The sequence below is a fragment of the Aythya fuligula genome, chromosome Z (genome assembly GCF_009819795.1).
Source record: "Aythya fuligula isolate bAytFul2 chromosome Z, bAytFul2.pri, whole genome shotgun sequence".
Lineage (NCBI taxonomy): Eukaryota > Metazoa > Chordata > Aves > Anseriformes > Anatidae > Aythya > Aythya fuligula.
In genome coordinates this window covers 30,586,597-30,638,138 of record NC_045593.1, presented here as the reverse complement: position 1 = coordinate 30,638,138, position 51,542 = coordinate 30,586,597, and the positions used below count along the sequence as shown (strand labels likewise).

The window sequence follows — 51,542 nt, the reverse complement described above, 5'->3', positions numbered from 1 at the left end:
GCAATTTTCAACGTAGAAGCCTGATACCTTCATTCTGTGAAACAGGCCACATGGAGACAATGCAAAGTAGAACACTTCATCTGTTATTTCCTGTGAGAGTTTAGCTTCTCCAGGAAAACATGCAGGAATTGTGGTAAGGTTCACTACCAGTGGCTTGAAGTGTGATCTTCCACAGGAGTAACTTCAAGTAAGGTTGAATACATTTGTCTTTTAATTACAACAGCAGTGGGATTGAAATACAAAATTAGCACAGATAATTTGCATAGAGATAATTACTACTAAAGTACAAACTTCTAAAAGTTCAGAACTAAAAAGATTTAACTGCTAAACAACAGCACAGTAGTAAGATGTTTAATACCAAGAATCTTAGTATATCAGTTAACGCATGTGTTCACTTGTACAGATCCAACCCTGAACAGCAGAAAGATGGCTGGGCTGGGCTTACAGCATTACCACAGAATCACTGAAAAATATTAACTTGGAAGCAGTTTTTATTTGTTGTCTTAACATGAAAACTTATAGATTAAATATTTTTTCCATAGAAAAGCTTTCTAAATATCCCCTTAAAACAATGGATTCTGAAGTCCAATCACAAGAGGCTTGTAGGTACTAATTTGGAAGGAAGTATGATAGACATTATCAGTAACCAGTAGCTATAATGCATACTAAACTTAATGCTGGGACTCAAACTGGATTTCTCTGCTGTAAAACTTTGATATTAGTTTCAACTCTTAAGTGGAGATTCGAGCTCCATTCACTAAAATCTCCAGCTTTCCAAGTAATACTATTATTGCACTTGTACTGGTTGTATTGGCTTAATAAAGCCATTTTAAAGCAACCATTTAATATTTGTACATTTTAAAGCACTTGATCTTATCTGCAAAGGAAATAGACAATAAAACCACAATTTATTTCAACTTCATTGTGAATGTTGTTAATTTTTAGAATTTAAATAGATTTGCATTTTGTAACTACGCTATGGAAGCAACGGATGCTGTAACTACCTTTTGACGACTTGTTTGGTCCATGTCAGTAATCAAGTGATGTTATAAAAAATAAACTAGTTTATTTTGTATAAAATGAGCAGTGTTGCATTTTTGTTCAGATTGCACAGTACAAACAAGCTAATATCTAAATTAATACTGTTACAGGTAGTTATTACATAGGGACAGCAGCTAGAAAAAATAAGGTACCTCAAAGCAACAGACTTTTGCAGCCAGCTTTCCATAACATTGTATGAAAGTTAAATAAGTCTTAGTTACAAGTATGTATATTATAAAATGTTTGAAAATTGTTTAAGTATGAGCTGTTAAACTAATTTTTCATAGCAAGATTATATGATGAGTATTTACATTTTAAAAATCCATTTTTTTCAGAAAAGAATTTACAATGAAATAAATAACCTTCAGCAATCCCTTAAACCCAACTATAAGATCTGTAAGTGGCAGTTAAAAAACAAAAGAAAACAAACAAAAAAAACCGAACAGATAAGCCACCTTGTGTCACTGCTAGGTCAGTAAAGTATGCCTCATCCAGAAAGAAGTGCAACTCTGCTTTATCTTTACTAGGAATCTAGAAACATGCGTGATACATATGGGTACCTTCAAATATGGTACAACCTTGAATATTTGTACAAGAGTATTCACAAAAACATACAATATATTTTACACTCCTTTCATACAAAATATTGATATCAAACCAATCTGCATTGATCAGACATTTCTTAGGCAGGCAAGGTGGGAAGGAGAACAACTTTTAGTATCCACTTTACCTTTTAAACTCAAGCAAGAGATAAGATAGTAGCTTGTCCCAAGTAAGCTGTGATGTAGAGTGACCGATGAACATTAGCTGAGCCTGTATACATCGCTATTTGCTGTCTCTCGGCACTATGAAGTATCAAAACCTAAAGCTGCAGTCTGAAGATTGCATCAAAAAAATCTTGCCTTCTTCTGAAGTTGTTAGATGAAACTGCTCCTTAGTTAAATTATCCCCAATATAGATTTGAAAGATTAATATAAAAAAGTTCAACTCCAAAACACGGAAGCATGTCTAGAGCTGGTTTGCTTCCTTTCACACCTGATGTTTGGGACGTAGTTCATCTTTCATTTAAGACACAATACAGTCATAACTGCCCTCTTGGAATGAATCCTCATCCTCTGTCTTGGACTTGTCCTCTTCATGTCTGCTAGCACTGCTGTTGCCAGCATCACTCTGAGGATTAGTGCCGTGGCTAATCAAAGTCCTGCTTTCCTCAGCTCTGGTGTTTGCTTGTTCTGTAATTTTTGAAGGATTCACTGGCTGAAAAGCTTCAGGCTGCACTTGCTCTTCTGCTATTTCACTTAGCTTCTGGATCTGTGGTTTGATGATATTTAGAAATGGCTTGTACCCAGGGCTAGGAAAATAAAGGTATAGAACATCTTTAGTGAATTAGCAATGGTACTTTTGTCAAATGCCTGAAAAGCAGAATTTATTGGGAGATACTTGCTATAAAAAGGTGTATTCTAGTGTACTTCCTGTACAGAAGTTGTCTTTTTTAATGAAAAAAAAAAAGCGATCATAATTGAACAGTAGAAATTGGTGGTGTTTTTTTCAGTCTTAAGTGACTGTCTGTCCATAAATTTCCTGCAGAAGTGTATTAAACTTGGGGCTGAGATGACTCCCAAGTTATTTCTTTGGATAACTAAGTATCCGCAACTGGAACAGAAATGAAGGTGGAAAAATAACACTTACCAGTCTGTAGAAGCCCATTTGTCAACAGCATGGAGGCCAGTCTTGATATTCTGACAGATTTCTCCATCAATATCGGAGGATTGCATTACACTGAAAACTTGGTTGATTACTGAAGATTCTCTGAGGATAAGACCTATGATGATACACCAGTCCAGACATCCTGCTTCCATGAAGATATGTAGCAAGTACCTATATGGAAAAACACTCTTCTTAGTTCTTTTCCCCCCAGCCAGAGACAAAATCCCAAAGCGCAAGCAGTATAGAAACACTGCAGGCTGTTTCTTTCTCATAATGCTGGGTATTAGTCATTTCAAGTTTCAAATGCAAAATACTTACCGCAGCTGGACCTGTGACTTGTGTGGCCCTTTACTGGCCAGTTCCAGAGAGATATGTTCAAGCTCTGACTGAGTTAGACTTAGGCTGGAGAAGTTCTCATCCACCATGGTCCAGTCACCATCCACCATAGAACTTGTTTCAGTCAGGTCTGTTGCTGAACCAATGCTGCATTCGTCACCTATCAAAAACACTCAGAAACATAAGGGGAAAAAAACTACTCACTTTACTAAGACTCAGAATTTCTTAACTACTTCCTACAGAAAATGATAAACTACACAGTAGTTAGCCACTGCTGGATTAGTTTTTAAATTATTACTAGAATTCACCTGACAGTATTTCAAAGATTATTAATTCACTTTAAAAACAAACTGTTTCAAAATGCTTATCAAAGTCCATTGAACTCAAAGGTCTTCGTTCAGCTCAGAAAAAGGTGAGATACTTGTCTATAGAAATGACAGTAGTGGCAGGCAGCAGTACAACTGCAGAGAGATTTTTTTTCCTCATTAAATTCTGTTGTTGTTTTTTTGTTTGTTTGTTTGTTTTCAGAAAAAATACATTTTTGCAGTCTCAGAAGTAATAAATACAACAAATAGGAATGAAAATACAGGAAGGCAGTGCCCAAGGAGAGGTACAGAACCTCATCCTTCATTTTTTAGAGCCCATCAACCTGTTAAATAGTAGCTCCAAGTGTTTTTTTCTCTTACAGGAGGCTCTAGCATCTTGGAGAGATTGTACTTCATGCTCAGGCTTTGCCCTAGTAAAGTGGAAATCACAGGATATAGATGGTTGAAGATGTTGCTCAGTGCTTGAGGACAAGAAGGAGTAGGGAAAAAAAAGATGAGAAATCTTTCAGTCTTAACAGTTGTCTCTTGCTGGTCAGAAAGTGCTGCACAGAGAATCTTATTTCCTTTTATTTTCTTGAGCTCATCATACATTTGAATTTTTAGAACAGCGATAAAAAAAACGTTTTTGGGAAAAAAACACTGTATCAGACCACACTTTCCTCAAATTCCTCATTAAAGAATGCATCTAACGTCTTTTAAATAATCCAAAAGCACAAAGTTCATGCACTAAAACACTGCTGACCTGGGCAAAAGGCAAAAATAAACTTCACTCTTCTCAGACAGAGTACAAATATTAAATTGCAATTTACCATCAAGGATAGGAACTTCACGAAGTATGGATTTCATATTCTACTTCAAATACTCACAGATGTATGACATGAGTATATTTCTGTTATAAAAATTTCAGGTCAATTTTCATCAGGTCCTCTATTTTTTCCCCTGCATTGTGGTATCAGCAGTTGAGAAGCAACAATACAGTAGTCACATGCAAATATGAGAATGTAGGTGCTTATTTCCAGGTGCATTTTTCCAATAGGCAAGTACAGGGAAGAGTGACTAACCTTTACTTAGCAAAGGAGAAAGGAATGCATCTTGCATGTGTGGTCCATGGGATGAAGCTGTGTCAATTTCTCTCTGAGAGGAGCCAATAGTGCCAAGCCAGCTGCGACTCCTAGGTGTGCTTGAAACCCCTGCATCCATTTCCATAGTTACAAAGGTGTCTGCAGACTGAGATTTTAGCAGCTGTTCCCCCATGGCTTAAAAAACAAACAAAGGAAAAAAAAAAAAAAACACACCAAAGGACAGATCATATAAACATCAAAAAGGAAGTTTGGAAAGTTCTCTCCAGGCATTTAGGGAAGCTAAAACTTGTAACTAAGTCAACAGTCAATTAATTTGTTGAGATCACCAGAAGCAAGGGAATGCAGTAAATTCCAGTACTTCAAGAACTTCTGGTCAGCTTTTTATGTCAGCACTGGCATCAACAAAACATCAACTAATGAAGTATTAGCCTCAATAAAACTAAGTAACAGGGCTGCTACTACTGGGCAGAGAAAGCCTTGGCAGCTACTATCAACTGTGCCCTAAGAAGGTAAACCAGAGACTAATAATGCAAAGAGGTTTACAGCAAGCTTTCAGAATTCTAGTCCTCTACCACATGGAGAATTTCAAAGATTAGGAACATTATTTTTTAATATAAAATAATTAAGTAAATTATGTACATCCTAAAAACTGTACAAGTTTTGATTTTTTTAATATAATAATTTTCCATAGCAGATATACATCAACAAACAGTATCCCAGTTCAACTTACTACCTGCACAAGTCATATCCACTCCAGTGCACCTAAGAAAGTAAGAAACCTCAGAAGAAACAGTAGTGTAGTCAGACTGTGCAAAAGATGAGGTCTATGCTAAACAGAATCCCTTCAAAAAACACACCCTGTATGAGAAGGCTATGCAGGTCATAAGCCTCAGCCTGTTCTTTGCTTGGCTGAATTGAGGAAGGAGATATTCAGACTGATGGGTGTAGGATTGCAGAAGAGAAACCTAGTCCAAATCAACTCAGATGTTACAGCACCTGTCTTGTACTTTCCGTTCTTGAAAGGTGAATTAATGGATGAAGCCGGTATGACTGGGAATGGCCAGAGGAAATCCTTGTGTAGCTTTTTCAAAGCGAACACAAAGTCTTCGACACGAGCAGCTCTGGCTCGCTCCTTGCACAGCCAGCCAATCAGCTCAAAGCCCAGCTGTGCAGCAAAACAACCAAGGTCTTTCAGCTTGATTTCTTCTAGCAGACGCCGAGCATGCCGCCAGAGCATCATGTCAATGTACATGTTCTCAGCACAGTCGCTGTCTTTACTCCACCTATGGACAAATCAGAGGACAGTCACATCAGGTGCTGGACTGAGTTGTAAGGATGGCTGGCCACAGCCACAGTACAAGTGGCCACAGCAGTTTCTACCACTCCTTCCTGCTTACGTTCTCTAAATGATCCCATTGCCACAACGGACAAGTGAAATAAAGGAAGAAAATTGCAGCAGCAACAGCATCTATTGAGTTTCAAACAATTCAAAATGCAGAAAAAAAATAGATAGAAGAAGCTGATGCCATTGCAAAGTGACTTCTGAGATACAGCTTTAGAAAACAAGACTAACTTTAACCTAAGACACTTCCTTTCAAAACTCTTGTGATAGTACTATCTATGGAAAGTTACTATCTGAAAGAATTACAGTTGGTAGTGAAATTGTTTTGAAAGTCTTATATAGGAACAAAACAAAACCAAGATAATAACGAATCCTACCTCTCTGCTTCTTCTCAATATTAATACTCATCAATATGAATTCTGTGTACAGCAGTTTGAGGGAGATCTACCCAAATGTATAAAAGACTTCATGGCTCATCAACACACTGCTAGGTCAAGATATACACAACAGCACTGTGCAGTGTATTTTATGACACTGTGAGGTGTTAAAGACATTTTTCAGCAGAACAGATCCTCCTAATATGAGGCCTGTGTTCTCACTAACTAAATTACTACAGGGGCATCTGCTGGATTTTGGTGAGCAATATCCATTTAAATGTGTCACTATATAAATACACGCATGTATGTGAATGTGTCTTCTCCCAGGAGGGTAAGAAGGCTGTGGAGGGAGGTGACGACAGATTTGTCTCTAGAATACAATGCGCTTCTATAGCTTAACCTAGGAAGAAAGCTAGTACATTACCAAACAAAGTAGGGAAGGAGAGAAAATTACTACCAATTACCTTTTTCCAGATGGGCCAGAGGGCATACTCAGTGTTTTCGTCAAGTTAAATTTGCTGTGGAGATTCTCTGCTGATTGGGATAAACTAATGCTGCGATGTCTGAAGAATTCAAAGCCACTACTTGAACTGGGTTCCTGAAACCAAGAAAACACAGACTTGAAATCAACTGAGTAAACATGCTACATGATAGCAAGATTAATCATTCAAGTTTTGATGTGTAGTATTTACTATTTTCACCACAGACCTGAGTTGTTGGTGTAGCTGGAGGTGTCTCTGTTTCTCCAGATCCAATGGCTTTAAGAAATCTGATCATATGACGACAAAGATCCCACTTTCCCTGCTCTAAGGCAGTGTTAAACAGGAGAGTAGCATGTTGTCTGCTAACTGCTGGAACTTCCATATTCTGCAAGTAACAAAGAATAATTAAGTCCTTTGCTTTTGCTGTTCTGTTGTTGAGCAACAGAAAGATTATTAAGTCGAGTCATACCATGTCACATTCAAAAATAAGAGAGATTAAAGGAAAGAGCTAGCTTTCTACCTTTTTTTTTTTTTTTTTTTTTCCACCTGTAAGCTAACAACTTGCATTGCCTGATATTGTCCCCTTCCCCACTGGGCATAGTCATTGAACTTAAAATGTGTTCAACATGTGTAACTTTGATTTAACATTTTTTAAGTAACATAACCTCAGTAAATACCACCTTTCTTACAATATACAGGGTACCGTTACCTGTAGGATAATAAGATAAGAGGCAGCTGTGTCCAAGTCCTGGGCCATTAAGCACTCTTCAAATAAGTCCTTTGGGTTTCCAACAGCAGCAAAAAGGTAATTCCACAGGGCATACTCTGTCTTCCTAGCACAATGGACTACTGTCTGCAGGAAGAGGGGGAACTCTGTAATGAACTTCGCCACAGTGGGAAGCAGAGGGTCGGGAATGGGTTCCCGCGAGGTAGCTTCTTCTTCCAGCACTTCATGAAGCATCAGTTCTAGTACATGAGGGAAGTATGGTAATGTGGCACAGGAGTGAGCCAAAAGCAAGGCTTGTTCACCAAGGTTCCTAACCAACAGCTGGCGTAAAATGTGATGGAGGTAGATCTGAGAGGTTCTCTCAACAATGGAGAAAGGAAAAAGAACCTCTAAATGTTCTCTAGCACTGGTTTGAGTGTATAAACAGTCATAGAGCACAGTGTCATTAACAGCACCAAGAACCAAGGCATCTTCAAACAAAACAGCCAGTGGGTATATGTTGATGTGGAAAGGCAGCATGATCCGTCTTGACAGAAAGGAATGTGGTTTTCGATGATCTCTGGGAAACAGGGGAAGCCAGACTTTCATACCTGCCCCACCACAGCTGAGCCAAAGAGCTTCCAATAAGTGGCGTTTCTGTTTGTTGATCCTGCAAGTAGTCCACACATTTTCAACAGACTGGGCTAGAACAACCGGAGCACAGAAAGGCAGCTATAAAAAAAAAAAAAAAAAGTCATTTCATTGTACCTTTTTTTTTAAACCCTTCACAAGAGCTCTTCTTTCAGCTAAGAACTGTTCTCTCTGCAAAGCACCTGTAATATATTACCTATGTTAACTCAATAGACACTTCTTTCCTTTTTCTAACCACCTTATAGCACTCACGAAACCTGAGGGGAGAGGATAAGGGAGAAAGCAAAAACCTGCTCTCTCCTTCTTCAGTTATCCGAAAGTCCAAAGAAGAAATGACAGAATTACTACAAAGACAAAATCTGCTAGTGTTTGATTGAACTACAAATGAGTCTTAGTATAAACTTTTCAGATTTCACTTTCCTTAAGTCCTTGTTTCATGTAGCCAAAGGGTTTTTCAACAGCACAGAAAAACTAGTACTTGAAAATTCAGTATGTGATTTTTATTATTGTTGCTTCTAAAAATTTTGTAGATATATTCTGCAAGAACAACATTTCATAAATACGTAAAACAGTTTTAGATAGACTGGAGACTTTCTATTATTACTGCATACCAAGTGTTGCACAGGACCTTTACTCTTAAAAACTTACATTTTTCATTGCAACACAAATAGTAAATACTTGTAGTAAAAACAAGTATTGAATACTTAGTTAGATATTTACACAGGTAACTAGTAACTTTTCATAAATTCTTGGAAAAACATCGTGGGAATTGTATTTCCAGCTAACAATTCAGCTTGTAAGTATAGATACTACCTTGTGTAAATACTTCTTTATTTTCTTTTTTGACTCCTGTACTGCTTCGTTTCACAAATTCTCCAGTTATTGACATCTTTTAAGCCATACAAAATATTACAAATACATACAAAATATTACATCACTCACATGCTTCCTTTGATTAGGATTATTTTCCTTATCCCGTATCTGGGGTCCAGATCGATCCCGTTGCAACATGATGAGCTGTCCTGCTAAGTTTAGCATAATACTTTCAGCCTCACAAGCCTAAGGAGAAAAAAGTTTTAATGCAAATCACTTGTTTAAACTTTTTGCATGGATCATTTTATCCATAACCACAATATAAACCCAGAATAGAAAAAATAAATTAACTGCACAGCCTCTGCAAAGAGAGCTCACAACTATTATTCATGGACTATAAGATGCTACATTTTTAGTTACCCTCCAAGAGGGATTCTGGCCAGAAAGGGACTAGGACAGTGCTCAGCTTCTGCTTCTCAGGCAAAACAAAAAACAAAACAAAACAAAACAAACAAACAAAAAAACCCTATCCAACAGGTTCCCTGCAGTTTTGCTTTCCAGAACTAGCATGCATAAGCAGGGCATGTTTGAACTCCACACACTTCTTTCCTTGGATGTTTCATACCTGGAGCTAACAAGTTACAAGATAAGTTGGTGTATAAACTTGCAAGATGTTAGTTACCTAGCTGTAACTATATTAAAGCCAACAGCCACCCCCTAGTAAACTTAGTACTCTGTTCATACATGCCCACAGTTGATCAGATACTTCATTAGATAGATGGAGACACGTCTCAACAGTTCTTAATCTGAATTGCATAATGCCCTATTAAAAAAAAATCATACAAAGATCTCAAGAATCTTTTTTTTTTTTTTTTTTTTTTTTTTAAACACACAGGGATGGTGGCTTCAACCTAGACTGCAGCAAAGCCTTTGACATGGTTTCCCACAGTATTCTCCTGGAAACGCTGGCAGCCCATGGAGCTCTTTGCTGGGTTAAAAACTGGATGGATGGCTGGGCCCAGAGAGTGGTGGTGAATGGAATGAAATCCAGCTGGTGACCAGTCACTGGTGGTGCTCCCCAGGGGTTGGTGTTGGGGCCCATCCTCTTTAATATCTTTTTAATGATGATTTGGATGAGGGAATTGAGTGCATCCTCAAAAAGTCTGCAGATGACACCAATTTGGGGGGGAAGTGTTGGATCTGACAGAGAGTAGGAAGGCTTCTGCAGAGGGACCTGGACAGGATGGGTCGATGGGCAGAGGCCGATGGGATGAGGTTCAACATGGCTAAGTGCTGGGTCCTGAACTTTGGCCACAACCCCATGCAGTGCTACAGGTCTGGGGGAGAGTGGCTGGAAAGCTGTGCAGAAGAAAAGGATCTGGGGGCGTTGTTAGATGCTCACCTGAACATGAGCCAGCCGTGTGCCCAGGTGGCCAAGGCCAACAGCATCCTGGCTCGTATCAGGAATAATGTAGGCAGCAGGACCAGGAAGGTGATCATCCCCCTGTACTCAGCTCTGGTGAGGCTGCACCATGAGTGTTGTGTTCAGCTCTGGGGCCCTCACTGCAAGAAGGGCATCGAGGCCCTGGAGTGTGTCCAGAGAATGGCTACAAAGCTGGTGAAGGGCCTGGAGCACAAGTCCTGTGAGGAGCGGCTGAGGGCACTGGGGTTGTTTAGTCTGGAGAAGAGGAGGCTCAGAGGAGACCTTATTGCTCTCTACAACTACCTGAAAGGAAGGTGTGGGGAGCTGGGGGTCGGCCTTTCCTCACAGATGACTAGACATAGGACTAGAGGGAATGGCCTCAAGGTACACCAGGGGAGGTTCGGGCTGGGAATGAGGAAACATTTCTTCTCAGAAAGAGCAGTCAGGCACTGGAAGAGGTTGCCCAGGGAGGTGATGGAGTCACCATTCCTGGGGGTGTTTAAGGAAAGGTTGGTCGTGGTGCTTAGGGATGTGGTTTAGTGGGAGATATTGGAAAAGACCTCTAAGATCATCTCGTCCAACCACCAACCTTAATGATTCTATGATTACCCATGAGACTGATTTTAAAATAGTTGATACCTCATTCATAGAGATTTACTAAACTGCAAAATTGGAAGTGAAATAAATTTACTTCACATACTACAAGCATTATCGTTCAAAGAAGAGTAACAGTAAATAAATCAACACAAATGTTTGAAGGAATCAAGTGTTTCAATTTATAAAACTTGTATTTCCTTAGTCTTGGTCTTATACCTCCATCCATGTCTCTAGGCACACAGCACTTGAAAGAACTGTTTTAATTGGTTTTGCTTTTCTGTTTAACACTAGGCCTTTCTGTCCAAGTGAACTCAATAGCTTCTCAATCCATACAGAGATCACTAAGTCTAATTCAATGCAAAAGGACTCAGAAGACTCGAGCATAACAGAGTACCTACAGATATATTCATTTATACAGGTCTTATGCCAGAGAGTTAACACTGGAGTTTTTCTGTTTACTAGATTCCATGTTTATTTTTTATTGCCTAAAAGTAAGAAGGTCTTATAATGTCAACTAAACCTGTTGACACAGGCAAGCCACCAGTATTTTAAGATAAAGCTTTGCATTCTTATCAGTATCACTGCTACACGCTAGCATCTTACAGCAGACTAACATTGGTAAATGTGCCAGAAGTTTAGCCACAGTTGTACAGTATCTTGAACCTTTAGAAGCTACTGTTGAAGAAAAATAGTTATGTGTATCAAGAAAGCAAAGTATTGCTTCTAAAGAGTTATTTAACTGTTTCATATTAATCTTAAACCAAGTCACTGGAGCTTCTACTAGGCTATGCATTAAGTTTAATCTGCATGGACATAGGGCCTGCATGGTAAATTTGCAGAATCAGGGAGTAAGATCAAAAGTGGTTAACAACACTGAAAAGGCTGACACACATTAAGTCAGGCTCACTGCTTTGTCCAAAGGGCAGTACAACATCATATTCAGTACTAACATTAATGCTTTTCTTTTGATCAGTACCAACTTTTAATATAAATCCCTGACATCAATTGCTTGTATAAATATGTAGTGTACCTAGAGGCTTAACTGTCTACTTGCCAGTCTGGGTTGTTTAAATCTGACCATTTGACCACTCTATGGGAACTAGTAAGTCTTCCCATGACTTACTAGACAAGAGGTAAAGAAAAAAATTAAACAATTTTGGCACAGGGACATAACCAGAGCAAGCTTGCCCAAGATCACATGAAAGTCTTAGGATACATGTTTAGCACACTCAATTAGAATACACTGGAGAAAGCAATGCAAACCTTTGGATTTTACACACTTGTGCTAGTGCTTTGTTATCTGCCAATGGCTTTGTTATGTGAAGAAAAAATACATGTCATATATCCAGGGCCCTAATTCACAGATAACACAACTTCAGAACTATCTTAAAGTAGCTTCTGTGAGGTAAAATGCTTCATAATGCAGCTAATCAAATAATCAAACTTTATTTATTTACACCACAGACAACAAAAATCCAATTTCACTTTACATTGTAGTGTAAATATAGTGTAGGATGAAATTGACTAGAAGTAACCTTATAAAATAATATGCCATCTTTTTTCTATGGATGCTTTTGTAGTTGACTTATTACTGTAGAATAGGCACTTCCTAGTGCCATGCATAGCTCTGGTGTTCAGCATTTTCCCTAGGCATAGTTAATTTTTCCCCCAATATTTGGTCCCAAACTTTACAAGATGACAAGAGAAGACATGAAACAGAAGTAAGAATTTACTTTTTTTTTCTTCCAGTTTGAAGTCTTCATAGTAAGCACCAGGAAAAAAACATAATGGCATTTTACCACGCAGAAGAACCACTGACTTATGATTTTCATCACTTAGGTAAGCTTTGAGAACTAAGCTAACAAATCCAGGCAAAAATTTCTTCCCAATTTTGAGCACTAATGTCTTTGTACCTGCTGAGGCATCTTCAAGCTGATGCCAGTCTCTGTCCTCACCGATGTCAACGTAACAGACACTACAAGAAAAGGATGGGGGATGTATCGAGACATGGACACTTCTTGAAGAACTTGGACACTGGCAGTAGGGTTAAGACTGAAATAAAAGATGACAAGGGTTACAGTTATTTAATAGTATTTAATATAAAATCAGTATTATGAAGCAAGGCTAATGAAAATAATCAACTTAGCAAACAATTTACTCTACAGATCACAATTACTTCCCCTTAAACAGAAATCTCATCGGCCCAGATATCTACACTACCTAAAAGTTACCAAATAAACCTAACAGCAGCTTAGCTTGGATCTTGATAGTTTTGGGGAACAGAGCTTTATGAGTCATCAGATACTTCAGAATAAGTCTCTGATCAACCTCCAGCTTTGTTGTTACTGTGGAAAACATTGCAAATATTTTCCTCTGAAGTGGGTCAATAGCTTACTTTCTGCTTAAAAGGGTCCTTTATTGCTGAAACCTAGATATCATATGGAAGAAAAATCACCTGTTCAGACACTCAAAAACTATGTGGGAATCTGTCTCTCTTCTATGGTCACTAGACTTAACTATGCAAAAGTATCTGGCTCTTTGTTGCTACTTATCTTGCAACAAAATAGCTCCCCACAACCACAGAACGGGCCAAACTTTCCTTTTCCATCTTCATCTTTGCTACTCCACCCTACCTCCACCAATTCCTACTTCTATTGTTAGAAATATTTTGTTGTTAAAATATTCAGATACATGGGTGTCTTTTGGTACCTTTTTCTTCTGTTTACATTCACTTTTCAAGTAGTTATCAAGTAGAACAAGCCACATGTTTGTGCATACGTAGCTTGGAATATGCATTCCTCCATGCACACCCCCACACTTAGCTTGTGTATTTGCTTGTCACATCCAAGTGACAAGACTCATGAATTATCACTTGCGCATACAAGTGACATTTACTCCTCTGACACTATTTAAAATTCTGATTCAACAAGTTGTCAAACAACTTTATACTGCTGAATATAAATCTCTCTATATATTCATTTCTATATATTTATAAATATACTCATATATATGTGAATTTACTCAGACTGAGAACACACTCAGACTGAGAGCAGATTTACAAAAACTTTACAAAAAATTGTTTAAGTACTAATACTCACCCTTCAGGCCTTCTCTCAATACTGTAAAGGCAAATGGAACAATCTGCTCTGAACAATATTACGATGTCCCGGAAGACACTCAGTAGTAACGTGTTTGCTTGCACTTTGGTGATGTGTGCAAATGCATTGTCAAGATTAGATGTTCGCAGGTAGATTCTCAGCTACAAGGAAAACTAGTAGTGTAAATATAGGTTCTGTTTACTAACATTTGATAGTACTTCCACTTTTTTTTTGGTGTGGAATGGTTGTCATGGATTTCTAGCAAGATACATTACTGTGTTTGTTTCAACAGATGATTTAGGCATTACATTTTACTATTGCATCCAAAGCAGTTGAAGTACAGTCAAATCTGAAATACTAAACAAACATAGGGGAGTTTCATTCATTAGTTAAAAAAAAATTGAAGTTTTCTGCCCATATTTTTCTTTAAATATTACAAAAACTCTCCCTCTTTCTACAATGGAAACCTCAAAACATTTAAAAATACCACAAAGTTTTCATATCAATGAGCAGATTCATGGTTCTCAGCAGAAAACAGTTTTTCATAGCAATAGTAAACTTATGTGCAAAGAATTAAAGCATTAATATAGATTTTTTGAAGGTGACCTGAAGTCACCTATAAATCAAGTTACTCATTTATACTACTACTTTTGAACAGAACTGATATTCTAAGCAAGATTTAATAATTTTGAAGAAAAAATACCTCTTCCTGATGATCATTTAAATTATAACATGCAAGAACAATGAAGTCATTCCACCACGCTAAGCCTCCTGTTACGATCATATTTTGCTCCTGAAAAGAAAAAAACCACAGCAAACTGTATTGATAAGAGCAAGGTGATCTATTGATATGAAGTTTTTGGCTGTTTGAAAATAACAAAGAACTAAAGAATAGTATGTGAAGGACAAACTTCATCCTATGAGACACAGCTCTACTGTTCCCTAGTCTCCTGGCATCCCTGAACTTAGCTTCAGCTTTTTTGCTTTTGGCCAACTTAGCTTTTTGCCTTTGGCCAGAATTTAAAGGTTAACATCCAAACCTGGGTTTCACACAGACTCTCAGATAATACATAGTAGTAGTGTCTGACTAAATGAAGTCATATTTAGAAACAATTAATAATCAGACATGAATTATTGCACCAAAACCACAAGACGTTTCAGCTATTTTATGGAAAATGTGGAAAATCAACTACCCTAATCCCAAGTGCATTGTCAGGTTGTTTATCTGAAAAAGATACTTTTAATCATCCTCCAAGAATCACATTCCAACATATTTATCCTCCCCAGTATACCCAAATAAAATTCCATAGCCTCTCACCTGGGTAATGTTTCCAAACAGCTTCCATTTTTTGGTGAGTAAAGAATAATGTGCAAAACCAAACTTGCCAACAACAGCTACATTCTGCCCAAGCTTGTCAATAGCTGAAAACTGGCCAAAAGAACACAAAACAAAAAAAAACAGAACCTCAGTAGAGAAATAATCTAAATGGTATATCCTATCCAAGTGCATTACAATACGACAATAAAATGTTAGAGTCAAAACTTGTGAAGTATCTTGTTTTTATCCCATTTTCTACTTTTCCTGCCCAACACATTCTTCTTACTGTAACTTAAAGCAATGTTTTCATCTTTCAGAGGTCATCCAACCCTAAAGGACAGTTGTTAAGAACCCCAATACCTTTAAAAAAGCAAGAATGTATTCTTAAAATCGCTCACCCTTATAGGCCAGTTGCTCTCTAGGTAAGTACTATGTATCTAAAAAATAAAGAACACCAAAACAAAAAATTACTATACTCTGAACCATTGAAGTAGTGATTAATTATAACTTTTTAATGTTGTATTTCTTTTAACTACAATTACTTTTTTCCAATTAAGTTCCTGAATTAAATTGTTAAATTTAATTCAGGAACTTAAATTTAAGTTAAATTGTTTTTAATACAAGAAGTGCATTAACAACATACAACAGGTAATACATCACAAATTAACAGTCAAATTTTAATGCTTCCCCCCTCCCCCTTAGGTACGTCTCTTTTATCAGAACCTCTCATGGGAATGTACAAGCTTTAATAAACACAGCTGCCAAGAAGGACTTCCAGTGTTGCAATGAAATTTCTAATCCAGTCAGAAACACACACCAGCACTGTCAAGAGCCCTGTTAGGAGAACACTTCACTGTGATGCGTCAAATTGAATCTTGATCCTGGACTTGTCATGTAACTTGGGATGATACAATCCAGGATCAAACTTCAGTCCCTGGTCTAATACAAAACAGATAAGTGCCTTCATTGTTCACACAGGTACGTTGATTCCCACAAAAATTCCAGTTGTCTTAATTTTTGTTTTCCTATACAGGAGGAAGACCTAGACCTTTCTTTGAACAACAGCAGCAACTGGCTAACTACACTGGAAATTCAACAGCATCCAGATATGCATGCCTACTGTAACATGCTGTTTAATAATACTAATTCATGCACTGTGAAAAATAAGATGTTGGTAGATATTTTTCTGAATAAAGGTTTTTAGAAGGTCTGAAACTGTGGAAGATGGCAATTGCATTACAGATTAAATGTTACTTATTTTTTCATCTATTGCAGAGAAGTGAATCTGTGCTATGATTACCCCTATAAATAAATTTTTCTTTCCAAGCTTTATTTTGTGATGTTTTAATTACATGCTTAGACAGATGCCATCTAAAACTGCTTGAAAATACAGCCAACGTCCTAAGACTATATTCATTAGTTGAATTTGCTTAAAGCAATCTGCAAAAAACAACAGAACGCATCCCTGAAGTGTTTTCTGCAAGTCACACTTGCTTTCCCTTTCAAAGCATAGGAAAGGAAATTAATTTCTTAATTTCTTTCATACAGTTAAAAGACATTTTGATTCTTATTAGCTGGAGTGCAACACAAGGTTGAGATGGTCAACAATCCTTTGTAATTTTTCAATAAAAAGCTGTACCAGTCAAAACTCAGAAGGAAATAAAAAGGCAAGAATTTCACAATAGGAAAAAAAAGAGTATGGCAGAATGCTAAGATTCGCTGCAAATTCCAGCCACATAAACTCCAGCAAGCTCAGAACACACACAGGCAACCAGCGAGAATTACCTGTACAACGTGCCAATGCCGGTGTCCTAGTAAAGTGCTTAAACCCTGAGAATCTAAATTGCCATCTGAAAATGGACCTCTTTCCCTGGTAGGCTTGTGTTCAGAGTGTGCTGAAGTATTTCTGGGGTTCTGGGCCTGTGTTGCATCACCACAGTTCAAATACAAGCGATCTTCTCCTTGCAGAAGGACTTGTTCCTGGTTACTCTTTTAAAAAGAAAAGAAAAGAAATGCCAAATAAACCTTTATCTCCATGTACAGGGAAAAAAAAAAAAAAAAAAAGAAATTATCACTGTATTAACAAGTTAAACAGCATGAAAAATAGGTATTAAGGCAGTTTTTTGTCTTTGTATCGCTTACACAAATAGGTTTTATGTTACATTAGTGCATACCAACATTTTCAAAGTACCATTTTAAAGATTTTATGATAAAATCAGTCTAACAAAAAATAACTAAAAAAAACACCACTAACAACAACAAAAAGAAAACAAATGAAAAAACAATACTCTTACCATGCAAGGATTAACAGTGAGTGCACTCTTGATGAAATGAAACTGCAGAATACCAAACTGTTGAGGTTCATTTTTTGCATCTCTGTCAGGCTTAGTGTTTTGAGAAGAATTCCCCTCAATGACCCACAGATGATATCCTTCTGAACCCCAGGTCTGAAAGCAAAATAATAAAGAAAAAAACATCAGCATTCATTCTTACTATTACAAGCAAGGCCAAGAAAAGGCTTTGTGTGCATACTTGATGATCAGGCATAGTACATGAAAATCATCAGCTGTCCCCTCTTCCCTCAACACAATATTTGTATTATGAAGAATAGTAAAAGCATCTTACTCATTAAACACAATAAAGCCAAATAAAGCCAGTTTGCTTTTCTGAAAGTCTTTCTTAGAATGGGTTGGGTTGGAAGGGAACTTAAAGACCATCTAGTTTCAACCTCCTGCCATGGGCAGGGACACCTCCCACCAGACCAGGTTGCCCAAAGCCCCATCCATCCTGGCTTTGAACACCTCCAGGGATGGGGCATCCACAGCTTCTCTGGGCAGCCTGTGCCAGTGCCTCACCACCCTCTGAGTTCCTCTTAATATCCAATCTAAATCTCCCCTCTTATATTCTCTGCCCAACCTGTAACTGTGCTTGAGATTGTTCCAGCCCAGATGCTGGACCTTGCATTTGGCTCTGTCAAAAATCATGAGGTACACACAGGCCCACCTCCCAAACCTGTTCAGGTCCGTCTAGAATTATTTTACTAAAAATAATTAAAAAAAGTAACAGGCAGTCTCCCATTACAGTATTTTTCACATTTATATTTACCATAGAACTGATCTTTAGAGGGTCCTTTTTAGTACCATCAGACTGATACCTTAAAAATAGAACAGAAGTTTGAGTTCAGCATTGCTTCAAAAATAAGAAGTTATCTTCCTACCTTTCTATTGTCATTTGATGCCATATTTTTGCCTTACCTCTGACTAAAAAGCATAAAAGGCAAAACAACTGTCAGGTGTCTAGAGTAAACTGTCTGAATTTTGATTTGTGTGTTGGCAATTTTTCAACAAATACATACTGGTACTGAAGGAATTTTAATAATATTTGCCTGTTGAGGCCTAGCTTTAGGGTAATTTGCCTTTATGGCCAAAAGAGATCACTACAAAAAAAAATACAATTTTTTTTTTTTCAAATTATCTCTTCCTAAGTATTCAATGACTCCAACATCTATGGAATTATGATGGAAATAGATTACAAAATAATTCAATTAATTAATTTCTAATTATGTATATTTTAATTAGAAAAATAACTTTTTCCTAATAAAACATTTTACAATTTCATTAGAGAAAGACATACTCACGCAAAATCACCTCCTAAAGTACAGATAAGCTGAGCACCAAAAACACTCCATAAGGACAAGCCTCCACATTCCCAGGTCACCATAACAACACAGCTATCAGGTGACCATCTGATTAGTTTAACAGGTCCTGTTTTATTCCAAATATCTGTTTAAAAACAGACAGTAAAATACCATGTGAGAAATGTCATGTCCTTCAACTGCTCTTAACAGTAGAAACAAAAATATACAGAAGTAAGTACTTGATTTTTCAGTAACTTTTTGCTGCATTCATTGAAATGAATAAGCAGCAAATTAAGAATTCACATTTTCTTTCAAATGTTTGGTTTCATAGAAAACTAAAAGCACATGAAAACAGGCCAAAAATATACTGTGCTATGACATAACTATGTAACTGCAATTCTGCTAAGACAGTATTTAGGGGAAAAAATATAGCCACTCTTGAAACCCCTTACTTTGGCACTTTGCTGGACTATAATGGTTTTATTTACTTATTTTTATTTATTTATTTATTGTTAAGTCACATATTTTCAACTGAGGATGAAATTTACCCTTTTATACATTCCTCACTCACAAGTCAGCAATACTTATCACTACACTACATGTAAAAATTTATTGAGTTTTTGTTCACTGCAGTTCAGGCAAGGGATTGATGGATTACTTCAAGAAAATGTTTGTAATTTTGGGACCCTGTACATACTGTTTCAAGTTGACTTCTACCTCTTTTAAACCTCTATTATGCTCATTTCAGTTTTTGACAATAATCTCATTTTCCCAGATAAATCATGAAAAAATAATCCAAAACTCTATGTGGGAACTACAGACACCTGCAACACTTAAAAAGGCACCACATGACAGCAGCGAGATCTGTAACCTACTAACTCAGATCAAACCAAAAAACTCACACATGAAACACATCCAAATGACAGTTAAAAGCAATCAGCAAAAAGAGCAAATATACAAGAGTAAATTACAACACATTTGCAAGAGTAAACAACTAATGCTGTCAGTGGTAATAGAAACAACAAATCGTTAACTGGTAAAATGTTCTTTGTTCCTCCTCAAAAACAGATGGAAAATTCTAGCATTAAAATTAGCTCACCAGGATATTGTTTTGGTGTCAACTCCAATTTATGAGAAAACTGCATGGCTCCAGTGGTGGTATCTATTGTATAAACCTGCACAGAGCCACTGAAAGAAATTACACATGCTTTAGATTACAAACCATTCGGATTTCTCATCAGTTTCAAGATATTAATAAAAGCTGTTCCATATTATCTGAGAGCAGTGTTCCCACTCTCAGAAACAGTTCACTCTTTACTTTATATACAGAAGTTATAAAAATAATTTAAAAAATTTGTCAATGCAGATAACACAACTTTAGGCTGCATTAAGTTCGTTAAAAGCCAAGGACTTTTATAAATACCCACTTGTCCTTCTAAAAGGAGAAAAAAATTAATACCTTAATTTTTATGTCTGCTATTTTCTCATTTGTGCAAAATTCATCCAGAACAGATACACTATGCCAAGTAACACTCATAGCACTTTACAAGACATATTTGTAAAACATACTTAATAAGGCAGTGGAGGACCTGAAAAACCAATCTTATTATAACCAAGACCGTATTTTCTGAAAACATCCATGTATACACAACCCACATAGTTCATAGCTTCCAACCGTGACAATCCACATAAAGAAACTCATTTTTTTACTAGTTGCTAAAGTTTCATCAGCAGCATAGAAGTAACTAAAAAAAATATAGTAACTATTTTTCAAAGGCAAATGCTAGCATACTGTGTTGTTACTATAACTGAGAATACTATTTCAGACAGTTGAAGACCAAACCACACAGATTATCACATCTTATGAAATGCTCTGAAAAACAAACACTTTTTTAAAAGCTGCACTCAGAACTATCTGGAATAGTATTATATAGGAGGAACTGTCTTGAAGGAGCAGTAAATCACACACTACAACATTTTTCAAGTTTAATTTATAAATATTCCTAGTTATTCAAATAGGCATCATTTTTCCTGACCAGAAGAGATCACTCTGCCAGCTGGGTACAAAGTGCTACTTTTTGTCCAGTACTATTATGATTAACAGCTTAAAATTGACTTTATAATCCTGCTTTGAAATTAACTGGGACAGTACCACATTTCCAATCCTCACTACTGGTCCAACCACTTTTTTTCTCCTCCCCAGAGCTGAAAAAAGCATCAACTGCAATTTCAAGCAGGCATTTTTTATGTATTTATTTATTAAAAAAAAAAAATAAAAAAACACCTTCCCTCCTAATTTCTTGACACAGCATATTATCCTAGGAAGACTGATCCTTTTCATCTTTAAAGCTTTTTCAACACAAGTTGGTAAGAATAAATTAGTACTTCTGTTTTTACAAGGAAAGACTTCCTTTCCCCATTGAACCAGTCTTGCAAAACTTACTTAGCACATCCAAATGCCATTAGTCTGTATTTGTTATTCACTGCCACACAAGTTCCATCAATCACATCTTGTGCCCAAACACCATGGAGCTGCTGTAAAGGAAGGAAGTCAAAAGATTTGGTGTTCAACAGTGCTTTTACTCATGCTAGCTGCTTTCTACCCACATGCTACCTATGCACACCATATAACAGATTTGCCAGTTGACCTTCATCACCTTGGTAAATTTCAATTGCAGATATCAATATTAACTGACTTGCTTCAGAAGAACAGTTTCCCTATGTACTGGCATCTTCCTGATTTTTTATTTTTTATTTTCTTATTAGGAACAGCGAAACCAGTTTTATATGCAATAGTTTTTGTGCATCACAGCTCTGAATGACCAAAGCAAGTCAGTATTTATAAGGCAAGTGTGTTCTTGTACCATCTAAAAATCGGTAGGTGGTACCAAGGACAGAGGCAAAACAAAAACCAGAAAAATAAATTCCCATCTCCAACAAATGAAATTGCAACATTAAGAGTGTGAAGGAGTTTGGGTCTGAGTAAACAATTTTATTATTTTTTTGTAATTAAAACAAATAGAATGGTTGAAAGGCACCTCAAGAGATCTAGTCTGATGGCCTGACCACTTCAGGTGTAACCAAAAGTGGAAGAGATTGAATGCTAAAATGTAGGTTTGTAGGCTGAATTACGGGTAAGAAAGTGCTTAGCTTACAAAAGCTTCCATAAAAAAAAAAATATCTGAAACATGCTTGTCACTATGAGAAGAGTTAAGACTTAATTACAGCTAGAAATAGCACCTATGATACTTTGCCATAGGAGAAACCACTTTGTACAACTATACCTGTGGCTGGTAAACAGAAAAGTCTGTCACAGAGACAGTAGTAAGACCTCAGAACTAGAATGACATTCTGAGACAATAAACAATTAGAAAGTAAATCTACTACTAGTTATGTTCTCCCATAGACATGTACTAGTCCTAAGAGATTCTAGTTCAAACTATGGTATGAAATACAGTACTGTTTCTATTTTCTCTCTCAAACGTTTGTTATCTTTTTTTCTTTCTTTGTAGCTGAACATAAAGTTAAAATGGAAAGCTAACTGGAATGCAGAGACCAGGGGAAAAATTTCTGTCGAAGAATGTGTGCTATAAATACTAAAGGAAATATACCTCAGCAGTGAATCTACTTGACATTGGTGTAATGAAACCAACTCTGCCATCATTAAAAACAACAGCAAAACCATCAAGTGTGGCACAGTATTCCATATCTCTGATGTAAACATCTTCAAAGCCCAAAAATGAACCTGCTGAGAAAATACCAGTAATTTAAAAATACATTAACACCATGATATTGAAAGCCAACAGACTTTTCAGTTGCTTACTTGCTACTTCACAGCAAAAACTAATTTAAATTGGCTACTTTGTCCACATTTATAAAAGGCAATTTTTTCTCATCTCTGAGAACAGATTGTGTTTTATATTACACAGTATTTCTCCAATAGCTTAAGATCACAAAAACAAACAAAAAAACACAAACCACCAAAGAAACCACAGATGGCCACAAAACAAACCAACCGAAAAGAAGAAGAACAAAACACAAACCTACCTCGAGAAGACTGCAGATCCACAGAAAATGGAACTGTGCACAGGTTGATAGCCTTCCTTCCATTGGTCATACCATCCCAGTGAACAAGATGGAGAAATCCATCAGCAGTAGCAACAAGTAGATCCTCTAACATGGACTGCAAACTAACAAATGTATTTGTCATTCTCTAAAAATCTCTATCTCAAACCCATGTCACAGATTTATCAACTAGCGTAACAAACACTACACAGCTGCCTTTTGTATAATGAATAACTTGAGAAGTTACACCAAATAAATTATAACCTGAGTGCATAAACCCTTTATACAATAAGCTATAAAGAATATAAAATACAGTGTCTCTGTTTTTCTCTAGGTATCAGAAGTCATTAACAGGTCTGTATTGTCAGAATAATGGTTTAGCTAGCAAACCACAGAATGTCATTTTCATGCTTCTGATAGGGAATAGGGAAGGCAATCACCACAAAAAAAAATGAAACTTTTTTCAGAAAAAAATGGGGATCATCTGCAAACAGCTGAAGAAATGTTGAAATTCTGCCTACAGTTTTGCTCGGATGTACCTAGGTTTCCATGAAATCTCTAATCCATACTTTCAGCCCAAGTACAGTAACATTCGTAGTAATATAATGTAGTACTGAACATAAACATAGCCTTTTCTTCATGTTTCTACATACAAACAGTACCAGCACAGGCAAACACAGAAAGAAATAATTCCTAAACAGCAATACACTTTCTCAACTTCTTAGGCTTACGAGAAAGTTTTTTCCATCCCCTTCCTGTTTCATATGAAAGTTTCTCATTAGGAGAAATATTCTAAACACATGATTATTGAGCATACCTTGTGATAGAAGCTTGCAGATCCAGCACTTTCTTCATTTCTAGACTTAAAGAAGGAGCACATTGCTCTTCTTTATAATGTGGTGTTCCCTTCAGATGTGGACTTCCTCTAAAAACAAGGAAAATATTAAAATTGAAACGAGATGGCAGTCGAAAAAGGTAAGAGTTAGTTTTACATTTCTCACTGACTTTTTGCTTTATATTCTTCTACAACCTGCCACAAGGAACACTTGATATGTAGAACGCAATTGTAGTGGAAAAAGCGTAGTCATCCTACATGCCTAAAAGGAGTAAGCAAGCAAAATAAGACAGCAAACAGATTGTGAATGCTACAATAGCCATCTCAAATTCATTCCTTGCCAACATGCATTACAGATATTTTAGACTGAAAAATACTCATGTTTCTTCAGTTCTTTTTGCCAGATCCGTGTTTATACTATCAATTCATCATGCACAACTCAATAGGTAGACTTTATTATACTAATCTGTAAGACTCTTTCCCTCAAGCAAATTAACAATACATTTATAGCCTACCAAGAGAAGAAGAAAGATGACGGAACTTCCTTAAAATTGACCATTACACTTTATCAGCTTCTAAACGCAGAAAGATGTATTTTTCTCTTTTTACATTTTGCATTTCATTCTCTAATGAAACTCAGTACAGCATTATTAAAGCATTCCTTATTTATCTAGGTGTCTATTTGATGTGCCATGTGTTTGGCTAATGATTAAAAGAACAAACAAGAATCCTGAACTATCCTAAGTATTGTGACATATATGACCCAGTGGTGAAATGAGCATTATACTAGTAAACAACACCAAATGTGCATGAAAAAGGCACGGCAGACAAGTTAAGCATTTTGTCTAACATCGTTAGTCAGAAACACATGTGTACACAAATCTACCTCACCTTTACTTAGGTTTTAAGAAAACACTATCAGCAGGGTAGCCAATGCAACTACCTAAGATGTGGCAGAAAATTAAGCAGCTGCAGTTTTTGGTAAGTTTGATAGCACAACAACACCTTAATCTCCTTCCTGCCTTTCTTGATCTCAGATGGTGTCAAGTGCCTTAATTCCACTACCATTTTATAACAAAATGTAAAATTTAGATCACCTGTCCTTCAATGGATACAACATCCTCTTACACAAAGCTATACATACGCTAGCTAAGGTAAGACCAAAGCAACCTCTGACAAGCTGGAGTTAACAGACATAAAGAGTAACATCTCTTAAGAAAAAAACACGGTGACCATAAAGTCCAAAGGAGGGCCATGAGAATGATCAAAGGGCCAGAGCATCTCTCCTAGGATGACAAGCTGAGGGAGTTGGGGTTGTTCAGCCTGGAGAGGAGAAAGCTCCAGGGACACCATATAGTGGCTTTCCAATACCTAAAGGGGGCCTACAGGAAAGCTGGGGAGGGACTCTTTGTCAGGGATTGTCATAGGACAAGAGGCTTTTAACTAAAAGAGGGGAGGTTTAGATTGGATATTAAGAGGAAATTCTTCACTCAGAGGGTGGTGAGGCACTGGAGCAGGTTGGCCAGAGAAGCTGTGGATGCCCCATCCCTGGAGGTGTTCGAGGCCAGGCTGGATGGGGCTTTGGGCAAATTGGTCTGGTGGGAGGTGTCCCTGCCCATGGCAGGGGGTTGGAACTGGGTGGGCTTTAAGGTCCTTTCCATCCCCAACCATTCTCTGATTCCGTGATTCTTGTACATTTCTGAGACCAAACCCATCTGCTCTGGCTTGGCATCTTCTAGAATCAGAGAGGTCACAGATAAAAAAATATAGTATACAGAATTAATTTATCCACATCTGTCACTATCTCCAAAGGTATCATCCTGAAGGTTGGAGAAGGGGACAGAAAACACCCAGAAACCCCCACGTACTTGAATGCATGCCTTTCAATCTATGCAGTCATACAGTTCCAGACAGTATAATCACAAGCAACACAAAAGGACTGCAGCTTATCAAGAGTCAGTGTTACAACAGAAATTTGTAATGAAACCACAAAAGGTGAGAGAAAAGCATTGTGTAATATTTCACTGTTGCTGTTATGTGTATATAACACACCACACAACATGAATCTTGTAACTCACTGAGGTACATAACAAAAGTATAAACTCTGTTTCTGCAGAACACAAATTATAAAACCAGAATGGGAACGCCACAGTTTAGTATTTAATTTTTTTGTGTGTGTGCTGAAAGAGAAACTTCCATGGGGGCAGGGTTCTTCTTCTTTAAACACCTTTGATAAAAATAGTTTGTAAGACTATTTGAATGTTTTCAATTTCACAAGCTAGTTTCAGCCAATTTGTTACTAGCTGCAGAGAATATCTTTTGCCACTGTGCCCCTGTTGTCACGATTGAAACTCAATGTCAGTATTTTAGTTCATTACCTATGATTATGTCAAATTCATCAATTCAACCTATACCCTTACTATGGGTTCAGGGGTTGTACAATCCAAAGTACGCTGTGTTCATACAGTCCACATCTGCATGAGTCAGCCTTACTAGTTAAGCTACTTTGACCTTTAAATGAAGAACGTGCTCTGCTGACGAAGGCAGGAAGGAATGTTTGGTCTGCCTTGCCACATCAGCATCTGCTACCGTTGTATCCAAATTTTAAGTAACTCTTTTACACAAGAATTGAGAGGAATGGACACATCAAAGTGACCAACTAGCTGCATGTTGAAACAAATGTAATTATTTCACTTCTATATTTATTTCAGTAGGTATGTAAAAACATTGTCATAAAGGTAATGAGTTTGTACTTGAAATGACAGGGCAGAAATTTTAAGTGAAAAATCTTTCATCTGTCACTTAGTTTCAGAGTTCAGTCTTAATTCCCATATGTAGCTGGAGGGTTGTCAAAGCCCCACGTTTTGATACTTCATACATTAAATTTAAAAGATATTGGCCACATCTGTTAATATAACTAAACCTTTGAATAAGTCTATTCTCAATTCTGAGTGCTAAGAATCTCCCATTGCATCCCTGATCCAAGAAAAATATTTTAAAAAAGCAAACAACAACAAAAATATACCGAAGAATCATTTCCTACTATTCAATTTAGAGATGCTTGGGAAATAATTGATACTCTTTATCGGAAAAGATGTTAACACCTGAAACCGTATTAGAACATATTAAAAGTTGAAAACATGAACAGTTCTGAAACAACTTTTAAGAAGTTGCACTATGAGCTCTCATTTCCTTACAGCTTCAGCCTTCTGACCTCTAAACCTACGAATCTCCACCAGATACTGCAGCCAGCCACCAGCAGATGAAATATGTCCAGCTTAATCCATAGTTATATGCACACAGATCACCAAAAGCTGGACAAAACTTTAGAGAGAGCATATGGATACAACTATAAAGAATGAGGAAGGGTTTAGAAAGGTAATTCTTTATAGAGCCTTTTCTACCAAAATGGGTAATATGTTCCTGTGGTTTGAGAATAATAACCAGCTAGCATATTAATCAACTCTTCATTTTCAAAAGTGAAATGGTTTAACAAATTACCCAGTTTCAAAGATTTCTTGATGACATTTTAATCCTCCTGAACCACAGCCTGGGCTAGTAAGTGCCATAATGCTTAATAAAAATTCTGCAACTAATCTAGTTTTAAATATACATTATCCAACCAAAGCCAAAATCATCTTTGTTGTTTTAATAGGGAAAAAACACACAGTTAAGTTTTAGCACAAACTGAACTCCGAAGAAAAATTATTTAGTAAGTTAATTAACTGTACACCTCATCAGTTACCCATGTAGAGTTGAAAGTTCAAAACATTTGTACACTCTAATCTTAAGTCCACTGAATCAGGCAAAAAGTCCTCAACTGATGAGGTAATTTATGGCACCTATAAACAGACTTATTATAGGAAAGAAGAAAGGTTTGAAAAATGCCAAAAATAAGTAGGACACGAATACTCTAACCAGACGTATAAGCAACAATACAAGAATGTAAACTGGCATACAAACATTAACTTGTTCAAGTACCCATGGTGGTTAGAATACAACATCCATTTTTAAGCTTATTAGCCACAAAGTTTTTTTTTTTCTTTTTTCTTTTTTTTTTGTTGTTTTGTTTGTTTTAAGGCAAGAATATCCTCAGCATTAAGCGACTGCACGCTGTCTCTTCACTGACAAATCTTGTATTAATCTCTTTGCCAAAACTCTAAACAGAAATAATTAACAGATCAATACAGGGAAGCCTCAGTTGTGACGCTGTTGCACATCTCTTCCCTATGACACGATTTATACAGTACCTGTACAAATCCCTTTGGGAAATCCTCAAAGAAATATTACCATACTTTGCCACAACTTAAAATGTTACAAGCGTGCTTGTGTGTACTGCCACTTTTCTTAAGCATATCACTTGTGGAGATTAATTATATTTTACCATTGTATTATTTTATACATACATATTCTTCAAGTTTTATTTTGTTGTAATTTTAGTAATATGGTGGTAAAATCAGAGTGAACTAATTGAAGCAGGACTTTGTACTTGTGTTCACTGCAGGGAAGCATCCCAGTACGTGGGCTAATAGCCAATACTTGATTCTCTTCCAAGTCTGCTACGAACTGGATCAAAGATTTTAAGAGCTGGAGCAGTTGCAGACTATTCTGGCTCAATTTAAAAAACAATTATTTTTTTTTTATGCTTTTAGTGTCCTGCTTGATTTGTTAGTCTAAATTTTCACTCAGCATTCACTCCAAGAACAAGCTAGCAAGTCCTAGCCAAATATAAGCAGAGCCAGAAATATTCCCTTCAAGAGAACAATTTCAACTCCTAACACTCCTAAAAATCTTTTTAAAAAGTTTGACATACAAACAAACAAAGCCAACAATAACAAAAAACAAAACCAACAATAACAAAAAATACAAACACCCCCACTTATCAAGTGACTCCAGATGAAGTGTAAAAAGTGTCCTTTTTTAATCTGGAAAAAATACTCGGAATTCACAGAGAACGCTGCATTTCTGATGTATTACTTTTATGACATTAAACTAATTTTAGCTTTTACATAAAATGTGGATAACACTGAACTGGTCAGTTCCTTAACCCTTACATTATCTACATCTAGATACAATATCAAGTACATTTCAAACCAGTTAAACTCTGAAAGGCACAACATATCTAAAATTTAAGAATTGCTCACTCAATCATCTTAAAGTACATAATGAATTCTCAATTTCATAAGATTTATGACCTCAGGTATTGATAGAACAAATTTAGGATGTTTTGTAGGCTGTAGCTTCTCTAATCTTGAATTCCAACACTTTCATTAAAACCAAATTTCAGAATATAAATACCATTATGGTAGGTTGATAAGAAAAGGAGGAAGTCATGCCAAATGGGCATTTTTCAACAGGAAATCAATTTTCCTAGATTCCAGTTCCTGTCTGGTTTTAAACAAACAGTAGCAGCAAGGAAGACGCGTTTTTTTCCCCAGGCTTACTTTCCAAAATCTGATTATTTTACATGACTAAAAGATATGGGAAGGCAGAGACTCTTGCATTCAGACAACGAGATTTTAGTCCCAATTCACACTTTAATCAACACAGGCTTAGTAGAAGAGCTAAACTGGAAGAGAGACTTGGCCCTAAAAAGAAGTGTCATAACCAGATATACTGCAATGTGTATTGAAGTATAAGCAGCAGAAGTGTTTCTGTCACTTCCCACTACTTCCATGCAGCTTTTTTTTTTTTAGGCATTTGTTCGAGCTGTACCAGCAAAAAAAAATTTGCATGCATAATTACAGTTTACACAATACCTGTATGCTGGAGTAGTTCTATTAACATTTCAGTTACAGGCAAAGTCTTCTGGATTATCTTGATCAACAGCTATATATCATAACAATTTTATATTAAAAACAAATTAAACAGGAAGGACTGTATCTCTCTCCCAGAGGAATGAAAGAGGTGATTTTTATTTTCAGTGACACCTTTGGTCCATTTCTTCAAGTGAAGGCTAAACCAGTATTTGGACACTTCAACTACCAAGTAAATTCTTAAGCAATTCTTTCAAAAATACTAATGCTTTACAAAGCTGTACCTCTACTGCACCCACCAGTGTCCTAAAAGAGAGGAATACAAAAACCTAAAGTTGAAAAAGTTTATCATACATATTAGCACCTTTTTTTTTTTTTTTTTTTTACATTTTTTATTTATTTTCAGTAAGATATGCGTGTTGTGTTTATATGAGAGCTAAGCTGACAGAATAATTTGAACACAACATTTCTTACTTTTTTTCAAAAGTTATTTTTGATCAAACGTAAACACAAGTTCAACTTCATAATACTGCTTAAGCAAGAAAGTCTTGCTTCAGGACCCTGGTGAAGAGCTGAGGATGTTGCTGGCATGTATTTCCAGTACACCACAATCTCAATATGTTTAGCTGCAACACACAAGAGTTCCTTTCAAGCTGAAGGTGTGTTAAAAGAGTTTTCCTTTTGTTTTATTTTTTTTAGCCATGATGTTTACCCTCTATGACTCAGTCAGAACTGGCCATTATTACAGAACTGTTAGTAGATATGGACAGATCGTCAACACTAAGCAGATTTTCAGAATTTTACAAATTACAGCAAGTACAACTTTTAGGAGCACTGACACAAGTGTGCCCATTAGCTAGAAACAAAACAGAACTGATAATATTCTATAACATATCTTAACTTTCCAGTACATTGTGGAGATAGCCAAAGAGAAGTAGAGGAAAAAAATACTTTACCTAAAATATGCAAAGTGTGTGGTCCTACAATTGAACCTGTTTTTCATCCATTTCACTGTTTCTAATGACTTGTTTCTAGCAGTTGATAAGACACAGTCCTACCATACTCATAATGCCAGGACAGCCTTAAATCTTCCTTTTACTTTGCAAAAATCACCGCCCTTCCACTCACAGATAACTTAAATAACTATGTAAGACAGAGCTGGACAAGCCAGAATTAATATCTGCATGAGAGCTACAACACAACAAGCAATTCCTTCATCACCAACTAAAGAGAATCATCACTCAAGTATCACTACTAAATCCTGCTAAAAAACAAAGCTGTAATGATTGCTTCCTTGCACTCATTGCTACTTCAAGGTCACCAGTTTCTACTACCAAACCTCCATTATATTTTATGAGAGCCTGTAAGCTAAGCTACTAGAATCCAGGGAAGGTAAAGAAAGGAGAGAGGCAGGTTTAGCTTCTGCATGGGGTCAGCAACCTGGCTCAGCTGCATAATGACTACTGCCAACATAAAGGAAGGAGCCAAGAACATCCTGCTACAGTGGGACAAAACAGTAAGATGACCCCTTTCATACACCATACAAGTCAAGTACAAGCCCTTACAATGACTTTTCATAATTTCAAAGTTAACAGAATGCATTTTTTAATACTGTTCGGTCCAGTAGAAATGAAATCCAGTGTTTCAGTGAAATAACCTACTCTTTGGAAAACAAACATATCCTAAAAGAAAGTTAGTTTCAGTCCAGAGATTTTGGATTTGTGTGTCTGTTTTTTTTTTTTTCCTTCATTTGTTTGTTCAATATTTGATCTACAAAAAAGAAACTACAAAGAACTACAGAAACTGTCTACAAGACAAAGCAATGCAGCTGCACAGAAAATTCAACTCCTCATAAGAGCTTACAGAAATTTGAAGTTAATCACAGCAGATAATTTACACACAAATGCTATTGGGTTTATGTCTTTCTTTTGATTAATATAATCAGAACAATGGTAATGTTAAGCAGGTTTTCAAAATTGAGAGCTAAATATAGATAGTCTAGTAATCCCAGTAAATTCAGTGAGATCATTCATCTTCTTAAAGTTAAGTCCATGAATTAGTCTTAGGAGATTGTGAGCAACCCATCATAAACACTCTAGGGACATTCACCTTGTCCTTTTCAGCCATAGAAAAAGCATTATATCCTTTTGGCTAGATAAACACATCTAAAATATATTGCCATTCAACACACAGCTCATCTAACAGATACTTTTTCATAAAACATACACTTTTAGGTTTACCACAAAAAACATTTAATACTTTTATATGAAAGGTAAACTAACCAGTCATTAACTAACTTAACATAAACTAACAGCAGCCATTAACTGCTTAATAGATATTTTGAAACCTGCCTTCATGCGTCATGTCTAAAATTTTTTTAAGATTTCTTTCTTGCTTACTGCATATTTTATACAGACTTCCATTCAGTTTTAGATTTTAACAGTTGAAAATTACATTCCCAATGGAAGAGCATAATTGTTTAGTCTTCTGCTTTATGTGCAGCTGTAGATATTCTACTATTCCTTTATTCATTTCAACAGGTTTTTATCAAGTTAAATTTCTCTTTTCTTCCTTCTTTTTATCTGATGACTGTAAGTCAGATGTGAAAAGTCAGCGTCAAAATCTGTCTCAGAAAAGACAAGTAATGTAATATAACTTATCTATATTGGTCTTAAGTTTTTGGAAAACAGACAAATATGGGAAACAGTACATTCCACTTAATTTCAGAGCTTTGAGGGCTGTTTCAGAGGCAAAAAGATGCATTACAGTATTGTCGTACACACCATTTTCCACTTAATGAAGCAAGAACTAATTCAGTTTGAAATCATCTACTAGCTGCTAAGTCATTTCTTCCTATAAATACTTGTAAATGAATTGAGATTAAAAAACCCATATCTTCACAAAAATTAAAATTTTAAACATTAATGATTTAATAGTTATTTTAAAATGTTTTCCCCTTATGTGATATCATCAGTTACCCAACACTCTTCACAAATCTCTACTTGCAGACACCTACCCATCAACTTTGTTTAAACTTGTTATAAAAACATGAAAACATACATACACTATAAAGGAGCATTTCACTGTTCCTCTGGGCAAATTTGATCCTATCAATGACTACAGATTCTACCCATGTGAACATACAAAGACACACAAATACACCCCTTAAGGTTTTCATGTCTCCTAAATATTTTTCAGTTTTGCCAAATCACATTAGAACTCAAAGAAGTCAACCACAAACATATCCAATGTGATTTCACTTTACATTTTAACAAAAGGAATGTATTATGTGGTTCAAAATAAGGAAAGTAAGATAATGACAATATAACACATTACAGCTAAAATATTTGCATATTCTTACTAAGAACAGTTCATATTCTTTCTTTGAGAATTCCTTCCCTCTTTGTTTCAAAAATCTCTACGTTATTACAAAGCTGGAGGGAGGACAGGAACCTTTAAAAACCTGTACCCTAGTAATTCCTAAGAAAAATGATTTATTTAACTGAACTATTCTAAACTAACTATTAAGGCTTGTGACAAATCAGGAATTCAATAGACTGCCTTAAATCAATTACAGAATTAGATGATTTCAACCCTGGTATTTAGAATTTTGAGAGCTCATAAAATTGACCTAAGGAATCCTATCAGTGAATAGCAAACCAAGTAAATCAGCTTCCTTCTGAACTGATTACAACTCATGAGAATGGTGCTCCATATACATATCAATGTTTAAAACACACACTGGAAGAATACGTTTTTAATCATATTATCTGCCTAGGACTTGTCTGGTTGTATTTTTCCACATTGTGGAGATGCAAAAGAAAATTTAAAATACTTACTTTGGATACATTGGCTCATAAAGATACTTGTCTCTCGCTGATGGAATTTCAAAAAACAAGATGTATCCCTTTGCAGTCTGAAAGAGAAATACTGATAAATATACACCTGGTCTAGAAGCATGAGTAAAGTCTATACAGATTCTTTTAATTTCTATGTATGTCTCACGTATATTAAGCACAAACATACACTTGTATCAGCTTTCAGACATATTGAAAAAAATGGTACTTTGAAATTCATTCTAATTAAAATCCCTACTACCCCTTAAAATCCACTGAATGGATCACTCAGAAAAGAAAGAAAATATGAAAAAAACATTGTGGATGTATGTGTCCAACAGAGATTTCCCCAACTCGTATAGATCTAAATACATAAGATCAGACAGCTACAGCAGATATTCAGAACTGGGGCACCTAATTATCAAAAGGAGAAATGAGCCTGTAGAAATGGCAACTTGTGCTTTGAACAGGAGAGAAGGAACTATGTTCTTGCAAAGGAGAGAGTTAATGTAGTAAGCATCTAGTATTATGTGTCAGGCCTTCAGAGCAAAACTTCCATCTACTTGAACGCAGATGGACATAACAGTATCACAGAATGGCTGAGACTGGAAGGGACCTCTGAAGATCGTCCAGTCCAACCCCCTTGCTGAGCAGGATCACCTAGAGCACACCATGCAGGAGGGCATCCAGGCAGGTTTTGAATATCTCCAGAGAAGGAGACTCCACAACCTCTCTGGGCAACCTGTTCAGTGCTCTGTCACCCTCACAGTAAAGAAATGCCCTCTTATATTCAGCCAGAACCTCCTGTGCTTCAGTTTGTGCCTGTTGCCTCTCATCCTCTCACTGTGCACAACTGACAAGAGACTGGTTCCATCCTATTGTTACCCTCCCCTCAAATTTGTACACAATGATGAGGTCTCCCCTCAGTCTTCTTTCTTCCAGGCTAAACAGGCCCAGCTCTCTCAGCCTGTCCTCATACAACAGGTGCTCCAGTCTTCTAGTCACCTTCGTAGCCCTCCTCTGGACTCTCTCCAGTAGCTCCATGTCCCTCTTGCACTGGGGAGCCCAGAACTGGACACAGGACTCCAGGTGAGGCCTCACCAGGGCAGAGTAGAAGAGCAGGATCGCCTTCCTTTACTTGCTGGCAACACTCTTCCTAATTTACCCCAAGATCCCATTGGCCTTCTTGACCATCAGGGCACAGTGCTGGCTCATGGTCAGCCTGCTGCCCACCAGGACTCCCAGGTCCCTCTCTGCAGAAGACTGCAAAGAAGGTAAGCACAGCCTCTCGCTGTTAGTCATCCAGGTAGGTTTTGAAAAATTCTCCTGTCAAACAGTATCTTTAGTTGTCATAATGCCTTTTTAAAATCTTCCAGTGCCTGAAAAAAAGTTTTACTATAATCCAATACCAAGTCACATTCTGTTATTCTGGAAGACTGACTTTAAACTACTATGCTATTCGGATAACGAATATAAATCATTTAGTTATCAGATGTTCCAGTCATCAGTAGAAGCTGATCGAGTGTTTGTATAAGCACAAGACAAGCAGATGACCAGTAAGGTTAGTTGTTCAAAATTAATATATAAGATTTGTTTAAAGCACAAATTTGACCTTCTGGCAAATACATTTCAGTTAACCAGTAGTTCCATACAAATATTTTAATATGAGCTAGGCATGTACCTAAAGCACTATTACTAAAAGACAAGAAGCACCAAAATGCATAGTTTCAAGTTGCTTTGCAAGGTTGGTTTCCTTTTCCGGGAATAAAGGAAACAGCAGTACTTGTTAGCTTACTTTATCAGTTCACAGAAGCCATTCTTTACCCACTCAAATATTTTGCTTTATTGCGAAAGAAATTTCTTTCAGTTTCATAGAAGTCAAGAATATACTTAGAACACAACTGTTTTCATTCAAAGCAAATATTTTTCTTATGCAAAACTAAAATCCAAATGATAATGGTCATCTTGAGACAGGTCGAAATTAAATGGAAGATTTTCCACGTGCAGCAATATCATGTTCAAGCATTATGCAGTAAAGAAACATGCTCATTTCTAACATCTTTACAAGTTCTTTCCATTACATCATTAATTATTTAACCTCTAAGTTACCTTATACTGGAAGGAAAAGTAAAACAATACTGTGAAGTAATCTTTATACTGATATTAAGGTACAAAGGCCTTAGCTAAATCCCATTCAAAGCACAACTTGCTATTGTTACAGCTTCATTTCTAAATTGAACCTCTAATTCCATGAATAGCTGGCTGAAATGCAGAAGCATTCGACCATGCATTTGTTGCAGATTGATTAGGGAACATGTGACAGTGCTGGTTACTCCAGTGAGTTTCACTGCGTCACAAACATTTCTAAAACAATATAAAAACCTATCAGAATGAATATGATCAAAGTATAAACATTCAGTGCCTTGCAAGAGACGTCACTGCACGGTTTCTCATATGCTACAGTACCTAATAAAGCTCTGCTTTAGCTATGGGAATGCACCCTGAAGAGTAGCTTGTATCAGAGGACTGCCCACACCAGGGGAAAGACTAAAACGCCTGGGATTTTTCTCTACATTTAAGCATCTTGATTCACTTCACAGGTTTATTAAGGTAGTAGAATTAGCTACTATGGGTGTATATACTAATCTAGACAGTAACAGTAGTAAAATTACAAATACACCAATATGAGAGAAGAAACTCTACAATACTGGGAGGGTGAGGGAGTGGGGGGGGGGGCGGGGGGTTGAGTTTGATCCTGGTTATTTTCTACCAAAATCAACAATATACGAATGATAGTGAATATGTGATAGTTCAAAGCAAGACAGTCAGTTTAAACATGTGCCAAGAGTTTAGCAGTAAAAGATACTATTAGTAACAGAAGCTAGAATTTCTAGAGGATGAGTGTGGGAACTGCTTAAGCTTGTTTAACTACATACCATTAAAGCTACCTGAGGTATTTTATAATGCTTCATGTGTTAGATCAAAGTTTGCCTTTAGTACAATAATAATCACCTCACAATAAACGCTATGAAGTAATTTTTTTTTCTGAGATTCTCGGAACACTTTGGCAGAAAGAAAGAAAGAAATAGCACTGTGGATCACTGCCCCTAACTCCCAACTCCCCTGCCCATTATTGGCACTTAAAAAAAAATAGCTAAGTGGTACATTTGCTAAGAACATAAAAAAAACTTCTGTTCACATTTGAAAAACAAAGTACAATGATTTTATTATTACACACACAACTACAAACAATAAATTCAAGGGCACAGGTAACAACAGCTAAAAACTAAATCACTGAAAAGCTTTCAAATTAAGATGTTTAAGCTATGGCATAGGACTGCACTAATAACTTCAACAAAACTAGAAGTGTAAAATATTTTTTTTTATTTATTAGCTAGCCTTGCTACCAGCTCCTTCACTTGTTCCTATTAGTATTCTCCTTAAGGAAAAGTCACAAAGAATGGACACAATACCTTTTCTGTTGGAAAGAAGTGCATAGTTTTACTTGGGGACAAGATTGCCATGCATCAGCAGAAACACCTTCTTAATTAGGCCTCCCATTACTGCCTTTCGTCCACTGTCTCTCTATAACAAAAATATCTGTGTTTCTATATCTGAGTAGTCTTCTCTGTTTTAAATTAAACCTCATATCTGTTTTAAATTAAACCTCATGTTTCAACAGCTTACTAAAAAAAATTGCTATCCAAAGCTGATGATAAAACTAGTATAATAAACATATTTGTCTACACTATTTGTGTGTATATATATATACACACACACTCTCAGGAAATGCAATATTAACATAAGAAACACGGATATTAGAAAAGTCGTGACAGTTATTTTGTAAACTGACCATTTTGAGTTTTATTTTGTGAAACTTAAGTTTACAAACAGACTTTAAGATACAAGCATTTACAATCTGATGTCACTTGGAGAAAAGAACACAATGCTTTTAGCTGCAGAAAAACTTAAAAGTGCGGTAACTAAACGGGCAAAAAATAAAGCTAGTCCGTATGTTAGCTGAACAATAATGTCTCTTCAGCAAATTGATTCCAATATCACAGGAAAAAATAATATACAAACTAATTAAATTTAAAAATCTAAATCTCTTCTGAATTCCGGCATAAAGATGTAATTGAAATAGGTAGTTCACTTGTGACTATATTCTGTGTTTTAAAAATCAAAGAATTATTTATTCATTCATGGCAAATGCTATAGAATTCTCCTTCTTGCCTTTACTGGTAATTATTAACACATAAGATCTGCAGATAAAATCTTACACTAATAGAAACACTTTCCTGCACTGGTTTCATCAGTTCCTTTTAGGCAGTTTAAACATTCTAAATCAACTACTGATAAAAGTCTACCCCAGCATTATATACACAAAAATGGGATCACCAGCAGTTTAGCTGATTTGAGGCATGAAGGTAATGGTAGAGGCAGGAGCTATTCCATAAACCATCTGGTATTTTCCACTATAACAATGCCTGATTGATTTAAAAACTCCAAGACACTACAGGCATCATTGTAAGTACAAAGAGTGGTTTATATCAGGAGATTAAGTTACTGTACCAAACAATTACAGTAGCTACTGTCCGATTTGCAATTCCACATGCCCGTCTTCTGATGGATAGTTTTAACGATTTCCGTCTTCCACACCTTCTCACAGCAACAGCCTTGATTTAAAATGCTATTAGAATTAACACACCTGAACTTGAGACCTGGTCAAAAGTTGCAAGATACTGTATTCTGACTTCTGAAATTTCTGCTCCCACCTTTACTGTGACTACCTTGCACCTCAAAATTACTTCTGAACACTGGAGCTCAAATAGTCCACTCAACTTCCGTGAGCACAGCACTAGCAATGAAACATGACTAAATGTTTTATTTTCATATGCAAGACAAGATTTCATCTTTCCATCCACATTTTCATCCACTTAAGACACCTTTCTGAAATATCTGTAAATCCTATTTATCAAGCTACACATGCTTATGTCACCTAATTCCTTAGTTATTTCTTTTATTCACATGCCTCTAAATTCCCTTTTTATTTGTGATCAGGTTACTAAAATAAAGCGATGCTACATCAGCCCTAGTGAATACATTAAACATCATTTTAATACAAAGAAACAGTTCATTTTTAGGGGTAAAAATGTACTAAAATTACTTAAAAAAGCTTCTATCATCCGAAAACACATTTTGTACTATTACGTATTTGCACACAATAAGTATCAGTCAAATGTACATACCGTCTAAAGATTTCTGCAAGGAAACTGGTAGTAAAGAACTCTCTTTACAACCATTTAACTGCAATACATAAAAAGACAAAAACCCTACTTACTGAAACAGCTATCATGGTGCTGTCAGGCCGCCATTCTGCTTGTTTGTACGGTCCAAACTGAGAAGCTGCTTTTGACAGTTCCTTGTAACTCACAATTAATACACTGGGCTGAAAGAAAAAAAAAAAAAAAGGAAACACAATAATAATTACATCTTACGTCTAGAAGGAATGCAAAATATAAACAGTTATGTTTCCTTACCAATATGTCTCTCTTGAAAAGGGAATTTAAAAGATTAATGAGTATTTCACAATGCATAATACGATTGTGGTTTTAAAGAGTCTATGGTGAATTCTTGCCACACTGTCATTCCTAATCTCACTCTTTTAAATAAAGGGTACTTGAATAAAACAGTTCGTTTGCCCAGAAAAGCGTCATTACAGAGTACAAAAGTAGATTCAAGTTACACAAAGGATAACTGATGCTTAAGATGAACAATTGTGTCTCTAGTAGGTTCTAATAATGAAAAGGACTGTCAAATTAGCTAAAATGAAACATGCTACATAGAGGACTTAGTGCAATCTATCTGTATTGTTTTTACTAAATGGATGGATCACTGTATTAAATAGAATGATAACCAGAGAACTTGTTTTATATCTCTTCAAGAAGAGGTTGCCAGAAATCATGCAGAAAAAAAACACATCTCAAGTTCACTGCAGAGATTTTTCATATGAGACAACTGTTAGCACCTTTCTTCTTGGGAATGGAGAGTTCTGGAGTCCTGAGGCCCAGAAAATGCTACCAAAGGCACCAAGTCTTCATTCCCTTCCTTGAAAACAATTTAGAGCTGTGATATAAAAACCTTATGGAAGGGTATCTTTTCTTGCTCCCATGCTTAGAAACAGATCTTAAATATATTTACGGAGTAAGAATGTTTGCACTTTTGTGCTCTTGGACCAGTAACAGCTTTCAGCTTAGATAGGTATTCCCCTGTCTGCTACCCTCCACCACTGGGAAAGAGGGAAGCAGAAAGATATGTGCTTATACATCAGTCAGATCACAACTGCACTTCCTCAGCCTTCAGCTAAATTAAACAAGCCATGCTTTTCGTGAAAGAAGCTCCTCCCCAGTGTTGCAGTAGATGAACTTTCCATAACCATTTAAACGCTGATTTTTCTTCAGAACTTTAGCAGCAAACTATGTACCAACAGGAGCACACTTCTCCAGCTGCTGGAAGGGAAAGAAAAGGCTGAGTAGCAAACACTGTTTGCCGAAAAGAATTACAGATACACTTGGCAACGCTCATCACCTGCCATGAGGTCCAGAGGTGATGGCAATTTACTATTGTTCTTCGTCTACTAGCTCAAATGGCAAAAGACGGCACAACAAATCTAAAATGATTAATTCTACCCCAAAATCATGTCTGTTCGCACCATACCCAGAACTAGGAGCGTATCTAATACCATCACATTTGGAATCAATTGCTTCAGTTTCCCTTAAGAATAAGCAGAGCTACAAACAAATTAGTACGAAATTAAGTAATCAAATACTTTCACCATGCATATAAATTAGGAGTTCAATTAATGTCACATAGGCCTTGGTTAATGCATAGTATAACTTTGCTTTCTGTAAGCAGTACCATCACTTAAATTTCAAATCCACATTGAACCAAACTACCAAAAATAAAGTTCAGTGATTACACTGGAAAGTATAACAAGCAAACTAAATCTTTACTGTAAGAACTATTTACACAGGCTTTTTCAATTCAGATGGCTTCTTTTGCAGCTACTTGCAAATCAAGTAAACAAACATTAAATAGACTACTCTTAGCAAAATCTTCTTGCTTGTTCTTCTAAGTACATAGCCCTTCACTGCTTGACTTAAACCCACGTGAAATGCCTTAGATAAAGTGCCTTGTGACAGCACAATCATGGTAATCTGCGCTATTGATTGAAACCAACCTTTAAGCACTCCTGTGCTTCAAGCATTTTAGCAGCAGGCAAAAAATGTTTCAGAACCTCATTAATGCACAACAATTTTCTTCCTATGTTCTTACTTTTACAAAACATAATGACGGTATTTATACTGTAATGCTCTTGAGACATTAATGAGAAAGCTGCTATTATACCTCAGAATCTGGAAGAACATTCTACTTACATAGCAGCTGTAAAATTTATACAAAATAGACATCTAGATTCATTTCATTTTGTGTTTTGCAGAGGAAGAATAAAGATGAAGAGAAAAGAGTAAAGAGTAAATTAGGAGTACATATAAGCATTTTGGATCTTTTTGCAGATTCAGTAGCTTTCTTATTAGCAAGCAGTTCCGTTTCTAATTCAATAGGTCCAAAAGTCTACCTAGCTAATGGTTAAACTGTAATTATTTCACTAATGCAATTTATTTCCACATACAGAAACTCAAAAAAAAAAAAAAATCCATCTTCCTCTGTGAAGAAAACACCTGACATACAGACTTTCACTCCGTAGGTTTACAGCACAGCTACAGCACAACCTGCTCCCCTGCTCTGCTCATGCAGGAGAAATCGAAGCAGCCATTTTACATCTGAAGTCATTTCTTACCGAAAAAAAAAAGTGACTTAACTTTTCTTAACACTAAAGGTGTAAGAACACAGAATTCTGTTTTATAAACATGAGTCTATCGGCCTAATTTTAAGTACTTGCCTCAAGTGAAACAAGCCCTTCAACACACATTTAAAAAAAATAAAAAAAACTGAAGGGTCTAGTTAGTACAATACCTTTCTCTAGTTAGTTTTAGATAACTAAGTCACAGTCTGTACAGAAGCAGTAGTTTAGATTTCGCTACATGAAGTTTTTCCTAAATTTTAACATTTGTTTCTGTTGAGAAAATCAACTCCATATAGCAGCTTCATAACAAACCACACCAAAAAAAAACACATGGAGTTTTGTCCTCCTCGCATTTATGCGCCACCTATTAAAAACTAAAACAAATCTAGTTAAGCACAACTGTAATCAAAGTCTCAGATAAGTCAAGCAATTGATTCTCCTTCTTTACAATGCTTAAAATTTCCTTTCACTTGAGTTTTAATGGCTGAGTCCCAACTTTTCAAGAAACTGGTGTTTCAAGAAACACAGGAAGTGACCTAACAAAAAAAAAAAAAAAAGTTGTTCGAAAAAATGATTTGTCTACAGGACGAAAGTAAACACATTTGTTTTTTAAGGAAGTAAAAACTGAAGACATTCTGTGCAAATATTAAGTAATTCACTCAAACTGCAACCTAAAACTAGCAAAAGCTTTCCGAAATAGATGAGAAGCATATCTGGCATTTCACAATCTGCTGCAGAGAGTATCTAGCATTTTGATATAGTACGCTTTGCCTCTCAGGAAGGAATATAAGGTCAGCCAAAACAGAAGCCGACACTCACTTATGAATAGAACAGGGTGGGTGGATGCTCAAAGGACAACAAAAATGAAGGAGGGGGAGGAGAAGGAAAAAAGATAACCTTAAAAAGAATACACTAATATCATCACCAAAGAGTAAACAAATTCTCCAGTGTGCTCCAGTATTAAAAAGAGGACAACAGAATACTATTTCTTGTTCCCATAGCTTAATATATTGTATCTCCTTCCTTTCTTGTCCACCACTCATCTGTCTTGCCTCCCTCCTCCACCCTTTCTACAGGTCCCCTACTCTGAAATCTTTGCTTCTCAATAAATACTTCCCATCTTAAAAATGCCCTCCCCCCTCCAACCCCCCCCGTGTTAAAATTATTTATGTCAGACTATGACAGCATTTGTAGCCAGCAGATGAAAGCAAATTTGTTTTGGATGACCAATTCTGAAATACAGGAGCTACATCATTTATAAAAGAGTAATGCAGCAAACCAGCTTAAGAGGCAAAGACACCTAATTCAACAAACTACTTTAAAACCCCCTTTGATTTATTCTAAGTTGTTGAAAGATTGTTCAGTAAGAATTCCTTTGGATTTCTGACTGAGAAATACGAACTCTTCATCAACAACAGGCCAAAACAAAACAATACTACAACAAATACACAGTGAAAGTATTTTAAGTGTGGTAGTTTTATTTAACTCCACCTGCCAGAATATACCGTATTTTCCATCTCCTTTCTTTAAAGGATAAATAATCTCATTAGACTGCATCATATGAAGTGGGTTTTGCGAAGAGATCTATCAGGATACACAAACCCTACATCAAAATCTCTTTGCATGCTAGACGTGGGTTATTCCCGGTTTACTTCTCCAAACACAAGCATTCCTTAATATGTGATGTGAATGCACATTGAGCAGACATTTAAATCCCGAACTAAGATGTGAATGCTGCTCCAAACTGGCTGTCTTTAAATAGCACAAGTAGCACAGACTTGAACAGCAACCCTCACAGGAACGAGAGACTGTCTTTAATCGAGGTGCTTAAATGCATATTTTAATGCATCAGGCAACTGGAGAGAGGTACAGTCATTGTTTGACAGAATATAATATAATGAAAACAAAGGTTTTCCTTAATTTAGAGTCTGTGGTTTGACTGCTGCAGGCTAATGGCAAATTGTGCACGTAGTACATTTAACATGTTAAGTAGGTCAGCAAATACAGTGTAAAACTACTGGACTAAATTTGAGAATTAAATACCTAGCAGCATCTTTGGATTCAGATACTGAAGCCTGTTAGTGTTCCTTAATTTTCAGTCGCTCTCTTAACACTAATTCACTTGAACCCATAGTGAAACAGAGAAAGAGCAAGACAGGAGCACTGCCATTTATAGTCATCCCAAAAATTAATAGAACCATGAAGTAACACTTTCTCTCAAGCTTGTAGATGTACCTGTCAGACATCAGCAGACTCTAAATTTTTACACAAAACAAAGAAGTAGTTATTCTAGTCGTATTAAATATGGATAGCAACACTGTATCCTAGGCAAGGATAGCAATGTCTCAGGCAGTTTATAAATTTATGCTCAAATGCTTATGCATGGCAAAAAAAGTTACATGAATTCTTAAAAGTAGTGATAAAGGTTTACAGAATCTTATCATTTCTGTTGAAATAACTTTGCAAAGTTCTTTCTTCAAAGTTCTTTGCAAAGTTCTGGATGTTTTGCCTAGCCTATACACATCCAACACGTTCAACTCCAAACCACATTTTTTTCTGCCTTTTTTATTCTAAATTTAAACCCAGAGGAACTTGATCTTTTTTTTCCAGCACAAATAAGTTACACAATCCTTAATACCTTCTTTTCTTTATTTTATAGGATTTTACTCCTCAGTTCTCCTCCATCAATTCACTTCTACCAATTTACTTACGGAATAATTTTTTGCATTTAAATTATAGTTGCCAAACACCAAATATCTCGAAGACAATCAGCCTCCTCACAACTGCCATGTCTAGGAAGAAATTCTTATGTGTGCTGACAGCATGCAGTGGTACCAGCAGCTAGCAATGCAGTATCATGTACATTTTTTCCTTCTTAACAGAAGCAGTAAGAATCCTGCATGACCATAGAATAATGTCAAGCCCCTTACATTCTCATCCTCCAACAATTCAGTATTCTAAACTTTAACATTTAATCTCACTCAGAATCAGGAGGCAATTTCTTTCAAAAACACAGATGTTCTGTTTTGTCTTACAAGACAAATCTTTCAATGCAGTATTAGGCTGTACGCACAAGACAAAAATCAAACGTACACTGTTCCGATGAGCTTACAGTCTAAGTGACAGGCTGCAAGAAAATAGACCCAAGAACTGGTGAAACTGCACATTGTATTTTGTCATTAAATGACTTGTGCTCTGCTTTTAAGGTTGAAGCTTCATAGGTTTATAAAGTTATAAAAGGTTAAATGGAGAAAGAAGAAGTATACACATTTAAGAAAGGAAAATTCATTGGTAAGAACCACAAGAAGAAAAGAATACAAAGTATGAATAGCTACTTTGTAGTTAACACAAATACAAGGTAGCGGTAAAAGAATTTCTAAAAATATGGTTAATCAGAAAAATATCACTTAAAGCTTTAACTGAGTTTTAAAAAGCTGCATAAAGTTTAGAATCAGCAGAGTATCCATTCAAGAAGCTAACACGCACAACTCCCAGTGACATGCTTCACACAAGCTGCTGTCAAAGAGCAAAAAACAAAGCGCATCAGAACCATCTAGCAGATGACAGTCACTGCCTCTCACAAGCTAAAGTTTTCGGTTAATCTACTGCTCAAAAATGTTGACAATATGAAAGGTCATATTCTGTAGATTTTTGCTGTTCCCATGAACTATCAAGTGCTTAAGTTTAAGTTAAATAGAACTCTGTGATGAAGATCAGATTCACAAAAGCTCTAACATGATCTCTGATCTTGTACTGGCAAACAACTTCATGAGCAACTGCTTGCAAAGTCAAAACCCACAGCTGAAGATGTTCTTCTTTTCACTGAAGTAATTCTACAATGTCTTTGAAGGGTCATCTATTTGATATTAACATAAGATAAACCAAAAAACGGTGAAGATGTGCTGAATATTAACACGGGAACTTTGTATTTCATGGGACAAATTCATCAGTTTAATAGGTATTTTCTCTCTCTTTTTTGTTAATTACCTAATCATAAATACAACTTCATAATACGAGCAACAGCACACCCAGTGCTCTTAGTAAAGTACAAATAGAAATGGCCTTCTCAGACCAGTACCAGATGGGTATCTGTAAGAAGTCTGCATTTCAGAGGTTAAGTTACCATGGGGAAAAAAAAGCACAATAGAAGAAGCAAGACATGATAGTTTGCACTGATGCCATCTGTGCCATACTGTTCACAACAAGCAACCCCGAGCATCACTAGGAAGACGTCTGTTGTCCATTTTCCAATCAAATTTCAGATAAAATGCTACAGATTGTATCTCATCCTCCCTAGGAAGAGGCCACGTATAGTATTCAGCAGTGATATTGCTTAGAGTTCTGAGATGAATGTGTGATCCTGGAAGCAGAGTTAGTTTTTTCTTTTAATAGCCACCTGTAATAAATAAGATAAAAGAAACAACCGCACCTTTTTTTTTTTTAAAGAGTCTATTTACATATCATATTAACTATAAGCAGTGGTGTCACAAATAACTTCTTTTATACTGTGCCAAAATTCCAGGTTGGAGAGAGCACTTCTCTAAGGGAAGCACAGATCCCTGTTGTTTTCAATTTGTTTCAAGCGTGTAACAAGCTCTACTCTAACACTGAACCAGTTAGAGACTGAAAAGAGCAAGAAGAGTGTGTTAGAAGGGTTGCCTGAACATAAACTAATTCAGCATTCAGAACAAATAGAGATTATTCTGTCATCTGGGATTCTGGAATGTATGTTTTCCCATAGGCTTACAGTTCATTTGAGTGATATTCAGTGTCAGATTATCACCAAAAAAAAAAAAAAAAAAAACAGGAAAGTTTAAAAGCAAGGGTAGATGTAAATACTAAGTTGGTAAACACCTAGGTAGTTAAGAAATTTTCCTCAAAATGAACAGCTGAGCAAGCTACTTGGACACCACACAACTTGCAAAACTGGTTAGTTATGACAGGCAGCCCAACCACCTCCAATAGTTTTCATTAAATATTCAGGGCCAGTACTTATTACTGTCACAAGCCATTTAAGATTAAAGAAAGGAAACGCTGAACTATATTTGGTACAAGTGTGCCATCAGACACTATTCCTGTTCCACTTACTTTGCTGTTCAACATTTACTGGGGGAATTCGACTCCACACCTCTGTCACATCTCCTCCTTCAGCCACACACAGCTTCCCTCAGTATCCAGAGTCCTGTGGGTGAATATCTAGGATTCACCGAACTGCCTCAAGCTCTTACTTCATGAGATAACCAAGCTGATCTAAAATTGAAGGCCATGCTGCTGTCAAAGGAGTAATGCTTTCAGTGAGCCAAGTACAATGCTCCTTTGATCCCTCCATGAGCAGAAAAAAAAGCAGGTTTCTATTTGTTCAGCAAACTGAACAGCCTCATAAAAGCCAACACTAGCTCCAAAAATACAGGTCTAAGCAGGAAAGATGACAACCCTTCAGACTGCACAGCTGCCTCATGAAGCCCTCACCTCCAGTACCCAAGCCAATTAACTGCCTCTTTTTAGCATTTCAGAAAGTTTCTTTCATGAACTGAAGTTTCACATTTCAAACATCCAAGTACTTAACTTTAGCAGAACAAAAACTCCTCGACAAGCTTTCCAATTCTGTTGATGAAAACAGTTTCATTGGCTTTCAATGTCAATTAATCTTCTGAGGTACCTAAGCCATAAATTTCTTATGAAATACTGAAGAAAGCCACTTAGATAAGCTGTCTCCAAACTGGGAGATGTGCCAGACAATCCACTGGGGAGCAAGAAAAAAAAAAAGTTTATGCCACTGACAAACAAAAATTAAAAGTATTGCTTATTTCATCTTTATCTTTTTTAATTTCTGTTTTGTGTCTGTTTTACAGCATACGAATAAGTATATTACTCAACACACACAGTTTGTAAGGAACTATACACACATCGGGGGTGCATGCCCAAACATCTTTTATCAGTATCAGCATGCAGTCAAGTCAGTTCGCCACTCATTAGTGGTCTTTGTATCCACAATCCAGCCTCCCCCTTCAAAACAAGGTAAATCATCTGGAACTCAACCACACCAGGAGAACTCCATCTGTTTTTACACACATCATGTAAATCAGCTTCTAATCTTATCACCTATATGGCTTCCAAACCAGAAAACAATCCACACTTTGGCGTAAACATTCCCTAATGCTCGGTCTTAACCCACAGCAGATGAAAAGGAGCCTTAAACATTACCACTTCACTTGAAACATACACAAGACTGAATATAAGTTCACAAGCCTGAAAGTATTTCAAAGGGCCCCTTGTTCTTGAAAACCTCAAAACAGTTTCAGCAGCCTCACATCCTTATTCTTACAGGAAACCTTTCATATACGTTTGAGACAGTAATAAGTCTTAACAAGGACATAAGCCTAAAGGCTTTTCCACTTCGCAAAACTGAATTAGTTCAACCTGACCAGAACTTTGCCTTGTTCTAAAGAAGATACTTCTGACAAATGGTAACGTTTTCTATAATGTAAAAATTTTGTTTGTTTCAAAGAAATTCAACATATGACTTTAATAGTCACCTGATTAAAAAAAAAAAAAAAAAAGAAAAAAGAAAAACAACACACTATGTTTAGCAATAATACAAAAGATTCTCATAAAGAGACTGCCACATTTTATAGTCTAAACTCAGTTACTGACCAAGTCTGGCAAAGTCAGCACGTTCGTTAAAAACACCCATGACACACTGGAACCAGAACGGGTTGAGAAATTTTTAATGACCTGTAAGTTTGCTCAGCCTTTTTTTGCAACAAGTGAATTCTTCCAGTGTCCTGCCTCTTGCCAATTATACCTTGTTTAACATTTCAAAACAAGCCCAAACTTGTAACATAATGAAGGCAGTCCTCAAGAACCAACCATAAAGCAAACTGCCTTCTGCACAATAGCACACATCTACAGAAGCACTCTACAAACCTGTCCTCATTTATATATTTTCCCAGAAAAGGTCATCAATTGTGCTTCGTTGACAGCTACAACTACGGCTTTGACAGCTGGAAGACTGTGTAATTTACCTACAGTAGGTGCCATGAAGCTCAGGGACCGCAGGCCACGCGATGCTGTTCACACAGCACAGTTACTGGGCTGACACTCCCTGGCCGGATACTTGTCGAAGTTAAGAGACAGCCACGGCAGCAACCCACCCAGGAACCAATTATCAGCCACGCAGAGCACAGCAGAAAGCCAAGTGATGAAACCTCAGCATAAATCAAAACAGGGTTTTAAGGCTGTGACTGCTGTTTGATACCTTTCTACAGCAGCTTTCTAAAACTGGATTTTTACTTTTCTCTGAAATCCGACATGAACTCTGAAAATTATCTGGAGCCGGAGATATTTTTAGACAGAGAGGGAATTTAATTAGGGCAGTATTTTAGAAGATCCAGCATCAAAATTTGAAGTCAGCATCCCAGCTGTTTCATAAGACTGCGTCAAACCAAGCTGACAAGCAGCACTTTCATGCTCCCAAGCCAATTCAGAGCTCATTCAACGCAACGCATCCGATGCCAGTTACACACGGTCCCGGAACAACGGGGTGCTGCTGGAGCAGCGACTCCCAGTCAGCAGCCGCCTCAGTCCTTACGGCGTTCAGGGCCACAACGTATCCGACCTGCAATCGCAAAAAGTTATTTAACTTCTCACGGGTTACGTAACGGCGCGGCGCTACAGGTGGCTCTGCCTTGCCAGAAGCAGGTGCTGGGTGTGTTTCACGTGTGTGTGTGTGGTGTGTGTGCGCTTTGATGTAAAGCGTAAAGATGAAGACAAAACGCACGGAGCACGTCTGCACAACCTGCGTTGCTGTGAGCACCCCTCCGCGTCAAGCTCGCCCGCCGCTTCACTTCGAGGCTTAAAAACAAATAAATTGATAAATACAGAGATAAATAAATAAACAGGCTGGGTAGGAGCCGGGGGGGGGGTGCCCGTGCCCGCACTCACCCGGCAGTACCAGACGCTGAGCTGGGACGGGGCCAGCACGGCGAAGAAGGCTCTCTGCGGGTCGGTGCGGATGTGGACGGGCGGCTCGGGGCCCTGCAGCGGGCACAGCAGCCGCCGGGGCCAGCCGCTGAGGAAATACATGGCGGCGGCGGCGGCGGCGGCGGCCTGCGGGGCGCGGCGGCCTCTGGCCTAGGCGGGGGGCAGCGGCGGCGGCGGCGCCCGTCAGCTGCGGGCGGTCACTGCTCCGAGCGCGGCCGTGCCGGCTGCGGGGCCCCCCGCTGCGGCTCCTGGCTGCCGCCCGTGGCTCGCCCGCCGGCTGCCGGCGTCGCTGCGCGGCCCCAGGCGGCCGCCGCCATCTCCCTGCCGCCCGCCCCCCGCTCGCGGCGCCCGGGCGCTGCGCGGCGGAGTGAGGGGGGAGGGGGGGGGGAGCAGGGGGCGGGGCCGGAAGGGCGGCCGCCCATTGGCCCTGCCGGCGGGCCCCGCGCGGATGTGGCGTCAGGAGGCGGGGGAGGATCCCGCCCCCCGGGGGGCTCCGTGTGCGGAAAGGAGGGGGGAGGGGGAAGAGGGAGCGGGGGTGTGCGCATGCGCATGCGCGTGGGGGGGGCTCGGTGTGCCCAGCCCCGAGCAGGGCAGGCTGAGGGGAGGCCTCATGGCGGCCTGTAGCTCCCTCACGAGGGGAGCGGAGGGGCAGGCGCTGAGCTCTGCTCTCTGGGGACAGCGACAGGACCCGAGGGAACGGCATGGAGCTGGGACAGGGGAGGGTCAGGCTGGGGGTTAGGGAAAGGGTCTGCACCCAGAGGGTGGTCGGGCACTGGGACAGGCTTCCCAGGGCAGTGGTCATGGCACTGAGCCTGAGGGAGCTCAAGAAGCGTTTGGACACCGCTCTCAGACACAGGGTCTGATTTGGGGGTGGTCCTGAGCGGTCCCAGGAGCTGGACTCAGTGATCCCTCTGGGTCCCTTCCAACGTGGACGCTCTGTGGGCCAGTGATTCTACGACGAGATAAACCTGGCAGCAGCAGGGCTGGCACGAGCTTCCGTCACTGCAGCTGTGTTTGGGGGCTCGTGGACAGGAGGACTGCAGGTGGAGGGAGCAGCCGCACCCGCGGTGTGTGTGCAGCAGGGTGGTTTGGCACTGAGTTTCTGGCAGGTGCTGTCCCAAGCGTTTCTCCCACCAAGTGATGAGTTAGATTAAGGAACTAACCCATCGGGAAATTATGTGTACATGTATATATTTATATATTTCTCTTTTTTTTTTTTTTTTTTTCTTTTTTTCCCTCTAGGTTATTTTTCAGCCAACACCTGTTCCCTCTTCTTGTTTCCAACATTGTCCAAGTGTTTTTATACACACATTAAGGAGAGAGCAGGAGCATGTGGTGAGAAGGGTGAGAAGTGGAAACTGCCAGAGCTCAAGGTAGCTGTAGACATAGTGACAGGTTGATTAGTCTCTTGTAATTGGAGATTAAAAAAAATAATAATAAAAATGAAGGAATATCATAGAAGATGGAAGAAAAGTGACAGTAAGTGTTCATGCCATTGCAAGGTCAGGTCATGTGTTGTAAAGATACAGCCACTCATAGAAATAATTAGGGAAACTTATTGAACAACTCTTTCTGTTCAGTAACCTACTCAACCACTCTCTCCTGCTGCAGCAATTCCTCTGGACTGTGGTGTACCAAAACAGGTAAACATGTCTAACTGCCTCCATATTAACAAGTTACCTTCAAAGAATGTGACTTGTCCTCACACCTAAGCTCTGTTCTCTCCTAACATCTTTTCTTGGCAGTAAATCATAGAATTACAGAACAGTTTCGGTTGGCACAGACCTTCAAGATCATCTCATTCCAACCCCCTGCCCTGGGCAGGGTCTTCTCCCACCAGACCAGGTTGCCCAAAGCCCCATCCAGCCAGACCTTGAACACTTCAGGTATGGGGCATCCACAGCTTCTCTGGGCCCTCACTTCTAGTGCCTCACTGTCTTGTCCAGGTCCCTCTGGATGCCATCCCTTCCCTCCAGTGTGTCAACCGCACCACGCAGCTTGGTGTCATCGGCAAACTTGCTGAGGGTGCACTGGATCCCAGTGTCCATGTCGCCACCAAAGATGTTAAGTAGTGCCAGTCCCAGTACTGACCCCTGAGAAATACCACTCGTTACTGATCTCTACCTGAACACTGAGCCATTGGCTGCAACTCTGTGATCATCCGGCCAGTTCCTTACCCACCAATTGGTTCACCCGTAAAAACCATGTTTGTCCAATTCAGAAACAAGGATATGCAAGACTGTCAAGTGCTCTGCACAAGTCCAGGT

The 51,542-nt window shown here is 37.7% G+C and overlaps 1 protein-coding gene and 1 long non-coding RNA gene across 4 annotated transcripts; one reads left to right on the top strand and one right to left on the bottom strand.

Annotated features, from left to right (window-relative positions):
* Positions 1-1,539: 1,539 nt before the first annotated feature.
* On the bottom strand, positions 1,540-49,377 carry RIC1 (RIC1 homolog, RAB6A GEF complex partner 1). 3 transcript variants are annotated; one of them, XM_032205781.1, is made up of 26 exons: positions 49,237-49,377; positions 38,770-38,877; positions 33,432-33,508; positions 23,819-23,926; positions 22,984-23,126; positions 22,548-22,684; positions 21,380-21,471; positions 20,036-20,124; positions 18,937-19,081; positions 18,405-18,453; positions 17,594-17,746; positions 17,085-17,288; positions 15,698-15,736; positions 15,300-15,410; positions 14,685-14,774; positions 13,982-14,142; positions 12,797-12,935; positions 8,993-9,109; positions 7,403-8,131; positions 6,920-7,078; positions 6,676-6,809; positions 5,489-5,775; positions 4,472-4,666; positions 3,067-3,244; positions 2,731-2,919; positions 1,540-2,392 (listed from the first exon to the last, which is right to left on the bottom strand). In XM_032205781.1, the coding sequence occupies exons 1-26, from the start codon at positions 49,375-49,377 to the stop codon at positions 2,107-2,109; spliced, it is 4,260 nt and encodes a 1,419-aa protein (XP_032061672.1). In that variant the 3' UTR covers positions 1,540-2,106. The 3 variants fall into 3 exon arrangements, with proteins under 3 accessions (XP_032061672.1, XP_032061674.1, XP_032061673.1); XM_032205783.1 differs by lacking the exon at positions 49,237-49,377 and having other exon boundaries at positions 21,380-21,468; positions 38,770-38,841; XM_032205782.1 differs by lacking the exon at positions 49,237-49,377 and having other exon boundaries at positions 22,548-22,681; positions 38,770-38,841.
* Positions 12,632-16,595, top strand: LOC116500638. The gene is made up of 3 exons (XR_004254319.1): positions 12,632-12,722; positions 15,617-15,721; positions 16,002-16,595. It is a non-coding gene; the product is annotated as an uncharacterized LOC116500638 (long non-coding RNA).
* Positions 49,378-51,542: the final 2,165 nt, after the last annotated feature.

Bases quoted from the DNA above. Each gene is read 5' to 3' on its own strand.
- RIC1 (XM_032205781.1), bottom strand. From the start codon at position 49,377: ATGTATTTCCTCAGCGGCTGGCCCCGGCGGCTGCTGTGCCCGCTGCAG. The intron at 17,289-17,593 runs GTAAGAGTATTG...TCTTTTTAAAAG, and splicing joins TCACTGTTAATCCTTGCATG to AGTAACCAGGAACAAGTCCT. The intron at 8,132-8,992 runs GTGAGTGATGTA...TTTTTTTTATAG, and splicing joins ATCCTAATCAAAGGAAGCAT to CTGCCTTTCTGTGCTCCGGT.